The following is a 72,089-nucleotide window of genomic DNA, read 5'->3' on the forward strand; positions in this document are numbered from 1 at the left end:
ATCTGTTGGTTGGCTCAGATCATCGGATTCAGTTTTGGGGACTTTCAGATCAGCATGCTCATCTTTATGAGAAGAAATGACATTGATACTTCTGCAATGTTGGGTATACAACTCTCATCCATCCTTGTACAATATTGGGAAGACCATTGTATTCTCCTACATGAAATGCTTGGAGCATCTTGGAAGTCAAGACTACAGAAAACGACAATGGCGTTCTTATCAAGAATGTGAAGTCAGAGGGCATGGATTCAAATTCTACCTTTACCCCCTACTATATGTGCAATCTTGGGCAAACACTTTGTCTCCCTGGGGCTCAGTTTCTTCACTTATAAAATGAGATGTTAGAGTAGATGGTCTCTAAGACACCTTTTTGCCCTACATCTATGATCATAAGGTCCTACTGGGAATTCCGGATAATTGTTATATTATGATGTGCTAAGTCACGGGAAGAGTTCCAACAATTTTGCAAATGAATTAAAAAAACAAAACAAAACCAAGCTTTAAGCTCAGCAAAATACTAACAAATGACCAAATTTCCTTTATCCTAGTGATGATGTCCAGTCATTAATTTGTCCTGGTGGTTAAATTGCTTTAAGATAACAATAGATTCTGGTTTCTATTACATTTTAAGGTTTGCAAAGCTTTTTCTTTACCATATCCCCCTGAAAAGGATGTGTAAGTATATTCAAGATAAAGAGACTTAGGTTCAAAGGGCTTAAGCAAATTTCCCATGGTCACAGAGCTAGTACATGTCAGAGCCTGATCTCAAACCCAGGTCTCCTGATGTGAAGTGTGGTACTCATTCTATTGTACTTCACCTGACTCTTTCCCCAGGGATTTCTTCTTCTACAGGGGAAATAAAACACGCACATAAGTACAGTACAAAGAAAATTGAGTAGGAGAGAGCAGTAACAACTTAGGGGGTTGGGGATGGTTTCGCTGAGGAGGTAAAAGTGAGAAGGTGAGCTCAAGAGACTCCTAAGTTTCACCTTGAAGGAAAATCAGATTTCTGAGAGGAAGAGATGAGGAGGGAGTCCATTCTAGGCACAAGGAATAGTTTGTGCCATTGCATGGAAGTGGGCAATAGAGTATCAACTTCTGGGAACTAATACCCAATTAACTGAACACAGAACTTTACCTAGCTATTTGGAATTTGAGTATGTATGTGGGAACACACAACCATACGCATCTTGTTAGAATACAAATATTTGTTGTATCAAGAATAGAATGGAAGAGGATAGAAAGCTCAAGAGGGCACACTTCAAAGACCAATTTTAGATAGATAGGATGACCCATTTTAAAGGGAAGTATAGCCACAGAAGTATCATATTAAAGTTCTCTTTGCAACCTGAGAACAAGATACTGTAACACGATATGACACATCCCATGTGGTTTAGCTTAGAGCACAGTCTCTTTCAGTTTTAATCTAATTCTTCATGTTGATCGTTATTCCATCCACATAGTTTACTACCCTCCGCATTTCCCATCCAAAGTATATGTTATCTTTCATCTACCATAGAAAGCGGCCAATATTCTTGCATACCCAAGCTAGAAGTATTTTCTGGGCCTTCCCAAAGAAAGGTGTTCAGGTTAGTGCTGTACTCACCCCTGGCAAGTTGCTCAGAGAAGACATGATGGCCTCTCTTCCTCAGTCTGGGATTGATGGGTATGTGTCTGCTGAAAGACGGATGATGTGTAGCGCTGTCATTTCGCCTGAGCTTTTTATAGTATGTCACTCTTCTTGCCTGTCATTTGTGGTTAGGCTGACTTGACAGTATTTAGTTTAAAATTCCATTCACTAAGCAGGTCAAATCGTATGACGGAAAGAAATAATTCATTATTCGTCCTGAGTAATACACATAGTAACCAATATGATCATCATTTGCAGAGCGGGAAAGGACCATAGAAATCATTTATTCCAACCTCCTTTTTTTTGCATGTGAGGAGAACAAGACTAAGTGCAAAATAATATCCTATAATTATAACTAACATTTTTATGCCACTTTAAATTATATTAAAAGATTTCCTTGTCATAACCATGGTGAGTAGTTGGTGCACATTTGGAAAGTGCATGGGACTTGACATCAGTAAAGACTTGGATTTGAATGTTGGCTCTGACACTAACTTTCATTGTGATGTTGAGCAAGTAAATTAGCTTCTCAAAGCCTTAGCTTTTTTCATCATACTACCCAGATCTCAGTGTTATTATGAGGGAAATGCTTTCTAAAGTTTAAAAGCTTAGGGTCCTTTTTAATAGATGAGAAATGTATAGATGAGGGTGCAGAATGGATAAGTTATTTAGGATCCTGGGATTAAGAGCTAGAGGAGTTCTTAGACATAATCTGTTGTAATTCCTATGATTTGTAGATGAGAGAAGACCTTCTGGATCAATACACAGTATCTTTCCTATTAAACTTTGCTGCCTCTCTGTCTCCATGGTCACATAGCCCAGGTCTCTAGACTCCCAGGGTACTACTTGTATGGTTAGCTCCTTTCAAATGTACATGGCAGAGCTAACTAGGTTGCTCAGTGGATAGAGCATTGGGCCTGGAGTCAGGAGACTTGTGTTCAAATCTGACCTCATATACTTACTAGTTGTGTGACCCTGGGCTAGTCACTTAACCTCTGTTTGCCTTAATTCACTGGAGAAGGAAATGGCAAACCACTGCAGTATCTTTGAAAGAAGACTGTCTACATCCAGAGGAAGAACACACACACACACACACACACACACATTTGTATCTAATGGTAGCCATTCTAGGGTGGGGGAGGGGAAAAGGGGGGAAAAAAGAAATTTACACGATAATTTTATTATATATTTAAAAGGAATAACAAGTTGTACACAATAGATTTGCAACCATTTTTTAAAAAATATTATACTACATTACGGAAATGCTTATTTTATTCCATAAATTAAAAATAAAATAAATAAAACCTTTTGTGTGTAGAAGGCTTATTTGGAGAAGCTGATCAATTTGATGAGCTTACAGGAAGTCGGGAGGTGGAATGCAGAGTTTAGAAACAACTAGGTGTCTCCTTAGAGGCAGCTTTTGGCACAGTAGATAAAGTGCTGGGCCTAGGAATCAGGAAGACCTGAATTTCAAATCTGTCCTCAAATACTTACTAACCATGTGACCTTGGGCAAGAAACTGCCTCAATTTCCCTGACCATAAAATAGATACAATACTAGCATCTATCCTGAAGGGTTGTTGTGAGAATCAAATGAGATAATATTTATAAAAAGCATAGTGCCTAGAATATAGTAGGTGCTTAATAAATGCTTATTCCCTTCCTTACCAACTTTGATTAAAATGTGAAGTTCATGAAGGGGAGTACTATGAAATATGGAAGGGCAAGTGGGAGCCAGATTGTGATAGACTTTATGTGCTGGAAAAAGGAGTTTGTATTTAATCTTAGATGGAATGGGGAGTCATTGAAGATTTTTGAGTAAGAGAGTTAATATGGTCAATGCCTTAGGAAGATTATGTTGCCAGCTATGTGGAGGATGGACTGAAGAAGAGAGAGACTGAAAACTGGGAGTCAAATTAGGAGGCTATTACAGTAGGACATGAGGAAGTTGGACAAGATATATTTCAGGTGAGAGGTGATAGCAGCCTTAAGTAGAGCGTTGGCCGTGTGAATGGAGAGAAAGGGATGGATATGAGAGAGGCTGTGGAGAAAGAATCAACCAAACCTGGCAACTCATTGGATATGGGGTGGGGTGGGGTGGTGAGAGAGAGAGAGAGACAGAGAGAGAGAGAGAATAATCAAGAATGATTATGAGGTGATGAACCTGGGTGACTGGAAGAATGGTGATGCCTTCAACAGACAACAGGAATCCTTCAGGAGGGACAAGTTTAAAAGGAAAGATAATGAGTTCTGTTTTGGATATGCTATCATAGTCCCTTAGACCCACAACCTAGGTGGCAGCCTCACCTCCTCACTCTCTCGCACCCCCCCACTCCCCACCCCTCAGCTCCCATCCAAGCTGTTGCCAAGGCTTATCAATTTCACCTTTGTAATACCTCTTGGATTCACTCCTTTCTCTCCTCTAACACTACTCCAACTCTAGTAAAGCCCTCATCACCTCACACCTGGTGGGGGCTCTGCTTGCCTCAAGTCTCTCCCCACTCCAATCCATTCTCCATTCAGCCACCAAAGAGATCATCCTAAAATGCAGGTCCAACTACACACCTCCCTACTCAATAAACTCTAGTAACTTCCTATTGCCTCTATGATCAAATACAAAATCCTTCATTTGATGTTCAAAACCTAGGTAAAGACTTTTTTATAACCTAGTCCTCTCCTATCTTTCCAGTCTTCTGACAGGTTACTCCCTACCACATACTCTTTGATCAGTGACACTGCCCTTCTTGCTGTTTCACCAACAAAAAATTCCATATTCCTTATCCAGGTGTTTCTCTGGCTGTCTCCCATACCTGGAATGCTCTCCCTCCTCTTCTCTGCCTACTGGCTTCTCTTAAGTCCCAACTTAAATCCCATTTTCTTCAGGAAGCCTCTACAAGTCTTTCTAAATTCTCGTGCCTTCCTTGTGTTAATTATTTCTGTTTTATCCTATATATAATTTATTTGTACATATTTGTTTGTTGTATCCTCCATTAGATTGTAAGAACCTTGAGGGCAGAGACCATTGCTTGCCTCTTTTAATATTCCCAGCACTTAGCACAGTGCCTGGCTAATAGTAAATGCTTAATAACGTTTATTGATTGATAACTGAATTTGATATGCTGAATTTGATCTGCTTATGGTCCATACAGCAGATGTCCAGCAGATTGGTGATATGTGACTGTTATTCACAAGAAAAATTAGAGGTTGGGTATCAAGACTTGGGAATCCTTTGACTAGAGATGGTACTTGAATCCACAGGAACTGATGAAAAATGTACCCGAAAGAAAAGAGAAGATGGCCCACAACCGAGCCTTGTTGAACATTCAAGAAAAGAGGGCAGGAGTTAGACGGTCATCTAGCAAAAGAGAATAAGAAGGAGCAAACAGTTAGGAGAAGAACCAAGATGGAATGGAGTCACTGAAGTCAAGAGAAGAGAGAATTTAAAAGGAAGGGTTTGCTATCATTCTCAAAGGTTGCAGATAGAGGTTAAGAAATACAAGGACTGAGAAAAAGTTATTGAATTCAATAGTTAAGATGTCGTCATGTAGAGAGAGCAGTTTCGGTTAAGTGATAGAGTCAGATTGAAAGAGACTAGGGAGTGAGTGGGTGATGAGAATGTATAGTCAATGGATATTGATGTTTCTTTCTAGGTGTGTGGCACTGAAAGGGAGAAGAGATATAGGGTGATGTCTTGAGGGGACATCAGGATAAAATGAGGTTTTTAAATGGTGGGACACACTTGAACCTGTTTGTTAGTATGGGTAACAGAGCCAATATGTAAGGAGATATTGAAGATGAGAGAGAGAGAGAGGGGAAAAGTTTCTGGAAAAGTCAGGCAGGGATGGGATTGGTATGAGATCAAGAACACTCATAGTAGGGTTGGCCTTAGCGAGGAGAAAGGCCTCTTCTTTAGTAGAGAAAAGAGTAGAGGGGGGGGAAGTGAGTGAGAAAGATACAGAGCTAAAATTTTGAGGCTTGGAGCAGGGGAGAAGATAGAGTTTGTGGTGGAGGGTTTCTATTTTTATTAGCAAAGTAGGAAGCGAGGAAATCTACTGAGAAATAGGGAGAATAGAGGAGGAAAGAGAAGGTTTGGAATGGCTGCAGTGAAGAGTGAGACAAAGTCAATCAAAGAATGAGTTTTACTAACCATCAGGGTTCAGTTGTGGTTAGATTAGATAAGTCTGCAGTGGACCCAGATAGCATGGTGGTGTGACTTTTTACAAAGGGGATCCGTACCTCAGGAGGAGAACAGACAAAGTAGATAGTGTGGGTGATCCAGGGCTAAAGACTGGCTGGGAATGAATGACTGTAGAATAAAGGGGCAACTGAGTCAAAGAGAAAGAGAAGGAAAGTATATAGTGGGATCCAGATTGTAAAGAGAAAAAATGAAGTCAGGGCAATGGTGCTGGGAGACCAGGGAGCAATGAGGGACCTGCCTATAGTCGGTGCTTAATAAATCCTTATTGATTCAGTGATCGGACCTATGATCATATGATCGTTAGTGGGCAGCTAGGTGGTAGAGTGGATAGAACACTGATCCTGGAGTCAGAAAGACTCAAATTCCTATGTTCAAATCTGGCCTCAGACACTTATTAGCCGCATAACCCTGCCTCAGTTTCTCATCTGTAAAATGAGTTGGAGGAGGAAATGGCAACCTGCTCCATCCTCTTTGCCAACAAAACCCCAAATGGGGTCACAGAGAGTTAGACATGACTGAAATGACTGAACAAAGAAAGATCACTGGTAGCTGGATGGGAGCCAACAACTTACATTAAGTAGACAGACTGCAGCCATTAGCAACAGATCCAGAACTGAAATGGTGACCTGGAAGACAGGAAATCACAAACGCATGACCAATTTCCTAAAGTTTCTCCCTTCTTCAACTTTTTCCTTTCTCCTACTTCTCTGTCAGGAGGTGCATGTTTTATCTGTAATCATGGTAGTCTTTTTATTAGTAATAGAGTTTTTATTAATAATAGAGCTTTCGAAGTTGTTTGTTTTTCCAGTGTTATCATTGTATAACTTGATCTCCTGGTTCAACTCATTTCACTCTTCATCAATTTATTTATGTCTTTTAAATTGTTCATTTTTATAATATGGATATTTATAGTATAAATTGTTCTAGTTTTGCTCAATTCCCTTTTTCTAGGTCTTTCCAGGTCCCTTATGAAACCATTTGTTGCCTTACTTGAAATCATCTTTTTCCTTATTTCTTAATACCCCATCACATTCATAACAACACAACTTATTTTACTACATTTAGGGCTATGTAAGGGCAGCTAGGTGGCACAGTGGATAAGAGTACTTGGCCTGGAGTCAGGAAGACCCATCTTCCTTAAGTTCGAATCAGGCCTCTGACATTTAACTATCTGTGTGACCCTGGGCAAGTCACTTAACCCTGTTTGCTTCAGTTTCCTCATCTGTAAAATGATCTGGAGAAAGAAATGGCAAACCACTCCAGTATCTTTGTCCAGAAAACCTTAAATGAGGTCACAAAAAGTTGGACACAACTGAAAAAAATGACTAAATAATAACAGAAGTGTGTATTGTGTAGAGGATTTCTTGGCTTTGGTTTATTATTCCTACCATATATGATTGATAGCCCTTAAAGCAGATGTTTCTTAACTTTGAGGTTTTATTTTTCAGGCATCCGCATGTATTTCTATATACTTTCTGTATAAAATACATTTGTATGTATTTTCTGTATAAAAAGAGCCCTGAGGGAAAAATCAGATTTTAGTTTGCCCTCAGAAATATGATCTCTCTGTGCATCCCCTTTGCAATGCAAATAAAGAAAAAATCTATTGTCTAGTGACTGTGTCTTCTTTCAGTTACCCCAACAGACATCTCTTATGTACTTAGTCACATTCTAACTCGTATTCTCATTATTTGTTGATAGCTTACTTGTACTCTGTTATTTTAGGTCAGAGACACTCAGCCTTTCATGTAATATAGTAGATGCTTAATAAATGCTTGTTCAATTGTCAAATTATAAGTCAAAATCATGATACATGTATCAGAAAAATAGGAGGAATGAGAAAGAGAGAAGGAAATAGATAAGAAAAGTAATAGGATCTGGAATATGTCTAGTGAGACCTTCTGTATGCAGTTGGCCTGGACAGCAACTAGCGGAGAAATCCAATCTAAAGTTATTTAAAGAGACCCAGGACATAAACATGAAATAAGGGGACAGTCGCCCCTGACAGTATTGTAACAAAACTACCCTGGCCCTCCTTGTTTGAAGACCAGGGATGTTGCATTTCACCCCTCCCTCAGGGTTCTCCTGAACCTTTAAGGGAGTTCAGGCATGTCTAGATTTTGCAAATTGGTTCAAACTCCCTCTGATTGTGTTCCCTCAGTTTTTTGGGGGGTCCAATGGAACCCTAGTTCCATTTATGTACTCAATAGCTTAGGTTTTATGAAGGAATATTTATTTTAAAAAGTGGAGCAAGAATAAATATACAAATATTCATTGGCCCTCTCTCCCTGCCAACTCAATGTAAAGCATAATCTTCTTTACATCTTTGGGGAAGGGAATGAGAATAAGTTCACAGTTAGCAAAGTCCCACCAAGTTCCAGGTCTAAAGATCCCTACCTGCCTTCTCCTGCTCACCCCCAACTCCCCTGGAATCTTGGCTTTTGAAGTCTTCCCTGCTGGTCTAGTGCCAACATCTGACATAGAATCCTAACTCCAGATTTATTAGCTAGCTCTAGGGTTTGGGGACTCCATCTCTTATACCTAGAACTGAGGACAAATGAAGTTTCAAGACCATTTCTTCAGGCTGTAGAGCCTAAGAGGTCAGACGAAAGTGTCCTTCTAAGGGCCACAGCACCTAAGAGGACAGGGGAAGGTGGCCTTCCCTGCCTAGCTTGGTGTATGGTGTCCAGTCTGTGGGTGACCACCAGAAGAGAGAAGTATTCTGACTCCTTTAGGTGGATTTACTATTCTGGTTACACAGTCAAGGGAAAGAAACTGCTCTTCCCCACGTGGTAGGGAAATGAAGAATTTCTTTTCCCAGAAGCCAGTCCCCTTCATCTTTCACATGGGGGCCTCCATCTTAGGTGACCTCAGCATGTCTCATACCTCATCACAGTATGAAGAATTAATAAGCCAAGGAGCTGAGTTCATTCTTGCCTTCCCCTCCTCAACCTCCTTGAGATGCCTGATCCTTAGAATCTGGAGAGTTTCATAAAACAGGAAGAACTATCATGAAACCACCAAAATAATAGTTTTGAAAATGGATCTTTATTAGTTCAGAGTCAGGTCTCCCCCATTCTCTCATCCCCCCCCTCAAAAGAAAAGAAAAAATACATCTTTTATGGGTCAAAGTAGCCTTTGAAATTTTTTTGCCAGCTGCTTTCATCTGTAGGAGACAAAGACTCCTATTTAATCTTGTAAACTATTTAATCTTGTAATTAAGATCTTTGTGGTTCTGTGGTTTGAGAACTCCTTAAGCAGTTCAAAAAGGATGCTTCTATCGTTGCTGGTCCCCACTTAATCTCTTCTTTGGCATAGAAAGCTGATTGTTTACTTTGAGCCCAATTCAATCCCAGAGATCCAGCTCTGAGCATCCAGCTTGGCAGTCAAAAACCATTTAGTTCTCTGGTTTCTTGTTTGTTTTTGTTTTGTTTTTGGGTTTTTTTGGGAGGGGGCAGGGCAATTGGGGTTAAGTGACTTGCCCAAGGTAACACAGCTAGTACATGTGTCAAGTGTCTGAGGCCGGATTTGAACTCAGGTCCTCTGTACTCATTGTGCCACCTAGCTGCCCCAGTTCTCTGGTTTCTTACAGGGATTATTTTATAGTTGCTTATATCTAGAGCATTTTTCTCCCAGACCAGGCACAAAACAATTAAGGGGTCACTGGCAGAGAACAGTGAATGTGGGAGGAATACTGGCCTTTGAGGATATCTGGACAGCAGGCCTGTATGATTGCTGTGAGGGCGAGGGTATTCTCTGGTGTCTATCCCTGGAAAAATTGGGGCTGATGTGGGTCTCTGGATTCTGGGGGCTCCTGCCTGTGAGGAATTGCTCTGCACAGAAGCCCCTGACTGGAGAAACTCAAGGTGAGGCGTGGGGATGGTAGTTGCCAAAGACAGAAAGTCACTTGTCATGGAGTAAACCCCCATTACATCCCTGTTAGTCTTTAGGCTTTAAGGTAAAGGAGAGCAATCCATACTGTGAGGCCATTTATGATTAATTTGCAGCGTGAGGCCATTTTGAGATATTTATTGGATTATTTATTTTCAAAATGTCCTAATTAGATGAATACTTGCTAAGACTGGGATTGATGTGGTCAATTAACTCCCTTCTCATTCAGATTTGGCTATTTCCATTTCTGACCTTTGGTACATTCTTTCTCCCTAAAGCTGGCCAAAGGGGTTCTCTTCTCAGCTTTGCTTTTTGGTAAGATTTTTGTCAGATTACAGCTACATGACACAGAAGATAGAGTTTTGGACTTGGAATTAGGAAGAAATGAGTTCAACTGTCTCAGACACTATTTATTAGCTGTGTGACTCTAAAAAAATAACTTCTTTTGGCCTGTTTCCTCATTTATAAAGTGAAATAATAATAAAACCTACCTCACAGAGTTGGTGTGAGTTTCAAATGAGATAACATATGTGATGAGATTTGAAAACCATAAAGGGACATATAAATATGACTTTTATGTAAGGAGAACAAATTTAAAAAGCGATTTGACCATCCGTTGTGTTGGTCAAATAAATTACTTTTTAAAAAATCATGGTAGCTTCCTAATTTAATTCAATAAATCAATAAACATTTATTAAGTGCCTACTGTGTGCTAGAAAATGGTTCAAATAGTGCCTTGTATGGACTCAACTTCCACCTATGAAAAAGAGAATCTTTTTTGCCGAAAGAGCTGCTGTGAAGTGTGTCTGAAACAATACCTGGAAGGAGATTTGGCTACGTAAGAGGGAAGATACATCATATTAGAAAAGTGTGGCCACAGTCAGTGAGTGTGTTTCCCCAATCCCTGTAAGTATTCATTAACCTCATGGAAACTAACCACGTTACCCCACCAGTTGGGTATTCTCTTTCCTCTTTTACTGAAACATTGATTTAAAGTGGGTCAAACTGCAAATCTCCGTTTTGCTGGGGTGACACTGCTTTAGGCGATGCTGACTTGGGTGATACTAGGTCAGATGACGTTATTTTGGGTACTACCGACAGCCTCTGACCCCAGTGGAATCAAGGTCAGTGAGGGATTGAGATCTGAATGGATGTCCCCGAAAGGCAGGATCTAAAAGTAAATAGTAAGGAGACTAAACTACCAAATGACAGGCTCTGTGGTTTGTGCAGTAAGTCATGGGACTTCACTTTATTTATTTATTTATTTCAGCATTTTCAAAGCTACAAAAGATGTAGAGAACCACAGACGATACCTAAAAGGAAAGACCCAAGCCGGAACAATTTACGGGTTTTCTCCAGTCAGCTGTGGGCTTAGAAATGTAAATGTTGACTATTGCTGGAATCTCAGCTCCTGAGATACCCTATATGGATGAGGAAATTTGACTGTACCCATGTGCCCCAGATTTATCCTGATTTCCCCAGGCCACAAAAGGCAGAGGTAGAGAGAGGGAGGACAAGACATATGTGTTCAGATAAGTGAATACAGTGACCTCTATGAAGTCATAATAGCAAGATATTAAATAATGATGTTAATAATAGCAGCTAGCATTTATATACTATTTTAAGTTTTGCGAAGTACTTTACAAAAGTTATCTCACTTAACTCTCACCATCCCCACATTAAAGATAGCCAGGAAGTGTCTCAGGCAGGATTTGAACTCAGGTCTTCCTGACTCCATTCCAACGTCTGACTCCATTCTACGTCTGATAGAACGTGCCACCCTTTGCCTTCCATCTCTCTACTGAGATGATGAGGCTTCTTGGTTCAGTGGACAGATTTGGAGTCAGAGGATCTGGCTGGAATTTCAGCTCTGACTTTGTAAACCTTGGTGTCTTCATCTTTAAAGAGAAGGAAAGGAAGGGATTGGACTAAATGACATTTAAAGTCGCCTTCTCTTTAAAACTATGACCCTAATACTTACACTTCTGGGCCCACAGTTGGATAGAGAAAAGATGTTTCATCATCCATTCAGTAGGACTTTTCAGAAAGAAACTTGCATTATAGTGTAATGTTGCTGCTTGAAAATTTTGATTATAATGGAATGTTGGCTATGACAACTATTGCAACAGGAGCTTGCCTATTAGGATATTTTTTAGACTCCCAGATCTTGGGGTTTTCCTTTTCAGCTTTTTCTTGGCAGGGATAAACAGAGATAGTGCTAATGTCCATATTATACTCAGTTAAATCGTGCGTGGTAAGATCACTAAGATGATGAGAGCAGGATCATTTACCCATAGATAAATGAAAATTGATTATATAATAGAAAAAAATGGTGGTCAAGAGGGAGTAAGGGGAGAATCGTCACCCACCTGTTTAAGGTAGCACTACTAAAAGAGATGTGGGGCCAAGAAAAAATAAAACAAACCCTCTAAAAATGAGGTTAGAGGGCAGGAAGGCCTAGAGGATCAAGACCTGGCCTCTGAGTTTGTCAAATTGTGCTTCTAATGCATACTGGCTGTGTGACCTTGGGCAAGTCACTTAACCCCTCAAGTACCCTGGACAACTCTATAAAACTATAAGTTTCAGTGTAGGTTCCTATCTACATTAGGAGAGATTTAACTGAGAGTTCTTCATGCCAACAAAATCAGAAATCAAAGGTCTAAAACATATACAAAATCTCAATGTTGAACAAATATTGGAGTTATCTAAATACACACATACTCAAGCACATATACTCATACATTTGGGTATATATACCTGTATATATATATATATATATACACACACACACACACACACATATGTATATGTATAAGTATATATGCAAATCTATGTATGTCTATATTTGCATGTATATATATGTATATGTATAAATGCATGTGTATATTGATAACTATAACTCTACCCATCTATCTATCTATCTATCTCTCTTTGTAGCTTTGTAGCTCCAGCTCTTTGATATGGAGTTTCTGCATGGAAACTCCCTCTACTGAAACAGATTGGCAGTGCGATTTGTAATTTAGAGTGTTATAGACTCACCTGGAGATTTAAGTGACTTGCTCATGGTCACATAAGTCACATGTGTTAGATGAGGGACATGAACTCATGTGCTTTTAACTGTAAGGCCAGCCCTTGATCCATGACACACGGTACAGGGGATCAAGGAGAAATCTTCAGAGCACTGACCTAAGTTAGCTGTTACTCTCCTTCCACTGTAAAAATGTTTCCAGGTATGTTCTAAAGAGAACTCCTGCAAGGGGTAAGAGGTAGACCTAAATAGATTACCTTTAGGGCAGTGGTTCCCAATCTTTCTGAGTGTGAGGATTCTTTTTTAATTATTTAAAGAAATATTATAGGCTCCCTGTGATCCAATTAAAATTGTTGTGTTTGGACTTAGAAGTCCTGACTTAAAACTCTGGCATTACTAACTGTGACCTTGGACAAGTCACTTAACCATAATGTGGTGGATAGCGTGCTGAACTTGGAAACAGGAAGACCTGGATTCAAAAGCTACCTCATTAGCTGGGTGACCCCGGGCAAGCCACTTAAACTCTCTAAGCTTCAGTTTCCTCATCTGGAGAATACCATCTGTCTCACAGGGTAGTTGTTCTGATCCAGTGAGATAGTCTCTCTCTCTGTCTCTCTCTGTCTCTGTCTCTCTCTGTCTCTGTCTCTCTCTCTCTCTGTCTCTCTGTCTCTTTGTCTCTCTGTCTCTCTCTCCCTCCCTCCCTCTCTCTCTCTCTCTTCCCCACCTCCTTCTCTCCTTCCGTCCCTCCCTCTCTCCCTCTCTCCCTCCCTGTCTCTCTCTCTTTGTCTCTCTGTCTCTCTTTCTGTCTCTCCGCCTCTGTCTCTATCTCTGTCTATCTGTCTGTCTCTCCAAAATGATATGTAAACTCTTAAAATACTATATAAATGCCAGCTCTGATGAACAACACTGCACTTCAGTTTATTCTTCTATAAAATGAAGGGGAGAGGTCTTGATGACCTTTAAGGTTCCTTCCTGGTCCAGATCTATGACCCTTCTATTAGCGTTTGTTCATCAATAAAATATATGAGGACAAAAAAGGATTGTAAAAATATAACACTTTCTTTTTTTATTAAGATTTTTTATTTTTAGTTTACAACACTCAGTTCTGCATGTTTTTGAGGTCCAAATTTTCTTCCTCTACCTCCCCTCTCCCCTCCCCCCCCAAGACGGCATGGAATCTGATATATGTTCTACATGTACCTTTGCATTAAACTTGTTTACACAACCGTCAGGTTGTAAAGAAGAATTATGACCAATGGAATGAATCACGAGAAAGAAGAAACAAATCCGAAAAAAAGAGAAAAAAAAGAGAGCAGATAGTTTGCCTCAATCTGCATTCAGACTCCATAGTTCTTTCTCTGGATGTAGATAGCTCTCTCCATCATGAGTCCTTTGGAGTTGTCTTTGCACCTTGTATCGCCGAGAAGAGCCAGGTCTATCAAAGTTAGTCATCACAGAAGCAATATATCTGTGGTTGTGTACAATGTTCTCCTGGTTCTGCTCCACTCATTCAGCACCATATCATGTAGATCTTTCCGGGTTATTATGAAGTCCATATCTTCCCCATTTCTTATAGCACAATAGTATTCTGTCACATTCATATAACATTGTTTAGCCATTCCCCAGTTGATGGGCATCTCCTTGATTTCCAATTCTTTGCTACCACAAAAAGAGTTGCTATGAATATTTTTGTACATACGAATCTCTTTCCCACTTCTGTGATCTCTTTGGGAAATAGCCCTAGAAGTGGTATTGCTGGGTCAAAGGGTATGCACATTTTTGTAACCCTTTGGCCATAGTTCCAAATTGCTCTCCAGAATGGCTGGATGAGTTCACAACTCCACCAACAATGTAACAATGTTCCAATTTTCCCACATCCTTTCCAATGCTTATCATTTTCCTGTTTTGTCATGTTAGCAATCTGACAGGAGAGATGTGGTACCCAAGAGTTGTTTTGATGTGCATTTCTCTAATCAATAGTGATTTAGAGCATTTTTTCATATGCCTGTAGATATCTTTAATTTCTTCTTCTGAAAACTGCCTGTTCATATCCTTTGACCATTTCTCAATTGGGGATTGACTTGTATTCCTATAAATTTCGCTCAGTTCCCTGTATATTTTAGATATGAGGCCTTTATCAGAGATACTGGTTGTAAAGATTTTCTCCCAATTTTCTGCTTCCCTCCTAATCTTTGTTGCAATGGCTTTTTATACAAAACTTTTCAATTTAATCTAATAAAAATTATCTATTTTGCATTTTGTAGTGCTCTCTATCTCTCGTTGGGTCATGAATTCTTCCCTTTCCCATAAATCTGATAGGTAAACTATTCCTTCCTCTCCCAAATCGCTTATAGTATCAGCCTTTATTCCTAAATCATGAATGCATTTTGACTTTATTTTGGTATACGGTGTAAGATATTGGTGTATGCCCAGTTTCTGCCATACCATTTTCCAATTTTTCCAGCAGTTTTTGTGAAATAGTGAATTCTTAGCCCAGAAGCTGGATCCTTTGGGTTTATCAAAGAGTAGATTGCTATAGTCATGGACTTCTACATCTTGTGTACCTAACCTATTCCATGGATCCACCACTATTTCTTAGCCAATACCAAGTAGTTTTGATGACTGCTGCTTTATAGTACAGTTTAATCTCTGGTATGGCTAGGCCACCTCCCCTAGCATTTCTTTGCATGAATTCCCTTGATATTCTGGACCTTTTCTTCTTCCAGATGAATTTTGTTATTATTTTATCCAGCTCTGTAAAATAATTTTTGGTATGGCATTGAATAAGTAAATTAATTTAGGTAAAATTGTCATTTTTATTATATTAACTTGGCCTAACCACGAGCAACTGGTGTTTTTCCATTTATTTAGATCTGACTTTATTTGTGTGAAAAGTGTTTCGTAATTATGTTCATATAGGCCCTGACTTTGTCTTGGCAGATAGACTCCCAAATATTTAAAATACAACATTTTCAAATGGATTTCCTTTTTACTAATCAACATGTCATTTGCACACATTTAAAAATAGTCATACATATATATGCACCAGACATTTCAGGCTACAGAGGCGTGTTTACTTATTTATGCATTTGTATATAGATATGAACCCTTCACAGTAACTTCACAGTGACATCTCTTCCTACCTTCCACCATGGATCTTTTATCAGAAGTTAGGAAATCTCTCTCTGTCTCTCTGTCTGTCTGTTTCTCTCTCTGTCTTTGTCTCTGTCTCTCTGTCTCTGTCTCTCTCTATCTCTGTCTGTCTCTCCCTCTCTCTTTATCTCTCTCTCTCTCTCCCTCCTCTATTTCCCTCCATCTTTCTGTCTCTCTGTGACTGTCTCTATCTCTGTCTGTCTCTCCCTCGCTCTCTTTTTATCTCTCTCTCTCTCTCTCTCTTTCTCTCTCTCTCTCTATCTCTCTCTCTCTCTCTCTCTCTCTCTCTCTCTCTCTCTCTCTCTCTCTCTCTCTCTCTGTTTCTCCCTCCTCTGTTTCCCTCCATCTTTCTCTGTGTCTCTGTCTCTCAAAAGATTTTAGGGAAAGGGGGATTTAAACAGTGTATGTAGTTATTTTACAAAGTGGTTAGTGGTTAGATGTTCTCCGTCTAATTGAGAAGATAAAGAATTTCAGGATGAAGAGTGTAGTTTGAATATATGGGAAGACTTCTTGAGAATAGGAATTTTAAACATTACAAGACCAAGTGGCTTGAGAGATCATGGGATCGCACACAAATCAAGAGCTGGAAGGAGCCTCAGAGGCTATTTAGGTCAACCCTCTTATTTTGCAGATGAAGGCACTGAGGCCCATGGAAGTGAGGGACTCGGCCCAGTTTATGCTGAATAGTAAGCATCAGAGGTGGGATTCAAAACCAGGTCCTAGGAATCTAGAGCCATCCCTGGACCTGACCACTCTATTCTTTTAACCTAAAGCCAGATCATCATTCTGGGGGCCATTGTCTTCTGTAGACCTTGAGTTAGTCTTTTGCTCCCTGAGTAAAACAGTGAATTGACACAGAACTTTTCCATAGGCAGCTTTTGTACCTTTCTTAGAATCATAGAGTCTTCACATTGGAAAAACTGACGACATCATTTTGTTCAATCTCATACCATATGCAGGAATACAAGTAAATTTTAATGGGAGACCACATGATCTTAAATTCTGTGAGTCTGCAATTATAGTCACAATTGGCTGAGGGGCTGACAGTATAAGATCCAGCTGTATTTATTAGCTTTCAATTATAAAAAAAAGCTTTTGATTCACTGAAGTAAAATGCATAGCTTAAAGGTATCGTTCATATGCTAAGATCCTACAAGATTCCTGGATAAATGCAATGACAGTGATAACTTTTCTTTAAAGTCTTTTGATCATCAAAATCAAATGAGTAATAAAATAAGGCTTTATGTGTTTGGGGTGTGTGTGTGTGTGTAAGTAAATACTTTAGGCACACAATGAGAAGACAGTGCTCACTGGAAAAGACCCTGATATTGGGAAAAATTGAAGACAAAAGGAGGAGACGTCAGAGGATGAGATGGTTAGATAGCGTCACGGACACAACAAATATGAGTTTGTGCAGACTTTGGGAGATAGAGGAGGATAGAAGTACTTGGCATGATGTGGTCCATGGGGCCACGAAAAGCTGGACACAACTGCATGACAGAACAACAGTAACAACAAAATATTTGTGTATGTGTATACATACATACATACACACACATACATACATACATACAAACACACACACACACACAAAAGTTGTTCGTTTTTTTAAACAGATGATGTACTGGTTAGAAAAAGTTCCAGAATACCACAAAACCTCTTTAATGAGATTCAATAAAGTTTGACATAATAACTCATACAGGAAAAATCAAGTAGATGAGCAATGCCTGTTTGCTTAGACCGGAGATTAGCAAACTACTGCCCAAGGTCCGAATCTGCTGTGCCTTATTTTTGTATCCCCCATGATTTAAGGATTCTGTTTTTACAGTTTTAAATAAAATAAAACTTCACTTGAAAATGCAAAAGCCATCCCCAGCTCCCAGACCCAGACCATACAAAAGCATACTGCAGCTAGATAGACTACGGCATTCGGTTAACTCAATGGGTCGCCCATTCAGGTATTCCAGCAGTAACTTGGACAGAAACTGTTGATGGGCAATTAGCTGGGCCTGGAATGAAATAGGAGCAAAAAATTGGACTTTATTGCATATGGGGAGTTGTGCAAAATTTTTAATTATCCCAACATGTTCCCAGAAACAAAACCCCATCTTTCTAACATAAATAATCTTTCAGAGATGCAATGTGGTTAGAAATTCTCTTTGAAGAATCAAAATTGTAGCTGTCCCTTAAAGGGACAATACTGAGATGAATGGTAGGTATAAAAAAGATTGTAGCATACTATCAATTTTGACTTGTGAATAAGAAATGGACTAAAATATGTCGTTCAAGAATTTTATAACCAGAAAAGGAAGTAAGCTGGTTATTAGAAGTAATATCATTGAGACAGGACAATCAACAGGCAAAGTTGAATACAAAACCACCCTGGGATAACTACCATGTAGTTAGAAAAGACTAGGCTAAATTAGTTTCCCATCCTTGTCTGTATCTGTGAAACCAGATGAATTTTGCGGTAATGAGAGAGTAATATTATTGGGATATTTTGACTGCTGATGAGAATTGACCTTGGACTAGCTAGTGTATAAATTTTAATCTGAGAGTGTTGTGAGACCCCATCCACCTATGTTCAGCAGTAGAGGGGACAGCTAGCAACAATAAAATACTCTCACAACTAGACATCTTCCTTCAGATTGGCATCAATCCATTATTAATCAATACTTTAGGTACAGTTGTTCAACCAGATATGCATCAATTCATCTAAATGTAATATCATAATCCCAGCAATGTTTTCTGGTTCTCCAAAAATTGTACTTGCAAGATGAAAAACTGTCAAATGCCTTGTTGAAATCAACACACTACACATATGTATGTATAAATGTATATTTGTCTGCATGTGAGTGCGTGTGTGTGTGAGACAGAGAGAGAGAGAGAGAGAGAGAGAGAGAGAGAGAGAGAAAGAGATTTCTCTGATATATTGGTCTGTTAATCCTATGGAAGAGAAATGGGAAATCAGGCTAATTTATCCTGACATTCTGAGTGAATTCATGGTAGATGCTAGTGATCACCACTTTCTTTTCTAAATGCTCACAGACCATTTGTTTAATAACCCATTCCAGAATTTTGCCAGAATCTTGAAGGCACACAGTCAATTGATTAACCAAAAAGCATTTATTAGATACTATGTTTCAGGCACGGTGGTAGGTTGTTTGAGATACAAATACAATGAATGGAAAGAAAAATCCCTACTCCAACTAATCCATACTCCAGCTACTCAAGACAAGTACATATAGAAATATATGCAAATACATATGAATAGAGCAAATACAGAGCAGTTAAATGCAAAGTCTTTTGGGAGGGAGTGGACTAGCATTTGGGAGAATTCAGAAAAGACTTCCTGTAGAAGGTGGTGCTTGAACAAAGAAGTTGGTACTTGAAAGAATAGAAATATTCTCTGAGATAGACATCAGGAGAGAAGTGAGAAGAGATTCCAGATATAGGGAATGGTCAGTGAAAAGGCATTGAGATAAGAAATAGAGTGTCAGGTGTGAGGAATAGTTGAAGGCTAGTGTGGCTAGATCACAAAGTGTGGAGGGGGGTCTAAAGTTCAATGAAACTGGAAAGTTAGGAAGGTTATAAAGTTAATCCAGGTTATTAAAAGTTTATATTTTATCTTATAGGTACTAGGATGCCATCTAAGTTGATTGAATGGGGAATGACATGTTCAGGTCTGTGATTAAGGTAAATCACTTGGCAGCATGGTATAGGATAGACTGGAATATTTAAAGACTAAGTAGAGAGATCAGTCAGTAGATTTTTTTTTATTTTAAAAAATTATTTATTTATTTTTTTGTTTAATATTTTTAGTTTTCATCATTGATTTTCACGAGAGTTTGAATTACAGATTTTCTCCCCATTTCTACGCTCCTCCCACTCCAATATTCTGATGGCCCCATTCCCCAGTCAGCCCTCCTTTCTGTCACCCCACTTTGCCCCATCCACTTTTCCCTTACTTTCTTGTAGGGCAAGATAGATTTCTATGCCCTATTGCCTGTATATCTTACTGCCTGGTGGCATGCAAAATTTTTTTTTGAACGTCTGCTTTTAAAACTTTGAGTTCCAAATTCTCTCCCCTCTTCCCTCCCCGCCCACCCTCCCTAAGAAGGCAAGCAATTCAAGATAGGCCACACATGTATCATTATGTAAAACCCTTCCACAATACTCACATTGTGAAAGACTATATTTTGCTCCTTCTTATCCTATCCCCCTTTACTCAACTTTCTCCCTTGACCCTGTCCCTTTTTGAAAGTGTTTGTTTTTGATTACCTCCTCCCCCTATCTTCCCTCCCTTCTATCGTCCCCCCTTTTTTATCTCCTTCCTCCTTCTTTCCTGTGGGGTAAGATACCAAATTGAGTGTGTGTGGTATTCCCTCCTCAGGTCAAATCCAATGAGAGCAAGATTCACTCATTCCCCCTCACCTGACCCCTCTTCCCTTCCAATGAACTACTTTTTCTTGCCACTTTTATGCAAGATAATTTACCCCATTCTATCTCTCCCTTTCTCCCTCTCTCAATATATTCCTCTCTCATCCCTTAATTTGAATTTTTTTAGATATCATCCCTTCATATTCAACTCACCCTGTGCCCTCTGTCTCTCTCTATATATATATTCCCTTCAGCTACCCTAAAACTGAGGTCTCATGAATTATACACTTCATCTTTCCATGTGGGAATGTAAACAAAATAGTTCAACTTTAGTAAGTCCCCTGCAATTTCTCTTTCTTGATTACCTTTTCATGCTTCTCTTGATTCTTGTGTTTGAAAGTCAAATTTTCTCTTCAGCTCTGGTCTTTCACTGAGAAACCTTGAAAGTCCTCTATTTTATTGAAAATCCATATTTTGCCTTGGAGCATGATACTCAGGTTTGCTGGGTAGGTGATTCTTGGTTTTAATCCTAGCTTCATTGACCTCCTGAATATCATATTCCAAGCCCTTCGATCCCTTAATGTAGAAGCTGCTAGATCTTGTATTATCCTGATTTTGTTTCCACAATACTCAAATTGTTTCTCTCTGGCTTCTTGCAGTATTTTCTCCTTGAATCTCTGGAATTTGGCGACAATGTTCCTAGGAGTATTCTTTTTGGGATCTTTTTGAGGAGGTGATCTGTGGATTCTTTCAATTTCTATTTTATCCTCCAGCTCTAGAATATCAGGGTAGTTCTCCTTGATAATTTCTTGAAAGATGATGTCTAGGCTCTTTTTTTGATCATGGCTTTCAGGTAGTCCAACAATTTTTGTATGATCTCTCCTGGATCTATTTTCCAGGTCAGTGGTTTTTCCAATGAGGTATTTCACATTGTCTTCCATTTTTTCATTCCTTTGGATCTATTTTATAATATCTTGATTTCTTATAAAGTCACTAGCTTCCTCTTGTTCCAATCTAATTTTTAAGGTATTATTTTCTTCAGTGGTCTTTTGGACTTCCTTTTCCATTTGGCTAATTTTGCCTTTCCAGGCATTCTTCTCCTCATCGGCTTTTTGGAGCTCTTTTGCCATTTGAGTTAGTCTATTTTTTAAGGTGTTATTTTCTTCAGTATTTTTTGGGGTCTCCTTTAGCAAGTCATTGACTTGTTTTTCATGGTTTTCTCACATCACTCTCATTTCTCTTTTCAATTTTTCCTCTACTTCTCTAACTTGCTTTTCCAAATCCGTTTTGAGCTCTTCCATGGCCTGAGACCAGTTCATGTTTTTCTTGGAGGCTTTTGATGTAAGCTCTTTGACTTTGTTGACTTCTTCTGGCTGTATGTTTTGGTCTTCTTTGTCACCAAAGAAAGATTCCAAAGTCTGAGTCTGAAGCTGAGTCTGTTTTCGCTGCCTGGCTGTGTTCCCAGCCAACTACTTGACCCTTGAGTTTTTCGTTGGTGTATGACCGCTTGTATAGTAGAGAGTACTTTGTCCCAAGCTTGAGGGGCTGCGCTGTTGTTTTCAGAGCTTTTTCTACACAGGAAGCTCTGCCATACCAGTGCTCCTTCTCCCCCAAGAACTGCCAACCCAGACCGTGACTCAGATCTGAGCAGGCTCTGCACTCCTGCTCTGGTCAGCCACTTAATTCCTCCCACCAGGTGGGCCTGGGGCCAGAAGCAACTGTGGCTGTGGTTCTGTAGCTGCACCACCTCTGCTGCCCCTGGGGCAGTGACTGAAACGCGAACTCCTTTCACTCTGTCCCCGCAGTTTTTTCCCACTAACCTTCTGTTGTCTTTGGTGTTTGTGGGTTAATAAGTCTGGTAACTGCCCCAGCTCACTGATTCAGGGCACTAGGGCCTGTTCCACCAGGCCCCTAGTCTGGTTGGTCTGGGCGCAGCCCATGCTGAGCTCTGCTCTGCTCCATTCCCAGCTCTGTGTGATAGACCTTACCCAGAGACCACCCAGGCTGTCCTGGACTGGAGCCCTGCTTCCTTCTGCTATTTCGGGGCAGTGGGAGCGACAGATTATAGCAGCATATAAAAATAAATAAATGTGTTAAAAATAATTGCATTTGATTTCATTATCACTCATGGTTCTGCAGTTCTAGAATTTGTTCATAGCCAATTTTTATAGGAGTTTGGAGGGTCCTGGGGGAGAGCTTTAGGCCAGTGCCTGCTTTCCAGCCACCATCTTTGCTCTGCCCTGAGCCAGGAGGCTCCATCAATCAGTAGATTGTTGCAATATCTAGGTGAGAGATGATAATAAGGGTCTGAACTAAACTCTGGGAGTATAGTGAAGGGATCAGATGCAAGAATGTAGTGGAGGTAGATTTGGCAAATGATTGAATATATGTGGTACGGGACAGTGAGGAGTTGAGGGTATAAGGCTGAGGTTATAAACCTGGGGAGGCTGGAAGATGGCAATGCCTTTGACAGAAATAGAGAAAATGGGAAGGAGAGAGGATTTGGGAGGAAAAGAAAGAGTTCACTTTTGGGTATGTTGAGTTTGAAATGTTTTTGGGATGGTCAGTTTGAAATATCAAACAAGCAATATGGACCTAAAGCTCAGGTGAGAGGCTAGATATAAAGAACTATGAGTCAATTGCATAGATATTATAGCTAAACCCATGGGAGCTGATGATGTTTCCAAGAGAGACTACAGAGGGAGAAGAAAAGAGGGTCTAGGAAAGAGCCTCTGGGTATACCCACAATTAGGCAGTGTGATACAGATGATTGGGGTGGGGTATATGGTGTGTTCAGGGAGGACTAGCACCTCTGGTGTGAGGGCTTGCTGGGTCCTTTTCAGGGCTGCTCATCCACTTTTGGTGTCCAACTTTCACCCAACTGTCACCTGTGGCTCCAAGAAGCTGTAGCATACACAGTGGCAACATCCCTATAAAACTATCTCAGCAGATGGGCTAAACCAGGATGAGGGTTGCCAACAGGCCTCAAACCCATCAGTGAGTTAGGGTATTGTTTACTCTAAGCATGTGAAGCCTTCCCTGGTGGAATGGGGGCGGTGAGAACAATTTATTCCAATAGCCATGAAGGCGGCTGAAGCAGCCACTGTGGAATGCTTAGAGCTTGGTCAGACATTGAAGATGGCCAAGGTCATCAATTTTATCTTGGGCCATCACCAGTTGTCCTGACTTTTGTCTTGCCATTGGACTTTGATGCCCCTGGAAGAGAGAATGTGCAGTTGATGAATTTATATGACTCCACCTTACTTAAATCCAATTCGTGTGCAACTTAAGATGTCACTCTGCTGTCTTTGGTCCTCTTTGTAAACAAAGGACAACAACAACAACAGATAATAGGCCAATAATGGAGACTGGGGAATGGTCAGACAAAGAGGGGAAGGCTCAGAAGAGGGTAATGTCACAAAAATCCAGAAAGGAGAAATATATGGAAAGAAGGAGTGTCAACAGGGTCAAATGCACCCCAGAAGTCAAGAAGGTTGAAGACTGAGAAAAGATCATCAATTTTGGCAATTAAGATATCACTGGTAACTTTGGAGAGAGTATGTTCTTTTTGGGAGGAGGATTTTTAAACTAAGTTTATTTTTAGTTTTCAACATTCACTTTCATAAGTTTTAAATTTTCTCGCCCTCCTTTTCCTCTACTTCCCCAAGACAGCATGCAATCTGATATAGGCTCTACACACACATTCCTATTGAACATATTTTCACATTAGTCATGTTGTATAGAAGAATTTGAAAGAATGGGAGTAACCATAAGAAATAAAAACATAAAACAATACAAAAAAAGAAAATAGTCTGTTTTGATCTGCATTCAGACTCCATATTTCTTTTTTCTGGATATAGATGGCATTTTCCATCGTGAGGCTTTTGGAATTGTTTTAGGTCCTTGCATTGCTAAGAAGAGCTAAGTCTATCAAAGTCAGTCATTGCACAATTTGGCTGTTACTGTGTACAATGTTCTCCTGGTTCTGCTCACTTCACTCAGCATCAGTTCATATAAGTCTTTCCAGGTATTTTTGAAGTCTGCTTGTTCATCATTTCTTATGACATGATAGTATTCCATTACATTTGTATGCCACAACTTGTTCAGCCATTCCCCAATTGATGGGCATCCCCTCAATTTCCAATTCTTTGACACCACAAAAAGAGCTGCTATAAATATGGTTGTACATGTGGCTCCTTTTCCCGTTTTTATGATCTCTTTGGGATACAAACCTAGAAGTAGTATTGTGGAGAGAGCATGTTCAATTGAATGATAAGGAGTTAGTCAGAGGTGAGGAAGTAGAAGAAGCAAGAGTAGATAACTTTTTCAAGTAGTTTGCCTGAGAAAGGAGGAGAAATATAAAATGATAGCCTGAAGGGTTGGAGGGTCCAATGAAAATTTTTTTAAGGACTGGGGTGATTTGAGTTTGTGGTAGTGACTTTATTGACAGTTGGGTGAAAGATCTAGGAATGTTAATCACTTATTCAAACTGTTGAATCTTGCTTGGCTGCTTTCTAGGCTTCGTAGGATCCCACCTTAGACATATTAGTAAAATTGCTGAAGTGTGACTGCCATGTTTATAGAGTGCTTATGTATGAAGAAGGCAGAAACACCATCTTTGCCCTTTAGAATTGCTGGAGTCCTGGTCTGAGTTCATATAGACACTAGGGAGAGCCATAACAAAGTCCATAGCTGTTGGGGTTTTTTTTAGCTAAAAGCTGCTACATGAGGCATTAAAGCAGAATGTGGTAAGGCTAACACATGAAAGTGATAGACAGAGGGCTAATAACAGATCATGGAAACCCACAAGGCATCCGGATATGATGACTAAGCAGCAATCTGGTAAATAGTGGGGGAGCTGACATCAGTTGAAAGAGATGAGAGAATAACCCAATTTCTGATTTTAGCCTTGTTGACGGAAGGCATGGCGTCTACCACAGGGATATGCTGCTTATCTCTAGTAAGGTTCTAGATCCCATCATTCGTTCAGTAATTCATTTACTCATCAAACATTTATTGAGCACGTACTACATATAAGAAAGGCATTGGCCTATTCACTGAGCAAGGCAAAAACGTGCACAAGGTACCGTTCTTCTCCTGAAGATCTTATCATCATCTTCATTACCTAGTATGGATCAGTTCTCAGTGGGTTGCAGAAAACTGCAGAAAATACAGAAGATAATTTGTCTGTTATGAGCTAAAAATTTAAGGTGAGAACTACTTTCATCTAACAATTGCTTTGATCTCAATGATAAGCCATGAGTCCAAAAGACTAAAGATGAAACACACCCTTTATTTCCTGCCACAGAGGTGATGAGCTTAAAACATAGAAAGAGACAGGCATTTTGGACATGGCCAACGTGGGAATTTGTTTTCCTAGATTGTGCATGTTTACGATGAAGGCATTCTTCCTTCCAATACCTTTCCTTCCCAGGGGAGGAGGCGGGGCAGTGGGAACGACAGATTATAGCAGCATATAAAAATAAATAAATGTGTTAAAAATAATTGCATTTGATTTCATTATCACTCATGGTTCAGCTAACATTTCTATGCAAATGATTTCTACATATATACATATATACATACATGCATACATATATGTATACACATACATACACACACATTCAGTCTCTTCTGAATTTTAGTCCTCAATCACCAACAACTTGGACATCAACAATGTCCCACAGAATCTTATACTCAACATACCAAAACAGAACTTACCATCCTTCCCCTAAAACACACACACACTTCTTCCTAACTTCCCTATTTTGGTTGAAGACACTCTGTCTTTTCAGTCCTCCAGTTTTGCAGCATCAAACTCATCCTTAAGTGCTCATTCCCCTTCACCCCATTTATTTAATCAGTTGCCAAGTCTTGCCTGTTCCATCTCTACAACATTTCTTTCTTTTTTTCTCTTTCTTTTTATTTGTATAGCCACTGTGCTGGTTCAGGCACTCATTACTTCTCACCTGAACTATTGGAATAACCTACTTATTGGTGTCCCTGCCTCTAGTCTTTCTCCTTTCCAAGCCATCTTCCAAGTAACTGTCATATCAATAGTCTCAAAGCAGAGATCTAATCACATCATTCCCTTGCTCAAGAAACTCCAGTGGTTCCAAAGTCTTAGATCTAGGAGAAAATGCAGACTCCCTATTTTCCAATAAATTTACTGTAATATAAATAAGGTATTCTGCAATTAAAAAAAAAGACTTTTAAGACCCTTCATAATTTGGCTTCAACTAACCTTATTAGGATAATTGCACACTACTCTCCTTCACATATGCTATACTGTAAGCACACTGGGCTGCTTACTGTTCCCATATATATGACATCCCATCTTCCATCTCTGAACCTTTACACAAGATGTTTGTCCCCCATGACTAGAATGTAGTTTCTCCTTACCTCTGCCTTATAGACTCCCTAGTTTCTTTCAAAGCTCAGGTAAAGTACCATCTCCTACAGGAAGCCCCTCCTGATCCTCCTCCTGCTCCCCCATCCCAGGTTTCTAGTATCCTCTTCCTGGAATTTATTTTGTATGATTTTGTATGTATACTTTGGTTCTACCCTCAAGGAGCTCATAGACCAGTGGGGGAGACGATACCCAGGGAGCTTTGTACAAACAAGCCAAATAGCAAATAAATTGTAGATAATCAATAGAAGTTCCTTTAGATCAGGGGCTGTTATATTTTTGTTTTTGTACTGCTAGGGGCTCACTCAGTAACAGGTGTGTGGTAGACAATTAGATTCTAGCAACTGGAGGATCCAGAGAGGCTTCATATAGAAAGTGATACTTGAACTTCCTCTTGTAGGAAGAGAGGGAATAGCTGGGCCAATTGTCAACTCCAACAACAGTGTACTAGTGTGCCTTTCTTCCCATACACCCTATAACTTTGTCAGTATGTCATAGTCGATCCGTAAATGCTTGTATAATAATGAAGATTTTCACATGATCCCGGACGGAAGTCTGACGTGCTGTGGTCTGTATTACCAGTTACCAATTCTACCCACTACAAAACATCCTTGGGAGAATCACCAGACTAAGAAAAAAGAAAAAAAATACTCGTGGAAAGATTGAATATTCACTAGCCCAGTGCTCACTAATGTAGCACACTTTCTTAGCAAAGGCATGCAGGGACTCCCTTTGTTTTCCCCCACCCACGGGGAACCAAGATGAATACAGTAAATAGCATGGTATGGAATTGTCCTGATTTTGCCTCCTCCCTAATCTAGTTTTTAATAGGTGGCCTAACTTACAAAGACAGCGTGGAGTGAAGTCCTTTTCCTCTCAAGTCAGTCTTTTAATAGGTAATACCCTAGAATTTCAGGGGTGGGAAACCTGCGGCTTGGAGGCCACGTGTGGCCTTCTAGGACCTCAAGTACAGCCCTTTGACTGAATCCAAACTTCACAGAACAAATCCCCTTAGTAAAAGGATTTGTACTGTGAAGTTGGGATTCAATCAAAGATTCACAGTTGAGGACCTAGAGAGCCACATGTGGCCTCCAGGAAGCAGGTTCCTCACCCCTGCCCACCATCATTGGTTCCCAACCTTTTCCTCCATTGTAGCAATGTTGTCTGGGTGTGTTTTCTCATAAGGAAAACTCTTGCAAGGGGGTGAATAGTTACAATGGGCAATGATTCCCAAGCTTTATGATTGAAGCCTTTCCTGATTCCTCCGGCTGTATATGTCCTCTTCATTAGTCAGTCAATAGGCATTAATTAAGTGCCCACTATATGCCAGGCACTATACTAATCACTGGAGATACAAGGGCAAAAACATAGTCACCTCCCTCAGGAGCTCATAGATCAATGAGGGAAACAACACGCAAGCAGCAACGGACAAACAAGCCAAATAGCAAATAAATTGTAGATAATCAGTAGAAGAAAAACACTAGTAATACGGGGAGTCAGGAAAGACTCCTAGAGAACATGGGATTTTAGCTGGTACTTAGTGGAAGCCAGGAGGCAGAAATGAGGAGAGACTATTAAAGGCAGGGAGTAGCCAGTGAAAATGCTCTGAGCCTAGAGACCGAGTTTTCTTCAAGGGACAGCCAGGGGCTCAGGGTCACTGGATCTCAGAGTACACGGGGGTGGGGGATTGGGGTGAGGTTAAGGAGTAAGGTGAAAGTAGATGGAAAGGTGTGGACTTTGAATGCCAAGCAGGATTTATATTTGATCCTGGAGGTGACAGGACGCTACTGGAGTTCACCTAGTCTGGGCTTGGCATGCTCAGATGTGCTTTAGGAAAATTGTTTTGACAGCTGAGAGGAGGATAGACTGGAGCGGGAGAGACTTGTTTCAGGCAGACTAACCATCGGGCTGTTGTAATAGTCCAGGTTGTGGGGAGGTACTGCACTTGGCTGGTAATTGGGGCAGCTGGGAGGCACAGTGAATAGGGCACTGGGTTTGGAGTTAGGAAGATTAGAGTTCAAATCCAATCTCAGACACTAGCTTTGTGACTTTGGGCAAGTCACTTAACCCTGTTTGCCTCAGTTTCCTCATCTGTCAAATCACCTGGAGAAGGAAATGGCAAACCACTCCAGTATCTTTGCCAAGAAAACCTCAAATGGGGTCATGGAGAGTCAGATATGACTGAAAAACGGCTCACAAGAGAGAGGTAGCAGTGTCAGAGAAGACAAGGAGGAGTAGGTCAGAGGTGTTAGGATGATGAACTTTACAGGTCTTGGCAACAGATACTGTTGGGGAGAGAGAGCATAAGGAGATAAAGATGAGACCTGGGTTTAAAGCCTGAGTGACTGGCAGGATAGTGGTTCCTTTCATAGTAATGGTAATTTGGAAGGAGGGGAGAGTTTACTGTTACCTTGTATTAATTTTGTATATAGTTATTAATGCCTATATTGTCTCCTCTTATGGAATGTAAACTTCCCAAGGGCAGGAGCTGCTTCATTTTCATTTTTGTATTTCTAGTTCTAGCACAGCCATTGGAATTCAACAGGTGCTTAATAAATGCTTATTGATTAATTAACTGATTTATTGAGTGGGAACCTTGAATGGGAAGCTGAATCCTCAGTTCTGTCATTTATTCCACCTTGGACAAGACATTTAACCTCTCTAAGCCTCAGTTTCTTCATCTCTAAAATGGGGTGTTGGATTAGTTGACCTCTAAGTTCCCTCTTAGTTCTAGATATACGATCCTACAATCCCTTAATGTAAAAATTTCTTAGACCCTTACACAACTAGTAGTTGTAATATTGTTGTATGTGGCTTGTTCTTCGTTCTCGAAGAAGACCATGACATCAGAGAGATGATGACATGACTTGCATTGAATGGTATCTGATTGGGGGAGTGTTGTGCGAAGTCACCAGCCTCACTTTCTCCTCCAGAGCCCTCTGGGTCCAATGACCAGATATAGATCAGGACGACTGGAGATGGCTTAGGATGCAGTGGCCTTTTTAAGTTAAGGTCTTTTCAAATTCCCACTTTGAGTGAGGCAACACCCATTCAGTGAATAGGCCTCTTTAAGAAGTGAGTCAAGGGATAGCCCCTTGTGAGGTTAATGGGGAATGAGAGCTTCCCCACCCATCAATAGGCCTTATGTGGAGCCCATTAAGGGAAGCTTGTTTGCTCCTAGGAAGGCTTACACACCTTTTTCTAATTAGGCACTGAGTCAGGAGGGCTCTGGCTCTGAGCCTATTAGCTGAAAGAGTATATGTTCTGAGAGGTGAGCTTTTGCTTTGAGGGTTTGCTTACAAGAAGGATCCTTGTGAATCCCTGGTTCAAGACTCTGAGTGGTTGCATGTTCAGAACTTCCCTACTGCTCAGAGGTAAAGGCTCTCTTGATTCGGTGGTGGATGTAAAGTGTATAGCAGTATCGTTTTGATTCAGGCAGTAGAGCCCTGTCTGTTGGTCTTTGTTTCTCTTCTCTGTATTTTCTCTGTTTGTATTTTATGTAATTAAAGAAGATTGTTGATCCCTGAAACAGCAATCTTTCCTAGTAAAGTGAATCTAAGAACCTTCACTAGCAGCCATCCTGTGTGTGCCAGTGTGGTTGTTCTTATGCCCCTTTAATAATGATAATAATTAATAATAATAATAACAATAACAATAATAATAAATCAAACTGGGAAGGACCCTCAGGGTTGCTGGCCAAAAGGAAAACAATTACTATTTACATTCACTCTGAGCCTGGAGAGCCCAAAGAATAACCATTAAGTGGTGCTGGGGAAGGGACTTCTTGTTATTCAACCAATGAGATCCAGAATGAATTGGCTTTAAAGCATGGTCTTTGGGAAAGAAACCTAGCCAGTTAACCCCAAGTTCACTAGGTAGGTTTTGGCCATCAAAATTTACCTTCCTTTGGGCAGAAGTCTATCAGGTAAGGGGAGGGGAGGGGAAGGAGAGGTTAAGTTGCGCAACTGGAACTGGCTAGCTGGGTCCCCATTCCAGTTGTAATACTAGTATTTGTCGACCGAGAAAATCTACATTGACAAAAAGCTACAATGAATTCAGTAAATCTTCTTTTAAGTTAACTTTTATTTTTAAAAGTGCAATTTCATCTAAGGACATTTGGAAATATATTTCTGTATAGATACTGGATTTCCTCATTTCTTATTAGCATGTCTTCTGGCTATTCTATCATCACTGTACATAATTATTACACATTTTTAATAAAGTACGTTTGTTCTGTATGTGTATTCTTTTAGATTATGAGTACCTATAGGACAGGGAACTGAGGTCTTTATATATTGAATAGTGCCAATGCTTAGGTGGGTACATCATAAGGAACATTTGAATGTGACCTTGGGCAAGTCACTCAACCTGTTTGGGCCTCAGTTTCCTCATCTGTAAAATGTTGCTGTTGGATTATTTAATAAATATCTATCAAGTACCTACTATGGGCAAAGTACTCTTGAATACTTACTTGTGGGGACCAATGCTGATGCTCTTTAGTTTATCAGATAAGTTCTAGAGCGTTCCCTTTGGTGACACAGAGACGTGGAGTGATTTGGCTGGGGTCACATAGTAAGTGTTAGAGGCATATTCCAGACTATTCCAAGTCCTATGCTTCAAGTCACCATTGCTTCTTGGGTGCTAACGATGTTGTTGTTCAGTTGTTTCAGTCATGTCAGACTCTTTGTGACCCCTTTTGGGATTTTCTTGGCACAGATACTGGAGTGGTTTGCCATTTCCTTCTCCAGCTCATTTTACAGATGAAGAAACTGAGGCAAACAAAGTTAAGGGCCATACAGCTAGTAAGTGTTCCATGCCAGATTGGAACTCATGAAGAGGAGTCTTTTGATTCCAAGCCCGCTGCTTTATCTGCTGCGCCACCTAGCTGTTCCCAATATAAATACAGAGATATAAATGCCAGTGATATAAATACAGAAACTAAACAGTCCCTGACCTGCAGCAATTTTTATTCTCCCTGGAAGAGGCATTTAATGTCTTCATAGATAAAAAAAAACTGAGGGGTTCAGGGAAGATTTCATAGACAAGATGATGCCAAAGTTTAGCCTTCAAGGAAGACAAGGACTTTTTTTTTTTGTAGGGGGGAAGACAGGGCAATTGGGGTTAAGTGACTTGCCCAAGGTCACACAGCCAGTAAGTGTCTCAAGTGTCTGAGACTGGATTTGAACTCAGGTTTTCCTGACTTCAGGGTCAGTGTTCTACTTACTGCGCCACCTAGCTGCCCTGAAGACAAGGACTTTTATTGGTACCATGGAAAAAAAGTTACATATGGAGTGAGAAAGCATGGGTCTAAATCCCAGCTCTGTCACTTACTACCTGTGTGACCTGGGGCAAGTCGTTTAATAATTCTGGGCTCCACTTTCCTCAGCAGTTAAATAAGAGGATTTGACTTGAACTCGAAGGACTCTTCCAACTCCAGATCTGGGATCCTATGACTTTCACTTCCTACTAAGCATCTTCATCTGAATCTTCCATCCTTTCTCAGACTCACCCTGTCCAAAACAACTCATCTTTCCCCAATAGATCTGCTCTTCCTCCTAACACCTCTTTTTCTATTAAAGGTGCCACTATCCTCCCAGTTATCCAAGTTAATAACTTCAGAGTCATATATTCCTTTTTCATTATTGAAATTTATTTTTAATTTATGGAATAATTAAAGCATTTCTGTAATAGAATAAAAAAGATAATTGCACATGAAATTGCAAATCTACTATGCACAACTTGTTATTCCTTTCAAATATACAACAAAATTATCATGTAAATTTCTTTTTTCCTCCTCCACCCCAGAGATGGTTACTATCAGACACAAATATATATTTACATACAATATATTTATACTATATATAAATAATATAATATATAATTATACATAATAAATATATGTAAAATTATTCTATACATGTTTCTATTTATTAATTCTTTCTCTGGATGCTGATAGTGTCTTTCTTTATATGTCCTTTATAGTTAATTTGGGTATTTATAATAGTCAAAATAATTTATTTGTTTAAAGTCGTTCCTGAAACAATATTGCTGTTACTGTATACAGTGTTCTCTTGGTTCTGCTCATTTTGCTCTTCTTTATTTTGTGCAAGTCTTTCCATGTTTTTCTAAAATCACTGAGCTCATCATTTCTTGTAGCACAGTAGTGTTTCAATAAAGAGTCATATGTTCTTATTCTTAAACTAAGGGATGGGGCGTGGGCAATTAGGGGAAGGCTACAGAATCATCTCAGGCTCTCTAGGGTTGGATATAAATTAGCTGTGTGACCTCGAGAAAATACCTTAACCTCTTTGTGCCTCGGTTTCCTCACCTGTAAAATGATGTGGTTGTATGCTGGAGTCACCTTGTACCAGCTATCTAGAGTCGATAAATTTTCAGTGTGAGCTTTTGTACCTTGGAAATCAACAAATGCTGCAAATCAAGGTTTGAGTTATTGTTTGGTTGGCTATCTGGACCTTAAAAAGTGATGGAGAATATGTTAATAGTAAAGATTAAGTTTAAAAGTGTATTATGAGCACACTTTCTCCTCTCTGTATCCTGCCTCCTTCCAGCTAATGCTTTGGACTCTTAAGGTTATTCCAGCTCTATTTCTGTGTTCCTTCTATCCTAGGATTGATCTCCCTTTCCTTTTTGCCCCGGAACTTTTTCAGTTCCCTTTCTACTTCAGTATGCTCAGGAGCGAAGCTCAGGAGAGAGATCTGGGCAAATTAGGTAGGTTTAGGAACTATCTTTATGGGCAGCTAAGTGTTACAGAGGATAGAGTGCCAGACCTAGAGTCAGGAGGACTCATCTTCTTGAGTTCAAATCTAGCTTCAGACACTTACTAGCTGTGTGACCCTGGGCAAGTCACTTAACCCTGTTTGCCTCAGTTTCCTCATCTGTAAAATGAACTGCAGAAGGAAATGGCAAACAACCCCAGTATCTTTGCCAGAAAATCCCAAAAGGAGTCAGAAAGAGTTGGACATGACTGAGCAACAACCACAAACACAACCACAACCACAGCCAAAGAGTTATCCTCATAGACATATCCGTATGATAAGTGAACCCATGGAAGCTGATGACATCACTATGGGAGAGAGTATAGAATGAGAAGCAGATCTAGGTGAACACATTAGAACTTGGATGAAATAACCACGCTTTGTGGGGCAGGTGATCTCTATGACCCTTTCTAGCTATAAATCCTGTGATCCCTAGCTTGGTGATTGGTGTTAACAGTGTTTTAAATCAATCACTCAATTTTTGGATTGAGCTGCCTTTGTTGTTAGGAACTGCTGCCACCTAGTGGCAAGGTTTGAACACAGGCTCAATGTGAATTCCTTTTGGCGAGTGTGATACATACAGCCTAATAAATGAGGGCCATCTCCAGTCATCCTCATCTATATCTGGTCACTGGACCCAGATGGCTCTGTCAGAGTAGGTGAGGCTGGTGACTTTGCGCAGCCCTCTCTCACTTAAATACAATTCACTTGCATGTCATGGCATCATCTCCCTGATGTTACGGTCCTCTTTGAGAAGGAAGGACAGACTACAACAGCCTAATGAATGATGGAAACTTAATGCTAAACCAAAAGCAGTTTGACTTCATGCATCAGCAATGATCAAAGTCTATCTTGCACGAGTAGTATAGTTTCATGAATGGAAAATAGAGTTTTATTAATATAATTATATCAATGCAACAAGCAGGTAAGTGAAAGAATAAGTTAAAAATCTGATGCAAGGCTATCAAGACAAGTGAAATTGAGGGCCAGGATGAATATATTGGTAATATTTGTTAGCATAGGTGTGCATAGACTGCTGGCTCTTCCTCTATGGGGACATCTTAGCTGATGATATCACCCCTGCACTGATGCTCAGCTGTTATAGGATCTGGGAGAGGCCCCCAACTTCCAGGTCTGATCAACTCTGCCAGTATTATTTAAAAAAATAATTATTTTAGTCACCCAGGGTGGTGGATAACTATAATCCCTGCTATAGGGAGGCTGAGGCTTGTTGATCTCTTGAGCTCAGGAGTTCTGAGATGCAGAAGGCTAAGCCAATTGGATGTCCACACAGTTTGGCATTAACATGGTGAGCCCCTCAGGCATTTTGTGGGGGAGGAACTAGGTTGTCTAAGACGGGACAAATCTACCCAGGTTGGAAAATGGAGCAAATCAATGCTCCTGTGCCAGCCAGAATAGGACTGGGCCCACAGCTAGCCTCTGAACATCAATCCTGGGTGACATAGGAAAACTCAAGACTCTCTCTCTTTCTCTCTCTCTCTCTCTCTCTCTCTCACACACACACACACACACACACACACACACACACACATGCATTTAATTAAATATCCATTTTTCACATGCACATGCACACACAAACAGCCTTTTATTTTATTTTTCCAATTTACCAGCATTATTTTATTTCCTCCCGCATCCCCACCACACTGGAACAAAAAGAAAATTTTGTAACAAATATACATAGTTAAAGAAAATTCCTGTATCAATCATATCCAAACACATATGTCTCATTTTGTATCTAGAGTCTATCATCTCTGTTTCAGGAGGTAGGGAGCATAGCATTCTTCATTATTGGTCCTCTGGTAATGTGGTTAATCACTTAACTGATTAGAATTCAGTCTTTCATAGGTTTTTCTTTTTATAATTTATTGTATAAATTGTTCTCCTGGTTCTGCTCACTCCATACTACATTAGTTTGTACAAATCTTCCCAGGTTTCTCTGAATCCATTCCTTTAATCTCTGCTACTATTTCTGGATGGGATGTGTTGATTGACTCCCCTAGAGTTCTATTCGCCATTCCTGTAAAATTCTAAACCAAAGTGCAGCTCTCTGGCCACCGCTTCCTTTTATTGTTGTTTCTCCTAATAGAATGTAAGCTTCTTGAGGGAAGGGACTACCTTCGCTTTGGTATTTGTATCCCTAGTGCTTGGCACATTGTAAGGACTTAATAAATACTTTTAAAATTCATTTTTTCATGATCATACTTTAGATCTCATCATGACAGAGTCTGGTGCGTAGAGCCCTGGACTTGGAGATTAGAAGACCTAGGTTCAAAACCTCCCTCAGACACTAGCTGAGTGACCCTCAAGGCAAGTCATTTAATCTCTCAACCTCAGTTTCCTCACCTGCAAAACTGAGATAATAATAACACCTACTTCACAGGGATGTTGTGAGGATCAGAATGAGATAATATATGTAAAATGCTTTGTAAACCTCAAAGTGCTATATCGATCTTAGCTATCGTTATCATTCATAACTGTGCCACCTCTATGATTTCTTTTTCTTATTTGAACTTAAACACACCCCAAAGAGTATTTCCACATAGAAAGCAGAATGCAAAAAGAAACATGAAACTGTGAATCTCTATTTCATCTTTTTTGCTTTAAAATTATATAATTCCATGTTACTTTTAATGCTGTCCTGCTTATTTGTTCTTTTAAATTTCCTTCTCTTCTCTTTTGTGCATTAAAAAAATGTTTCAATGACCATCACTATTGCTAACTCCCTGTAATGGCAGACAAAGTGGGAGCCTCCAATTAAAAACCAATGAAAAGAAGAAAAACTCACTTAAAACAAATAAGCATAGCAACGCAAAATTAATCCATGGAGCAGGCATGTCCACAAATATATGTCTATTTCTTCACCTTGAGACCATCACCAGGTGGATAGCATGCTTCATCATATGTTGCCTGGTGGTTATTGCATTGATCAGAGTTCTTAAATCTTTCAAAGGTTTGTTTGTTTTTGTTTTTTTTTAGATACTGCTTCTGCCCTGTATAATTTGCCCTCTTGGTTCTGCTCACTTCACTATGCTTCATATTATCCAAGATTCTCTGACTCAAGTCTCTTTTGTTACTTTCATATGTCACACTTTGTTCATCCATTCCTTAGCTGATGGGCACCTCTTTGGTTTCTAGTTTTTAATTCTGTATTTTCTCCTTTTAACTCTCCTTCTAGGATCAAGAAATTAGTTTTGCTTTTGTAAGCCTGTATGCGGGCCTCGAGTCCTGAGTTACACTTCTAGCTATTTCCTCCCATATTACCCTTCCTTTTAACCCCTTCTACCATTCCTGCTGGTTTCCTTATTGAATTTGCCATATTTCAATACCAATCTCATTGTGTGTTCAACCTTCCCGATGTCATGGTCTTCTTTGAGAACAAAGCAGCAGCAGCAGCAACAGCAACATGCTCTTAGAGATTTCAGTTTCCAGATTTGATGGTTTCTGGAAAGAGTGAGCTTCATCTAATGCCTGCATTTCCTAATTCATCTTTAACACCACAGCCTGTCATATAGTATCTTGTCCTTCTGAAGTCTTCTCTTCTCTACGATGGGGTGCTACCTAGGTGTTATGGAAACTCTGAGTAATATTCATAAGGACCTTGATTGAGAGCCAGACCTTAGAGACCATCAAGACCAACCCTTCTCGTTAACAGATGAGGAAACTGAGGCCATACAGCTAGTGAGTGTTTGAATCAGGATTTGAAACCAGGTCTTCCTGAATCTGAGTGCTCTATCTAAGGTGTTTCTAATTCCTCCCCCCCCAACAAAGCACCCTTCATTCCAGTGCCAGCTGGTCCATGCTTCTTTCTTTCTCCATGAGCTAATAAAGATTGTGATTCTGGTTTTTTCTTGGAGGTGCTTGGCCATTTCAGAGGCTTTGGATCGGGCTGAGTATAGGGCATAGACTTGTGTTGTGTCTGTCCTGCATTCTCAAAGAGGACCATGACATCAGGGAAATGATGATGTGACTTGCAGTTGACTTGGATTTGAGTGAGGTAGGGCTGTGCAAGGTCACCAGCCTCACTTTCTCCTCCAGAGCCTTTTGGGTGCAGTGGCCTGATATTCACCAGGATGACTGGAGATGGCCCAGGAGGTATTGGGAGACCCTGGCCCTTTCAGGCTAAGGTCTTTTCAGGTTCTCACTTTGAGTGAGGTAATGCCCATTCAGTGAATAGGCCTCTTTAAGAAGTTAATCAAGGGAAGGCCACCATCCAATCTATGAGCTCCAGAGTGAACCGGATTTAAGGTTTGGTTTTCGAGAAAAATCTAGCCAGTAAATTCGAAGTTAAGGAGGCAGCCTTCAACCAAAATGTACTTTCCTTTGGGCAGAGGAGAGAGAGAGAGAGGAAGAGAGGGAGGGGGAGAGGGAGAAGGAGGTGAAGAGGGAGAGGGAGGGGGAGAGGGAGGATGTCCAGACAAAACAGCATGCACGTAGAATAAGCCACTGAACTCTTTACTTCAAAGGGGCATTTGATGTCCAGTTTAAGACTTCTTTCTCCCTCAACCCTTTCAACCAAGCCTCTCGAGTTTTTGACCAACTTGTGCCCCTTGCCATCCTCACTCCTTCCTTTTCTTGTGTTTCTACCATTACTCAGTTGTGGTAACTACCATCACTTGTTCACTTTTCTTTCCCCAAAGCTCAATAAAATAAATTTATATTTTAAAAAGTTGGCTTTACAAAGAAACATCTTCAAATGTTCCTCATGTCTGAGATGTATACCCTCTTAGCTCCATTGCTAAATCCACATGGATTTGCATTTGCATTAGGGTGAAGGAGCAGCCATCATCATCATCATACTAATATTTATATAGCACCTACGATGCCAGGCATGGTGCTAAGCAATTTACAATTATTTTCTCATTTGATCCTCACAACAATCCTGGGAGGTAGGTGCTATTACATATACCCATTTTACAGATGAGGAAACTGAGGCAAGCAGAGGTTCAGTGACATAACTACTAATTATCTGAGTCTGGATTTAAACCTTGGTCGTCTCCCTGACTCCAGGTCCAGTGTTCTGTCCATGGTATCATGTAGCGGCCTTATTGTTAATGAGACCTAATTGTTACCTCCACTGGTATATTACACTATTAGAGTATGTCCAAGACATTGTGCTAGGCATTGGAAATGCAAAGATGACCAAGCAAAAACTAATCCCAACCTTTAAACAACTTCTATTTTCCTGGGGGTTGTGAGGCTGAGGGGTATGACATGTAAGTATATAGAAGGCAATCTGACAAAGGAGAGCTCGGGAAAGACTTCCTCTAGGAGCTGGCTGGTTTTTGTGCTAAGCCCTGAAGGATTGTAGAGACACTAAGAGGAGGAGGTGAGGAAGGAGGGCATTCTAGACACTAGAGACAGCCTGGATCAAAGAAATCTCTCCTTCATCAACTCCTCTTCTTTAGGAAAAACCCTTCTGAATTGTTAAAATACAACTACATCTAATTTTGGTTTGGATCAGGGTTCTGGACTGTGTCCTGCTTGAAGGCTTCTTGTCTATCTTGGAAGTCAAGCTATTATTGTTCTCAGGAATTTCCTTCTCTTTCATGCTGGTAATGGAGGAAGTTTTTTTTTAAAATCCTTCCCCAAATCCCCATCCCTCTTCTTCCCAGACAAATCTTTATTCCTGAAGCAGGCAAGGGGGAGAGGTTTGCTCTGTGGAGATAGGGAAATATTTTCTTTTGAAGGGTGATGCCTCTTGAATGAAGTCAAATGGAAACAATGGCTGTGATTTCTTAGCCTCTGAGTGTCTAGGTATTAGGGATGGAAGCCTAGAGAAGGCTGGAGAACTGTCTCATTGTCAGCAATTTTTTCCTCAGGAAGACTGGAGTTGGTGGGAGGGATGAGGATCAAGGACAGGAAACATGAGACTTTTATTTTGGAAGGAGCAAAAGGCTTTATATTTCTGTGCACAGGGACAAACCAAGGGAAAGACAATCAGTCTGGAGACAACTATGCAAGGGTTCCATCTGGAAGAAGAGCTTATCCAGAAACCTTCTGGAACAGTACAACATTTCCTTTCCATTCATCCTCATCTTTGCCAATTGTGATTTCGAACCTGCTGGTCAGTTCCTAGAATCGTTGATGGAGAGCTAGAAGGGGCTTCAGAGACCATTGAGTTCAATCCCCTCATTTTACAGTTGAGGACACTAAGGCTTAAGGAGTTTAAATGATTTGCCCAAGATCTCACAGGTAGAAGGGGGTCAGTTTGAACTTCAATACTCTGTCTTCAGAGTCAAGACTCTTTTTTTTTCTCTACTACAGTTCCAGATCACTCTAGAAAAGCAGGCCAGGGGAAATTCCCACTAGGCCAGGGCACTGGGCTAAATTTGGTGGGAACAGAGGCCACTGTCATTGTTTTCCACCTGCCAAAATGTTTAGTGTCTCTGAGGGAATAATGTGATACCTACTATGGGACCCACTCTTGGTAACTTTGGGGCCTCTTTGGTTCATAAGGACTTTGTGGCTTTGTAAAATCTGGAGTAAGGAAGGAGGATCAGAGATTTTAAAAACAGCAACATAGAAACAACACTTTACATAGTTTCCCATGTTTCTTTTCATTTCTTGAGACTTTCTGAAGAACAGAGATTGCTTTGAGTCACCCAAAACAGGAGAAAATCTTGAAAGCGTAGACTGAGACCTGGAAGGAACATTAGAGCCCATCTGAGCCAACCTTTTCACTTCATAGAAGATGAAAATGAGGCTAGGAGATTAGAAGTGATTTTTCTGGGGTCACAAATCTAGTCGGTGCCAGACGTGGGATTTGAACCCAAATCTTTCTGACTCCAAATTCAGTATACTATCCATGACGCCACAATGCCTCCATCATAGAATTTACATAGATGAGAATTTAGAGATCACATGACTCTTACTTTATAGATGAGGTAATTGAAGCCCAGAGATGTTAAATAATTTTTAAAGGTCATACAGCTAATACATAGGAGAGCTAGGATTGGACCCAGGGGTTCTGATACCAAATTCACTGCTTTCTACTCTCTTAGTTTGAACATTGGTAGCAGTCTAAATTGTGTCAAAACATTATGTCAAAATTAATTTTTAAAATCATTAAAAATTAATGTCAAAACATTACCTATTTCATTTGGCTTTTAAAACTCTTCCCTACCTGCCCCAACCTATCTTTCCAGTCTCATTGTATAATACTTTTCTTTCCACATTCTATGGTCCTGCCAAACTCATCTTTTCTCTTTCCTTCATATGACCCTTCACCTCCCAATTCTACAACTTTGCATTGGCTTTCTGGCACATCTGGAACGTACTCCCTCCTTACCTCCAGTTGATAGAATCCTTCACTCTCTTTCAGATTCCACTCCAGTAGCACATTCTACAAGAAGCCTTTCCTGATTCTCCACTCCCTCAGCTGCCCCCAAACCCCAAACTTCTGCTGCTCTCCCTCCTAATCAGCAATGTATTTGATTACCTTGGATTTATGGCGCATTTATTTTGTAAATACTTATATGTTACTGTTCAGTCGTTTTAGTCATGTCTGACTCTTTGTGACCTCATTTGGGGTTTTCTTGGCAAGATACTGGAGTTTCCTTCTCCAGCTTATCTTACAGATGAGGAAGTTGAGGCAACCAGGGTAAAGTGACTTGCCCAGGATCACACAGCTAGTAAGTGTCTGAGGCTGGATTTAACTCAGTTCTCCCTGACTTCAGGTCCAACTGCCCCAATACATACATACACATGTATACATGTCTGGGTGTACACATACATGCATGCACACACATATAAATATATACATACCTGTATTATATGCACACACACACACACACACATATATATATGGAGAGAGAGAGAGAGAGAGAGAGAGAGAGAGAGAGAGAGAGAGAGAGAGAGAGATAGATAGATAGGTAGATTTGTCATTGTATCCTCAGGGCCTAGTCCAATTCCCATCATGTAGAAGGACTTAAAATACGCTCCTTTTAAAAATCTAGTCTAGGATTTCTTAACCTTTTTGTGTCAAAGAACCCTTTGGCAGTCTGGTAAAGCCCATGAGCCCCTTCTTAGAATGTTTTTAAATGTATAAAATAAAATATGCAGGATTATAAAGGAAGACAGATATTGAAATTCAGTTATCATAACATATAGTTTAAAAAAACCTCTCAACCAGTTCACAGAGCCTGGTAAGAATCTCTGATTCTCTTTCCTTCCAGGAAAATATTCTTTGAGTGTCTGGGAATGTGAAGACCTGAGAGTCCCTCACTTTCTTGGTCACTCACTTGACTAAGATCTTGGGGTCGAAGGTGGGTGGAGCATGCTAAGGAAGCTGATAGCAGGAATCAGTGTCATCATGTTGCCTTTTACTGGCAAAATTGATCTTAGAGATATTCACAGGATAGTGCATGGTGTCAGGGGAGAGCCTGGCAGCAGGAAAACCACATTCTCCCCAGAGCTGTCTAACCTACATTCCTGAGGAAGAACCGTGGTGAGATGAGTAAAACCAGGCCTGGGGCAGCATGCCCTCATCCCCTTCTGACTCAGCTCAGCCTCTTCCACAGCAGCCTTGCGGGAGAATCAAGGGACACTTGAACTCTGACTTCAGGATTGTGCAGAATATTGCTTATTTCTCTCTAGCATCTTCCTTCTGATGTTGCTGGCGAGTGTCAGAGGGATGGCCGTGGCTAGGTTCTAGCTTGACTAAAACCGAATTGGCATCCTCATTGCTGCCGTATTCTTAAAGGGCCAGGTCCTGAAAGGTCTGTGTGGAGTGGAGGGCGAGGATGAGGGGAGCCATGGAAAAGGCTGGCTTTTGTTTCTTGGCTGCCTGTGTTTGGGTATGAGCTATTGTGGTGAGAATAATGATAATAGTAACAATGTATTGCATTTATACAGTGAATTAAGGGTACAATGTCCTTTGTATACGGTATGCCCTTTGAGAGGTAGGATAGAGGAATGGGAAGAGCGCCAGAGCTGGGGTAGAAAACTGGGATTCCACTGTTGCCTCTGCCACTTATCGGTTCTGCAGCCACGGGCAAAGGACTTTTGCCTGTCTTAGTTTCCTAATCTGCATTTCTCCAGCTCCTACCCATTGGACCCAGGTCAAGTAGAATGAGTTTTCTAATTCCTCTTGTGAGTGATTACCCTTCAAATTCTTGAGGAGAACTATAACCAGAATGTTCAACTAATTTCCTAATCTCTTCAGTATACTGCTACTACCTCTGCTACTACTACTACCTCTACTCCTCCTCCTCCTACTTCTACTACTAGTACTACTACTTCTACTACTACAACAACTACTACTACTATTACTACTACTACTACTACCTCTACTACTACTACTTCTACTATTACTACTACTACTACCTCTACTGCTACTACTATTACTACCACTACTACTACCACCACTACCACTACTAATACTACTACCTCTATTACTACTACTACTACTTCTGCTATTACTACTACTACTTCTACTGTTACTACTACCTCTACTACCTCTACTACTACTACTACTTCTACTATTACTACTACTACTACCACTACTACTACTAATACAACTACCTCTACTACTACTACTACTTCTACTATTACTACTACCACTACCACTACTACTACTAATACCACTACCTCTACTACTACTACTACTACTTCTGCTATAACTACTACTACTACTAATACTACTACCTCTACTACTACTACTACTACCTCTACTACTACTACCTCTACTACTACTACTATTACTACTACTACCACTACTACTACTACTACTACTACCTCTACTACTACTACCTCTACTACTACTACTATTACTACTACTACCACTACTACTACTAATACAACTACCTCTACTACTACTACTACTTCTACTGTTACTACTACCACTACTACTACTAATACTATACCTCTACTACTACTACTACTTCTACTATTACTACTACTACTACCACTACTACTACTAATACTACTACTACGTCTACTACTACTACTATTACCACTACTACTACTAATACAACTACCTCTACTATACTACTACTACTACTTCTACTGTTACTACTACTACTACTACCACTACTACTACTACTACCTCTACTACTACTACTACTACCTCTACTACTACTACTATTCTACTATTACTACTACTACTACTACCACTACTACTACTACTACTACTACCTCTACTACTACTACTACCTCTACTACTACTACAACTACTACCACTACTACTACTTCTACTATTACTACTACTACTACTACCACTACTACTACTTCTACTATTACTACTACTTACTACCACTACTACTACTTCTACTACTACTACTTCTACTATTACTACTACTACTACCACTACTACTACTAATACTACTACTACTATTACTACTACTACTACTACCACTACTACTACTAATACAACTAGCTCTACTACTACTACTACTACTTCTACTCTTACTACTACTACTATACTACTACTACTACTTCTACTGTTACTACTACCACTACTACTACTAATACTACTACCTCTACTACTACTACTACTTCTACTATTACTACTACTACTACCACTACTACTACTAATACTACTACCTCTACTACTACTACTACGTCTACTACTACTACTATTACCACTACTACTACTAATACAACTACCTCTACTACTACTACTACTACTTCTACTGTTACTACTACTACTACTACCACTATACTACTAATACAACTACCTCTACTACTACTACTACTACTACTTCTACTATTACTACTACTACCACTACTACTACTAATATTACTACCTCTACTACTACTACTTCTACTATTACTACTACTACTACCACTACTACTACTAATACTACTACCTCTACTACTACTACTTCTATTACTACTACTACTACCACTACTACTACTAATACTACTACCTCTACTACTACTACTTCTATTACTACTACTACTACCACTACTACTACTAATACTACTACCTCTACTACTACTACTGCTGCTACTACTACTACTATTACTACTACCACTACTACTACTAATACAACTACTACTACTACTACTACTACTTCTACTGTTACTACTACCACTACTACTACTACTACTACTTCTACTATTACTAATACTACTACTACCACTACTACTACTACTACTACTACCTCTACTACTACTACTTCTATTACTACTACTACTACCACTACTACTACTAATACTACTACCTCTACTACTGCTGCTACTACTACTACTATTACTACTACCACTACTACTACTAATACAACTACCTCTACTACTACTACTACTACTTCTACTGTTACTACTACCACTACTACTACTACTACTACTACCTCTACTACTACTACTACTTCTACTATTACTACTACTACCACTACTACTACTACTACTACTACTTCTACTATTACTACTACTACTACTACTACTACTACTACTACTACTACTTCTACTATTACTACTACTACCACTACTACTACTACTACCTCTACTACTACTACTACCTCTACTACTACTACTACTACTACTACTACTGCTGCTGCTGCTGCTGCTGCTGCTGCTGCTACTACTACACATTTATTTAACACTTCAAAGTATGCAGAGGGTTTACATACGTTATCTTGCTGACTCACATAACAACCGTGTGAGGCAGGTACTATTATTCTTCCTCCTTTTACAGATGGGGAAATTGAGGCAAATAGAAGAATTCTTCCCCAAGGTCATGTAAGTAGTAAGTGTCTGAGACAAGATTAAAACTCAGGTCTTGCTGACTCCAAATCCAGCTCTCTAACCACTATACCACCTGGACACCTCTCCCCTCTTGGCCATCCTCCTCTGAGCGCTCTTCAGCTTGGCCTTCCTCCCATAGCACTCAGACTACAGTATCTGGCCTGACTAAGGCAGAGGACAGGAGGCAGCCTGCTGGTATACTCGCCCGGACATCTGCCTGTTCACTGCTTCGGCATGCACGTGTGGGGGAGGTTTAGAGGGGACAGAGGTGAAGGGAAGATATGTGTTACCAGCTGTTGTCCCAGCCACATAGTGGGGCGTGGGGCCCTGAGCTGTAGCTAAAGAATCCTTCAGCTGCTACTGGGAATGAATCTGATGGCAGCTGAGGAATACTAAAGCAGGGCAGAAGGAGGGCTTTTCCTTGGGGCTGTGAGGTAGCACTTGACAGGATATGAAGAGAAATAGAGTGAAGGGGAGCCTGCTGCTAGGGATGTTGTAGGGCTGAGGTGGGAGAGAAGATAAGTAAATAGAAAGATATGGCTGTTGGACAGTGGAAGGACCCCTTAGGTATTCGTCCTAAGCTTAGGTAAGGAAATATCAGGTTGTCACTAAATGACTTCTACATCTACATCATCTGCTGCTGGTTACTAACCTTGGAACACCGTGAAGACTTCCTCTTGTTCTTTCCTCAGATGAACCCATCTTGCTTGAAAGGAGAGATTAGAACTTAAGAGATCGAGTGAGCCTGGAGTCAGGAAGACCCAAGTTCAAATTCAGACATTTACTACCTGTGTGACCCTAGGAGAGTCACTTAACCTTTGTTTGGCTCAGTCTTCCTCAATTATAAAATGGTGATGATAGCAGCATGTATTTCACAATGTGAGGATCTAATGGGATAATGTCTGTAAAGCACTTAGCACGGTGCCTGGCACATAGTAGGATCTATATATATGCTTATACCCTTCCCAATGTACTATATTTAAGTAGATAAGCAGAATTAGTCATCTGATGGATGTTATATTATTTAATTTCTTTTGAAGGTATTAAAATTACAAGCAGAAAGCCATTCATTATGTAAAACACAAACCCTTGCTGGAGAACTTAGGAAGACGATTCATCGGAATTTCCCCTTTGGTTTTACAAAAAACACACTATCCGTTATCAAAAAAGGCATTTTGGAAAGTTATAGGATTATCATTGGTGCGATTCTTCCAGTGGCTGACTTAAGTGTATTGGTTGTATTTCTATAAGACGTGTCTCATACTACAGTATACACCACCTGGTAGGAATTTCATGGCCCATAACCTCACCTCTATCTCCCTCTATTCTTTCCTTTACCTCAGTGTCTGTGTTTGTGGGTGGAGCAATGGTCCTGGGATATGATGACTCAGGTGTGGATTGTAGACATTAAAGATTTAGCATTTGTGTTAAAGTATGTCATTTTGATTTGTCGCTGCTGTTTTTATGGTTGTTTTTAATGGAATTTGTGATTCTCTTAGTGTAGGTGACTTCCAGCAGTGTGTGGGCAAATGTCTAATAACTGGCTCGCCCCTTAAAAAAATATACTCATGACACACTTCTTAAATTTAATGTTTTATTAACATTTTCTCCACTTTCTTAAGTCTAGAAAATCAACAAAACAATAAATAATGCCCTAATCAATAGCATTTATCCATTTCTAAGGTGTAAATGCTCACATTGAAAATCCAGTTTCCTCAAGCTGGACAGAGCTGGCTCCAGCGCATTCCTGGTAACTCTTGATGTGGGCATCCTTCCATCAATGCCGGTCAGCACCTGCTCTGCAACTTCATGTCTTAGAGAGGTGACTGGGGCACTGAGAAATCAAGCAACTTGTCTGTATATGACAGCAGCGAGTGAGTATAGGACAGAAGCGACACTTGAACCCATCTTATGCCATATTGCCTCTCAATATTATTGTTAGAGCATTTATATACGTGTGTATTCACGAAGATAAGGTATATATAATTAGATATTTACACAAGGTTCTCTTCTAGTTCTCTTGTAGGCTTAACTCACCATAGTCTACCTCGTATCCTCTCCTCAGTAGAATATAAGTTTCCTGAGGGCAGGAGCATCACCATTTTTAAATTTCATATCCTCAGGACCTAGCATAGTGCTTTGTGCAGAGTGTGTGTGTGTGTGTGTGTGTGTGTGTGTGTATGTTTACCCTTCGTTCTCAAAGAGGACCATGACATCATGACTTGCAGTTGACTTTGATTTGAGTGAGGGAGGGCTGTGCAAGGTTACCAGCCTCACTTTCTCCTCCGGAGCCATCTGGGTCCAGTGGCCTGATATGTGCCAGGATGACTGGAGATGGCCCAGGAGGCATTAGGAGACCCTGTCTCTTTCAGGCTAAGGTCTTTTCAGATTCTCACTTTGAGTGAGGTGACGCCCATTCAGAGAATAAGCCTCTTTAAGAAGTGAATTTTTTGGGAGGCAATCGGGGTTAAGTGACTTGCCCAGGGTCACACAGCTAGTAAGTGTCAAGTATCTGAGGCCAGATTTGAACTCAGGTCCTCCTAACTCCAGGGCCAGTGCTCTCTATCCACTACACCACCTAGCTGCTCCTTTTGTGCAGAGTAGATGCCTAAAGAATATTCATTGGGTTGAATTGATGTTATTCAATTGGATAATTACTCACAGAGTTCTAAATCTACTACATACAGCAGATGTGAATTCTGTGACAATAATACTGAGAAGTATAGTGGATAAAAAGTCGGTCTCAGAGTCATATACCTCCGAGGCAGATGCTATATTATTAGATTAGATTATTTTGAGGCTTTAGAGTTGGAAGGGACCTTAGAGGTCATCGATTTCCAAACTTCTCATTTTATAAATAAGAACACTAAGGTTCAGAGAGGCCCCAAGACTTGCCCCAAGGTCACACAGCTAGTAGGTGAAGGAGCTGGGTCTTTTCACTTTAACTCCTCCACCGGAAAGCGAACAGTAGCTGTGCACTAGGTGTGAGCATTGGGTTTTATAAATTGATTTTATTGGTTTTCTACCCTCTCTCCTCTACCTGAAAATTCTACACTTTTCAGTACTCTGCTTAAGTCATACCTATTACACGAAACATTTTCCAACTATTCTAGCCTCCAGCCACCACTCCCTTCTTTAGACTCTTATTATACCCATTCTGGCACTGGTCCCAGATGGTCTTATATCATTTAACTGCTTCATGAGCCTGTGCCCTGCCTCTCAAACTAGATTTCAAATTCACGAAAGGCAGAATTGCATCCTATTTGCTTCTTTGGTGTTTCCCAAAGCACTTGGGATAGTGTCGATATAATAATAACCCTAATGATAATAATGTACATTTACATAGCATTTAAGGTTGACAAAGCACAGTACAGTTGTTATCTCTTTTGACCCTCAAAACGTCCCTCTGAGGTAGGTGCTATTATTACCCCATTTTACAGATAGGGAAACTGAGGCTGTGTTCAGGGTCACATAGCTATAAGTATCTGAGTCAGGATTCAAACTCAGGTCTTCCTGACTCCAAGTCCAGCACTCTATGCTAGTAAGCGTCAAGTATCTGAGGCCGGATTTGAACTCAGGTCCTCCTAACTCCAGGACCAGCGCTCTGTATCCACTGCACCACCTAGCTGCTCCTTTTGTGCAGAGTAGATGCCTAAGGAATATTCATTGAGTTGAATTGAACACCTAGCTGCCCCTGTTAGAGAAGCTTAATAAGTAATTGTTGATGGGTTAATTGCGTATCGAGTGTATACGTAAACTGTGTGAGTCCTAAAGCACGAGGCTATGTTGGATGCTGTATTGACCCAGAGTCCCTCTGTCCCTTCCTTCCTGGTAACCAGAGAGGATGCTGATGAGGTCATGGCCCAGTGGTTGAGATGAGTGAGCTTCTCTGCCATCTCCCCGTCCTGCGTAATGTCAGCCATGCTGTAGCTGGTTGAAGGGGACCAAACCTCTCAGTCAGACGGACTTGGTTCCGTTTGACCAGCCAGAGCAAGGTGCAGCAGCTTTGGACAGATAGCTCCAGCCTCGTAGCTTGTCGGGACTTCAGGTTGCCTTTAATTTCATTCCATTTCATCTGTAATACATGGAGAAGAAATTTTTTAGAACATATTAGTGACTCGATTCAGACAACTTCTTCCTTCTTTGTAACTTTGGATTTATAATTAGGCAAAACTCTTAAGGGAGACGGCCGCTGAGGGGAATGGTTCAGTGTTTTTGTTGTTGAATCATTTCAGTCGCGTCTGACTCTTCGTGACCCCATTTGGGGTTTTCTTGGCACAGATACTGGAGTGGTTTGCCGTTTCCTTCTCCAGCTCATTTTATAGATGAGAAAACTGAGGCACTCAGGGTTAAGTGACTTGTCCAGGGTCACGTAGTAAAAGCGTCTGAGGCTAAATTCGAACTCAGGTCCTCCTGACTCCAGGGCTAGCTCTCTATTCACTGTATCATCACAAATTTTTTTTCACCTACTCTGTTCAAATCACTGGGTTATGAAGTTTAGATGAGGTACGATCCCCACCTTGGTGGAACTTAGAGTCTAGTAGGGGATGAAGATACGGAGAGTGAGAAACACAGTATTACATAAATACACTAGACAATAACAAAATAAAATGCTAAGGGAGGTGTGAGAAGGAAGGTCTTTAGTGACCAGGGAGATTAGAGCATCTTCTACAACTCGTTGAGGCTTTCAGGGCTTCGATTTCCTCATCTATAAGAGGTGAGTTTGAATTAGGTCATCTCTAAAATTGCTTTCACTTCTGAATCGATGATGCTATAATTCTGTGATCATTAGAAAGATATAGGGACTATTGGTCTGAGAAGGTTATTGGCTTTGCAAAATGTGCACCAAACATTTCTTTACTCCTATCTATTTTCTCTTTGGTCAGTGGTCTCACTACCCATGATGGAGTCAGTCAGTCAATAAGCATGTATTAAGTGCCAGGCACTGCGTTAAGTACTGGAGATACAAAGAAAGGCAAAACAAAACCAAAAACTGTCCCTGCTCTCAAGGAACGCACAGTCTAATGAGGGAGACAACATGAAAAGAATTTTGTACAAACAAGATATATTGTTAATATAAATTTGAATTATTCTCAGAGGAAGGATACTAAAATTAAAGAAGACTGGGAAAGGCTTCTTGAAGAAAGTAGGACTTGAGTTGACACTTGAAGGAAGCCAGGGGTATAAATCCAAGAGACAGAGATAAAAAAGGAGAGAGCTCCAGGCATATGGGACAGCCAGGAAAAATGCAGAGAGGTTGGGAGAAGGAACATCGAGGAATCCAGTGTCACCGGATTGCAGAGCACATGGAGGGGAATAAGGTATAAAAGTGGAAATGTAGGAAGGGGCAGCTTATGGAGTGCTTTAAAAGCCAGGCAGAGGGCTTTGTGTTTGATATCAGAGGTACTAGGGAGCCAGTGGAGTTTATTGAATGCAGAGGGGTAAGTAACGTTATCAGACCTTTGTTTTAGAAGATCAGTTTTACAGCTGATTTGAGGATAGACTGAAGTGGGGGAAGACTTGAGGCAGGGATACAATCAAAAGGTTATTGCAATAGTCTAAGATGAAGGTCTGCAGCAAGGTAATGCCAGTGTTAGAAGAGACAAGCAGACATACCCAAGAGGTGTTAAGAAGGTAAAAAAGATTGATTGGATATGGGTGGTGAAAGAGAGCAAGGAGTTGAGGATAACACTAAATTGTGAGTTTGGGTGAGTGGGAGGGTGATGGATATGGAAATTAGGAAGACGGGAGGGTTTGTAGGAAAAGATGAGTTCAATTTTGTAAGTGTCTATGGGACATTAAGTATGAGATGTTCAATAGAGAGTAGGGTATATGAGAATGGAGGTCTGAAGAGTGGTTAGAATTGGACAAATAGATCTGAGAATCATCTTCAGAGAGAGAGTAATTGAATCTACTGGAGCTGATGAAATCACCCAGGGAATAATAAGGGGGTGGGGAATGGAGAAGAGGACAGGACTCAGAACAGAGCTTAGGGAAATACCCATTTTCTTCTTTCCTTCCTTCCCTCCCTCCTTCCTTCTTTCCTTCCTTTCTTTCTCTCTCTCTTCCTTCCTTCTTTCCTTTATTTCCTTCCTTCTTTCTTTCCCTCCCCCTCCTCCCCTTCTTCCTTCCCTCCTTCCTTCCTTCCTTCCTTCCTTCCTTCCTTCCTTCCTTCCTCTCTTTCTTCCCTCCCTCTTTCCTTCTTTACTTCCTTTTTTCTCTTCCTCCCTTCCTTCCTTGCTTCTTTCCTTCCTTCCTTCTTTCTTTCCCTCCCTCCTTTCCTTCTTCCTTCCTTCTTTCCTCTCTTTTTCTCTCTCTTTCATCCCTCCCTCCTTCTTTCTCTCCTCCTCCCTTCTCCCTCCATCCTTCCCTCCCTCCCTCCCTTCCCTTCCTTCCTTCCTTTCTTTCCTTCTTTCTTTCCCTCCCCCTCCTTCCCTTCTTCCTCCTCCCTCCCTCCTTTCCTTCCTTCCTTCCTTCCTCTCTTCCTTCCTTCCTTCCATCCTTCCTACAAAAGTGAGAATACTCACATAGCTGATATTTATTTAACCCAATAGTCACCTTAATCATAAACCTAGAATTGAAAGAGACCTCAGAGGCAACTAGTCCAATTCTTTCGTTTTATAAATGAGGAAACTGACAGAGAGGGAAGTCAGTGACTTGCCCAAGGTCATATGGGTAGAAAGCATGAGAAAAAGGATTTTAATTTAAGCTTTTTAGCTTGGGATGGCTGTGTCTGTTTTCAAGAGGCAGCTAGGTGGCATAGTATATAAGGGGTTGCCCTCACAGATAGGAATATCTGAGTTCAAATCCTTCCTCAGACACTTACTAGCTGTATGACCTTAGCCTCTCAGCTACAGACTCCGTATTTGTCAAGCGGGGTTAATTATGGTGCTTATTTCACAGTGAGGATCAAATGAGATAACATAGGTAAAGGGCTTCATAAACCTTAAAGAATTAAATAAAAGTACTTGTTATTCTCATTCTTATTATTCCTTGAAATTCTAAACCTGGCTAACATAAGGAGATGACAGTAGATAAGAGGTTATCAACCTAGCTTCAACAGACCTCATGGAGAGATTTTAGGAGAGTCCACGAACCTGGATGAGAAAAAATTATGCCTTTATCATCACTAACCTCTAATTGAAACTTTACATTTCCTTCCATTACAAATGTAGGCAACAAATATTATTTGTAGAAGGGTCCATAGAGTTCATTTGTGACCCCCCAAAATTTCAAGAACCTTTCAACCAGATAGATAAACATTAGGGTTTCTTCCGGTTCTAATATTATGCCATTTGCCCTTTTCGATACAGGGACTGTTAGCCAGGGCATGATTCCTTCCTTTTCCCTTCACCCCCATCACACATCTGTCTTTCCGCCTTTTCCTCTGTTATTCAAAATCGTATTACCTGACAGCTGTCCATCAAACATGCTCCTCTTCATCTATTCATTGCCTCACTCCAGCTGTTCTGGAGGAACCAAAGGAAGACACAGCCGGAGGGGAGGGAAACCACAAGACATGTGCCAGCCTTACACCTAGACAAAAGCAGCATTTTTTTAAACCGGGCAAGGTTCACTGGATTCCTGTGGGATCACTGTAATTCAGGATGTTGTCTTTTACCCCTCACCCGGCTTTGGACACTTCCTAAGTGTATGACCCTGGGCATACTTAATTGCTGCCTGCCCAAGTTTCCTCAGCTCTAAACTGGGACTAATCATTACATCTACTTTCCAGGATTGTTTTGAGGATTAAATAAGACGATGTTTGTGAAGTGCTTAGCACAGTGCCTGGCACATAGAAAGTATTTAATATATGCCTTTTCCCCCTTTCCTTCCTTTGCTTCCTTCCTCACCCCCTTTTCTCATAATTAAATGCTAAGCATTGCCAAATTTCACACTCTCAGAGCTAGAGGGGATTTTGGAGAAACCTACTCCAACAGACACCTCAACAAGGATCTCCTCTCTGAATCCCGACAAATTGTCATCCAGACTTTGCTCCCCTCCAGTGAGGGGAGAAACTCACTGCGTGCCCAGGTAACCGATTCCACTTTGAGATAGCTCTGGTTGTCAGAAAGTCCCTCCTTACATCAATCCTATAAGTCGGTGTCTCTACATCTTTGCCCACTCTTTCTCCTTTTGCCGTCTGGAGTTAAAACAAGACATACATGCCTGTTTAATGTGCTAGCCCCTTAGATACTTGAAGAACAATTTTGGTGCCTAGGGCAAGCAGCATGAAATGTGTATCGAAATCAGCTTTTGGCAATCTGAGGTACGGTCATCAGAAGGAAGAAGCAAGCCTTCCTGTAGCTTCTTGGTTGAATCATTGTTGCTTGCCAAGTTTGAAACTCATTGTTTTTATGCTGGGAAACAATTACAAAGCCTCTCTGTAGCACCCTCTGAATTTTAGGACTCTGGGGGAAGGCTCCAATCTCTCTTACCTAGTTATAAACTTGCTTGAAGACACCTATCATGTCTTAGATCAACCATGCTGGTGACAAAAGGGGAAAGCCTTTGCATGGTGTAGTGGGAAGAACAGTGACTCTGAAATCATAGGATCTGGGTTCAAATCCCATCTCTGATACTTACGACTGTATGGCCTTGGGAAAGTCATATAAATCCTTAGGCCTTAGTTTCCTTATCTGTAAAAGGGATTAACTTCTAAGTTTCCTTCTAGATCTATGACCTAGGTTCAAATCCTGGTATTAACATTTGCTGTCTATATAACCTTTGGGGAATCACTTAACTTCCCTGCGATTCTGTTTTTTTTATCTGTCAAATCAGGAGTTTGCACTAGGTGGCTTCTGATTTCCATTTCAATTTTAATTAATGATCCTGAGATCCTATCTTTGGAAGTGGGGTGATTTTGGATGAGAAAATGGATGCCATTGTCCATAAGTGGCAACTCATAGTATCTATTCCTTTTACTGGAAGGACTAAGGCATAAAAAATATAGAAAACAAAGGATAGTGACTAGTCCAGGGGCATACAGAATGTTACGTAATTTCAAAGGTAAAGATATTTCCCAAGCCACACTCCTGCCCACCACTTGCTTAATCTGCTTAATTTACCATTTAGAATAACCTCTTCAGGGCGATGGTCCTTTTTCTACATGCATCATCTCTACCGCTTTCTTTTCTTCCCCAAGTGCTCTTTTTGTTTGAAATCCTGATCCTGTCTTTAGTAATTCTTATAAAACATTTTATAAACGCAAGAAGAAGACTATGGGAAGGCCTTTCTAGAGTATAGCAATACATTTTCCTGGCAGACTATAGGGTACTTTTTTTTTTGGCGGAGAGAGGAGTTCCCAGAATGATTATCATCATCTCGGAGACATCCTAGTATAGAAACTGTCTTCCTGTTTGTAGATTGGCAACTCATCTGTAACTCAGAGGCTTGTCTGGGGGTACTGAGAGGTGGTCACATAGCCAGTATGTGTCAGTGATAAGACTTGAATCTAAGTCTTACAGACTTCACCATGTCATACTACCTCTAACAGCTGTGGGATGTTCTGTGTTTGTTACACCTAAGTAGGGAGGATGCAGAAATGATTTGCTAATCCTGGATACTGACTAATATCATGGTCCTGATACCATGGGAATTGATCCAACCTTCTTTATCCAGAAATAGAATAGGTTGTCTCAGAAGGGAGTGGGGTTTTCCGAGCAAAGCCAGATTAATCATTTGTTAGATGTCTTATATGAGGGTTGGCCTCTGAAGTCCTTTTGACTCTAAGATTCTGTGATACTGTAACATCCTCATTATCAAACCTCAGCCCCTGTCATTCTACTCTTTCCTGTTATCCAGTGTAATATGCATCATCTATAGTTTTTTCCTCTCTCTCTCTCTCTCTCTCTCTCTCTCTCTCTCTCTCTCTCTCTCTCTCTCTCCCCTTCTGTCTCTCTCTCTCTCTTTGTCTCTGTCTCTTTCTCCCTTTCCTTCCCTCTTTGTGAGTGTCTCTTTTACCTTCTCCTACCCTGCCTTTTTTGTTTTCTTCTTTCTTCCATTTTTACATCTATCCACCCATTGGTTAAACCCTGATGACTTTCTTCCCCACTGTGATTAATCTAATTAGGAATTCCTAGGCTTTGAATATAATGTTTTTCTATTCCCACTTTCCCTCCTAAATACAGTAAAGAAGAATTTCCATTGATTCTCAGATCAAATATTCCCACAGATTTGGAGTATTTGGCCTAATCTGTCCTGTTATAAAGGGTTGGGGTTTCAGATGGGGCAAAGGAGAGCCTTTTGGGCCCTTTACATACTTGTTGCTAGAGTAAGTGAACATGGCAACAAATACATTAGACTTGAGAAAAACGTCTCCTAGGGGAATCTCCTGCTGATATATATGGCTCTCGCTTTCAAGATTGGGATCTAGTTCTTCTCTACCCATTCAGTGTTCCTTCAATACTAAGTATACAATTAATACTCAGATCAGTCAATGCCTCCAGGTTACTCTGTAGTGAGATGCGCCAAGGGTGGACCAAGGGGAACGTGTAAGTATGTCCCTGCATATAGGCAGAATGGAATTGCTTCTGTTAGATAAGGAGTCAGTATTGAAGGAGATCAAAACCTTTCTCAGAGAATAATAAATCAGAATGACACTCATTGGGCATTCTCATTCGTGTGCCAACCATATTGGGAGGCAGTGTGATACAGTGAGCAGACTCCCAGCACTGCCATTGACTTATGTAACATTGGACAAATGATTAAATCTACCTATGCTCCCTTACTTTCTGTATCTCTGAGATGGGGACAATAACAGCTGTCTACATGGCCATCTCAACACCAGGCTGCCTTCACTCTGGATACCTCAACTTCTCCCCTACTGGATATCGGACTCCACCTCAGTGAACTACCCTGGGCTCTGATACGTAAACTGTCCCTTCATCATGCATAAAACCAAGGTCTCCATGCCACTTCTAGGTTATTTATATTCTATAGACACCATACTGTTTGCACTATGGAAACTGGATGCCCCTCTCCACCACTTCTCCCACTAGAGTATAAGCTCCTTGGAAGCAAGGATTGTCTTTCTTTGTATTTGTATCTCTCTCTCTTTATCTCTCTGTCTCTCTCTTTCTCTTGCGTATGCACACAAATATAAGTTAATTACGAAGATCAGATGAGATGATGTATGTGAAAGCATTTTGAGAAGGATGAAGCTCTGGGACAAAGCATTTGTGTATCCTAGGCAATGCTTAGAACATTTTGCCTCCTGTGTGTTACCATCCACAAGGGGTTTTGAGCTTAATACATCAGACTTGACATCACAGATGCATACTTACGTGGAAAGATGCAACTATAAATAGTAACCTTCTAAAGTGGTCCTTATCACATCCTTCTTGTTAGTGGTGTAGTAGAAGGAACCTTTGGAGGTCTGAAGACTTGGCTCTGCTACTTAGCTATTACCTGTATGTCCTTGTAGTGCAATGGAATGAATGCTGGTATGGAAGTCAGAGGATACAAGTTCAAATCTTGCTTCTGATACTACTTTTTTGACCTTTGAGAAGTCACTTAGTTTTTCTGTGCCTTATTTTCCCTCATCTGTAAAATGAAAGAGGTGGACTAGATGGCTTCCGCTATTCCTTCTAGCTCTAGAGCTGTGATCCTGTCATTTAACTACTCTCAGTTTTCTCATGTTTAAAATGGGATTGGATTAGATGTTCTCTAACTAACTGCTTTTGGCTAGGCGGTGCAGTGGATAGAACTGCAGGACTGGAGTCAGGAAGACCTGAGTTTTCAAATCTGGCCTCAGACACTTATTAGCTGTGTGACCCTAGGTGAGTCACTTAACACTGTTTGTTTCAGTTTCCTCATCTGTAAAATGAGCTGGAGGAGGAAATGACAGGTCACTCCAGTATCTTTGCCAAGAAAACCCCAAATGGAGTCCCAAAGAGTCAGACATGACTGAAACAACTGAAAACAACAAGAAATTACCTGTGAGACCCTGCGTAAGTTTCATTTAATCTGAGGCAACTCCTTAAAACTTGAGGTTCAGATCTGTTTGGAAGGAGTTTCTACATCAGTAATTCTTCAGGCTGACACAAGACAAAATCATAGGACTTTCTCTAAGGGTCCTTTCAGATTTCCAATCAATCAGCAAATATTTATTAAGCAGGAATCACGTTAGATTTTGGGAATGCACATACGAAAGAGAGAGAGCCCCTGCTCTTGAAGAGTGTACTAATATTCTCCAATTCTAAGCAGGGAACCAGGATGCTTGGGATGTAGTCCCTAGTCTTACTTCATGCCTCTATGACCTTGGGCAAGTCACGGAATTTTTGTTTCCTCAGCTGGAAAATAAATGGGTTATAAAAATTTATCCTTGATGTCACTTCTAGTTCTAAATTTATAACCTTATGACATTGGAAGGGAGCTGTCTATGGCTGATGAAGAGGATGAACAAAATGTGGAAGATTCCAAATGGTCTATTTTTCTGGTGACTGAGACACCTACTTGATCACAACTCCTTGATCACTTGGCTAATTAGCATAGAAACTATGCATTGGACCTAGTAGAAGGCAGACTTCCCGAAACCACACACTTCCTTACATTCCATAGCAGCATAATTCATATGGGGATATAAAGAAGCATGTTGCCTCAGAAAGCAGTCTCTTTCTAAGAACTGGCATCTTTCCCCACCCCCAATCTCTCCTCATCCATTCATGGGCCTGAATTTCATGAGTGTTTTTAACTATATTTATTGCCTGGCATTATGGAGCTGTGGGAAGGAAAGTCCTTGTCTTGTGTCAACTTGGGCAACTACCAATGTGGAAACTCCTTCCAAATAGATTGGAACCTTGACTTAGTAGAAGATAAGTTTCAGGGAGATGCTTCAAGGAAAAGAGGTTAAGTGAAATTCACTCAGAACCCCACAACTAAGGTTGTTTAGTTGATTAGTCATGTTTGACTCCTTGGCGAAGCTACTGGAGTGGTTTGCCATTTCCTTTTTCAGGTCATTTTATAGATGAGGAAACTGAGGCACCCAGGGTTAAGTGACTTGCCCAGGGTCACACAGCTAGGAAGTATTGGAGGCAGGATTTGAGAGTAGGTCTTTCTGATTTCAAGACCAGTGGTCACTTGTGAATGAAGCACACTGGACTTGGAGTCAGGAAGACCTCGCATCAAATTCTGCCTCAGACAACAAGTAGCTATGTGGCCCTTGGTAAGTCATTTTAACCTCTCTGACACTCAGCTTCCTCACCTGTCAAATGGGGAAGATAATAAACCTACCTCACAGAGCTGTAAGAATCAAGAGAGATACGTGATCTATTGTTACTGCTGTTATGAAGATTATTGCATCAGACTGCCTTTATCTGTCTTGTATTATTTACTTTAATTTTTTGTACATTTCTTTGCTAGATAGGAAACTCACATACAGCAACCTTGACGTATGCCTCTTTCTAGAACCTGTAGCATCTAGAATAGTACTATTCATATGTGAAACATCAGCAGATATTTGTTAAGCCAAATGAATAAGCCTTTAAAAAAATCAATACCTTGCATCTGAAGATCCCTTCCCTCTAGGGAATTCAAAGGGTTTTATGTTTTCCTATAGATCTTCTCAGCAGTCCTGTAAACCCGAGATGGAAATTAACTCCTACTTTACAGAAAGGCAGCTAGGTGGTACAGTGAATATGGTACTCAGCCTGGAGTCAGGAAGATGTGACTTCAGATCCGACCTCAGACACTTACTAGCTGTGTGACTCTGGGCAAGTCATTTAACCCTGTTTGCCTCAGTTTCCTCATCTGTAAAATGATCCGGAGAATGAAATGGCTAACCATTCCAGTATCTTTGCCAAGAAAACCCAACATGGGGTCATGAAGGATCAAACACAACTGAAAATGGTGAAACAGTCACAAATTTTACAGAATAGTCAGGAGAAATAAAGTAGTGATGTTGTCAAAACTAGAACCCAGAAAGTCTGATTTTTAGTTCACTGCTCTTTCCTCTACAACGTATTTCATCTTCAATATCCTGGGTTGATTCAGTTCTACCCCAGTATATGCCCTTGAACATCTGTTGATGGCATTAACTGGGTTATTGACTTACTGGTATATGAAAGGAAGAAATATAACCAGGGATGACAAATACATACTCTGAAATTTTCGGAGTTCCAAGAAAAGTCTCCTCTCTCTCCCCATGGCCAAAACACTTTACCACTAAATGACTGGTGCCCCCAATACCATTTCTAGAGGCTTATTTCTTTGCTGTAAAAACTACATAGAAATCTTGGGAGAGGCCATACATTCTCCATATGGTTCCATAGGTTTTTAAAGTGACTTTGTAGGCTATCTAGTTCTATCCTCTCATTTTGCAGATTAGCAAACTGATAACCAGAGAGGGGAATTCATTTGCCCAAAGTCAACAAATTAATGAATGAAAAAGCCAAGATTCGAAGCTGGGTTTTCTTGAGTCTTAAGAGTCATTGTATAGCATGAAGGCGAGGCTCAGGGCCCAAAGAAAGACTGTCTACTTTAAACATTTTCAGAAGGTTGGCCCTGAAGAAGTATATGGGTTTGCCCTGTCATTTCGTTGGAATAGGTAGTTCCCAGGTGAGAAAAATTCTACTTATTCAGGCTATGTGGTCTTGGGTGCCTAGAACATTGAGAGGTTAAATGAGAAAGAATATATCAGAACAAGACTTCAGTTGAGGTCTTCCTGGCTTCAAGGCCAGCTGTTTTTCCACCATGCCCCACTGACTTGGCCTACTTTAAGAATTTTCAGATGGCTCCTCCTGAAAACCCACCATTGTGGATTGTTCAGCACCCAGTAGTATAAGGAGGTAGAGGAGATTGGAGATACTAAATATTTTGCTAATTCTTACAGTCAACTTTCATTATTTTGGCAATTCCCATTTTGTGATTTATACTACTGTTCCATGAAACATCTGTTGGCCCATACTACAGCTACTGATCACTTTCAAGACACCGCTGTGAGGCAGTCTATCTTCATTTCACTAATGAGAAAACATAACTGAGACCCTGCAGAAATTAAGAAAATAAGCTCATAAGCGACCAGAATTCAAGATCTAGTTTTAACCACAGAACCTTTCTTCTTCTTGCCCTAGGATACTTCATTCATTCATTCATGGTTCCTACTATATACAGAGCGCTAAGTTAGGGGTTAAGAGTGATACAAAATTCAGCTAAGACACAGTCCCTGTCCTCATAAACATAATGTAAAATGTATACACATTGAGCAGACCATTTGGTCTTATCTTTGTACGTCCAGAGTCTAGCTTGATGCCTCATACACGGTGGGTATTTAATAAAATGTTTGTTGGATTGAATTGAATATAGGTTTGGTAGACTTAAAGGTTCTGTATGTTTCCTTGAAATGCTGGGAACGTATCTATCCCTTAATTTGCTACATGTGCCCTCCCACTACCAATGTAAGTGATACACCTCACTACCCAGGCTTTGGTTGTTAAGTTGAAATGCCTTATAGCCATTATTTAACACACTTCCCTTTTCATTTTCCCCGTAGGATCAGAAGATCATGGGATTAAGAGCCAGATGAAAGCTCAAAGTTCATCTAATTCTATACCTCCTTTCTATAGATAAGGAAACTGAGAATCAGTTGTTTCCTATGTGACTGGGCAGCTAGGTGGCTAGGAGTTTGGGGCTTGGAGTCAGGAAGACTCAACTTCCTGGGTTCAAATCTGGCCTCATACACTCATCAGCTGTGTAACCCTGGGCAAGTCATTTAACCCTGTGTGCCTCAGTTCCTCATCTATCTATAAAATGAGCTGGAGAAGGAAATGGCGAACCACTCTGGTATCTTTGCCAAGGAACCCCAAATGGGGGTTGGACAGGACTGAACAAAAATGACGATGTGACTAAAGGTAAGCTAGTTAATTTAATAGGATGTTAGTTTCCCTCGAATACATCTGGGGATGTACCGTACTCTGCACCTGGAAATATTGCTTGAAGCATTTAGAAATTTTTGGCTAAAAGATAGAAGTTGACTTAACATTATAAAGCACAATATATAAATAGTAAGTTGCTACTATTAAGTAATATCCACTTTCCTTCCTATCAATAAACACATAATTAATAGTAATTAAGATTAAAGTCCTCAAAATAATGATGAACCACTTTTATGGCTATATATTAATCACACATAGGATGATTTCCCTTGGATTGCTTGCTAATATATTTGTTTTGGCAGATAGACTCCTAAATATTTTATAATGTCTGCAGTAATTTTAAATGGAATTTCTCTTTCTATCTCTTGCTGTTGGTCTTCGTTAGAAATATGTAGGAATGCTGAGGATTTATGTGGGTTAATTTTATATTCTGCAACTTTGCTAAAGTTATAGTAGTTTTTTACTTGATTCTCTAGGATTTTCTAAGTACATCATTGTATCATCTGCAAAGAGTGATAACTTAATTTCTTCTTTACCTATCCAAATTCCTTCAATTTCTTTTTTTGCTAATGTATTTGAAAGCAGGATGTTGAACACAAACTGGGGCATGAGAACTCCACTTCTGGCTTTAATTTGGAACCTAGCATACTTAGACATACGTGTTTAAAAGTTTATCTGGTAAAACCACCAGTCTTTAGGTAGATAGGGTATTATCCCTACTTGACAGACGAAGAAATGAAGCCTAATGGTATTGTGACTTGCCCAAGGTCACACAGCTATTCTTCTTTGTAAGGGGGACTAGCAGTTTGGTTTCCAACTTGAATATGAAAGCAATGCTCTTTTCATTATATTCTGATTTTGAAAAGGGGGAGGTATCATGGTTTAATGGATTGAATACCAGTTTTAGAGCCAGAGGACTTGGGTTCAAATCTTGCCTCTGATTCTTACTACCTGTATTTTATTGTTGTTCAGTTGTTTTGGTCGTGTCTGACTCTTCATGACCCCATTTGGGGTTTTCTTGGCAAAGATACTGGAGTGGTTTGCCATTTCCTTCTCCAGCAGTTTTACAGATGAGGAAACTGAGGCAAACAAGGTTAAATGACTTCCTCAGGGTCACCACAGCTAGTGCATGTCTGAAGCTAGTTTTGAATTCAGGAAGATGAAATTTCCTAACTCCAAGCCTGGCCCTCTATCTACTGCACCTTCTACCTGTACAGCTATGGATAAATCACCTGACCTCAGTTTTCTCATCTGTGGATTAGATCAGGGTGTCCTTCCAACTTCAGAACTATGATCCTATTGCTATTTTGCTCCATGAGAAGTTTCTTGGGGTTGAAACCCAGAGCAACAAACTAGTTAAAGTTAGCAAGAGAATCAGGGAAGAAAATGAGGATCTATAATTTTTGAAGCCTGATTCTATTCCTATATTGCTTCAGAAAACATGTCAGGCCCAAGACTTAGCTATTTCAACTTAAAAAAAATTAATTAGCAATCTGTGAGTGAACATTTAAAATAGATTTTATCTGCAGGGGCTATTTTATTCAGATTGATAAATGTTTTTGGCAACATAAGTAGTTCCTTGTGAAAGAAAAATGGAAAGAAAATGAATTAGAAGGACACATATCTGCAAACGACCAGGTGGCCACACACTGAACAGAACCACCCCTCGTGCCTGCTACAGTATATTCTCTGGTATGCCTTTGCCTAGCCTTTTCTTAATGGAATGCAGAAGCCACTGTGCAATAGTATTCCAAGCACAATTATTCAATGAAGGGATCTCTTTTTTCCTATTACTTCTCCCTCTACTCTTTTCTCTCTCTCCCCCTCCACCCCTCCCCACAGCCAAACCCATCTGTGATGACTGAGTCAGGAAAAAAGCAAAGGATATTTGTTGGCAGCTGTTGAGCCTCTTAGGAGCCTAGAAGGGCAACCCTTGGCTATGGAGAGAATTTGATCTTCTGCCAGGAAATTCTAAGAGAGAAGACTGTAACCTAAAAGAGACTTTTCTGTTTGGTGCCCACAGCAGTGAGGATGGTAGCTAATTATACATATTTTTTGGAGGTAGATGATCTGCCTTGATTGCCTGGTCCGTCACATTGAGGACAGGCTTTGAGAAATATAGGGAGGGAAGATCTCTGAGTGGTAACTAGAGTGGGCAAAGAGGGGAGGAGGTTCTATACCCTTTGTGTCCTATGGAGATGGCCGTTCCTTTGCTGCTTTGTCCTGGATAGGTAGGAGCAATTCATGTTCCTGATGGCCTCCTTCCAGGAATTCTGAATAGTTAGGAATCATACATGCTCATACTGGCTTGCCAAGAATTTTGGATAAGTAGGAACCATACATGCTCATGATGGCCTTCCAGGAATGTTGGGTCGGTAGGAGCCATGCATGTTCATGATGGCCTGCCAGGAATGCTGGATAAGGACATGCTCATGATGGCCTCCAAGGAATGTGGGGATGGGGGGGAAGCCCTGGTATTACAAGCTCCATGTTCTTCTGTGTGACTTGGGAATTTTCCAGAAAAGTATTAGAGCCAGCATTATTATGCTTTTCTTGGTCTGAGGAAAGTATAAATTAATAACTCATGGTTATAAAATGCTTTGCATTCATGAGCTTATTTAGAATTGGAACCAACTCCCTCATTTTATGTAAGAAAAGTCTGAGGCCTAGAGGGCTGAAGCTATTTGCTTGCGGTCACATAGGTGATGATAATCACAATAGCTAGCATTTATATGGTGGTTGAGGTTTACAAAGGGTTTGACCAATATTATCTCATTTTATTCTCACAACTTTGGGAGGTAGATACTTTTGTTATTGTCATTTACAGATGAAGAAACTGAGGCAGACAAGGTTAAATGACTTGCCCAGGGGTCACACAGCTCATAAGTGTCTGAGACTAGATGTGAATTTAGGTCTTCCTGACTCTAGGCCCGGTGCTCTGTCCACTGTGCCACCGAGAGTGTATGGAGGAGGTGGTAGTGTATGGTCATATATCCTGTGACATTCACAGAGCCAAATAAATATAGTATCTCCTGGTCAACCAGCAAGCATTTTTTTTAAGGCTTCTTATCTCGAGATCGAATCACCCTTTGTTCGTCATGGTCCCAACTTCAATGTGCCCTCGTAAAGCACATGCCTTCCAGAACAAGGAAGGTTTGGATGGGTGAGGTCATAAGGTGTCAGATTTAGGAATCAGTCAAAATTTGTGAGTGGCTGAACCCTAGAGAAAGCAAGTAACTCACCTAAGGTCACACACAAAATCAGTACCCAGACCGCAGATTCTGGACTCCAAAGAAGTGTGCTTGCCACTAGATAGACTACATTGTCTCCTGCCTCCCCTTTCCCAAAGCCTGGGTTTTACCTTTGGGGAGAGACACAAGCTCTTCTGACCAAAAGGTTTTTAAAAGCTTATTTCAAAGGCGCCTGGAACATCGCATGGTTCTTAGCAATCAATAACTGGGTGGTTCAAGTGTCAAGGAGCCAAAAACACAGCAGAATTAATTTCCTTTAAAACGCAGAAAGGATTTTGGTTCTCAAGGAAAAGAGGTACTTATCAAAATAGAAGATCTGACCATTAGTCATATTTCTGTGCCTGAACCAAATCCCTCTCGCCCATATCCTCTAAGCTAAGGGGACCACACTAATGAAATAGATTAGAAAAGGGGACAGAAGAAATTGTGCTGGGTCCAAAAGGCAATTACTAAATGAGAATTTTGCAAATGGAAATTATGCATGGTTGGGGAGTATTAATATCAACTTCACTGCTTATTAGCTGCATTATTTTGAGGATATTTCTGGAGTGAGTGGACAATGGTTTTCCCACTTAGCCTCTTCCTTTTTTTTGAGAGAGAATGGTTCTGGGGTAACCTGTGGGCTCAAGGCCACATGTGGCCCTCTAGGTCCTCAAGTATGGCCCTTTGACTGAATCCAAACTTCACAGAACAAGTTTAGATTCAGTCGAAGGGCCGTACTTGAGGACCTAGAGGGGCCTCAAGCCCACAGGTTCCCCACCCCTGAGATCTATTAAGAACACTGCAGTGTGGGCATCTCCTCCCTGCCTCTGTTTCCTTCTCTGTAAAGTGAGAAGGTAGCATTAGATGACTTCAGGTCTCTTCACTCTAAATCTATGATCCCATCATGCAATGATCTCCACCTGCCACTTGTTCCCTGTGTGACACTGGATAAATCACTTGACCTTTCTGTCTTATTTCTGCCCCATAGCCTTTGCCTGCTCTCTGTAAATGGCAGTCCTGTAATTGTATCTAGCCCCTCTGGGGAGGAGGGTGTGGGCTGAAGATTAAAGACATAAAGGAATAACATGTGAAGGGTTTTGAGTTTCATGGAGGAAAGGAGCCCTATCAATTCAAAGTGCCACTTGTAACCTTAATGAAAACAGATTCCTTTCCTTCTTTAATAATCTCTCCAGAGTTTGAGTCTGACCAGGGTTCGGAAAGCCTTTAAATTTTCATGGTAGCATCTCTGTTGGCTCTAATAAGGAACCCCAGTTTAAAAACATTCAGAACCAGGAGAGTGAGAAGAGCAGAAATCTAGTATCTAAATAACGGCAGCAGATACAATTTTCTCCTCTTTTCCTTCATTGCCCTGGGAGATGCAGACCACTGTATCAGGCTAACTTTGTTGTTAAGTTGTTTTGGTCATATCTGACTCTTTGTGACCCCATTTGGGGTTTTCTTGGCAAAGATACTGGAGTGGTTTGCCATTTGCTTCTCCAGCACATTTGACTGATGAGGAAACTGAGGCAAACAGTGTTAAGTGACTTGCCCAGGGTCACACAGCTAGTAAGTATCTGAGGCTGGATTTGAATTCAGACAGATCAGTCTTCCTGATTGCAAGCCCAGTAATCTATCCATTGTGTCACCTAGCTGTTCCAGGGATAATTTAGATCACTTATGTTAAAAAATATATACATATATGTATATTTGTACGTGTGTGTGTGTATACACACACACACATTGTCAAACTTGGTTGATATATTGGTTAGTTTTGCTGAACTTTATTCTGTCTATTTTGTTACAAAAGATTGTTCACTGAGTAGGGAAAGTAATATTTGGAAATGAAAATGATGCAAAGAGAAAAGATATTATTAAAAATTGAAAACAGAGTAAGCACAAGCAGCACGGCACAATAGATAGAAAGTCAGTCTTGGATTTAAGAAGAGCTAGGTTCAAATCCTGTCTCTGACACAAGCTAGCTGTGAAACCATGATCCAGTCACTTCTAACTTCTGAGTGACTAAGGCAGTTCTGAATAGGTAAATCAAGCAACAGTTATGTTGGTAGAAGGAAGGAAGGAGTTTCCAAGAAAGCTAGATGGCGCTGTAGGCACTGAAGAGTCTAGAGTTAGAAAGTTCTGAGTTCAAATCAGACGCTTACCAGCTGTGTGATCCTGGCAAGTCACTTCATGTCTGTCCGCTATTTCTACTAGGATCAGCTAGGTGGCGCAAAGGATTGGAGGCTTGTCCTGGAGTCAGGAAGACTTGAGTTCAGATCCGACTTTTGATATTGACTAGCTCTGTAACATTGTAACTTCTGTCTCCCTCAGTTTCCTTAACTGTAAGAAGGGGCTAATAATAATATCTACCTCACGGGATTGAGGACTGAATGAGATACTATTTGTAAAAATGTTTAACATAGTGCCTGGTGCTTAATAAATGCTTATCTCCTTCCTGTTCAAAAACTGCTTTGAAGTGAAATGATTTGAAATCAATAATATAATTAATTTTGGGTGTTTCTAAGGATTCCAAGAGTTCTTAGGACTTGTATTTTAAATATTCCACCCAAAATTTAATTCATATTTTTTTAGTCGGCTTGCTATTTTTAAAAGTACGGGATGATAATCATTTGCAGAAGACCCGAGTCCAGAATGAACGTGCATCATTGAGCCCAGTTCCAATTAAAATTGGGTCTTATGATAAAGACTCCCATAATAAAGCCCAACTACTGGGATTTACAGCAATAAAAGAATGAATTCTGTGTTTTTCATTGGGTATTAAAACCACAATGAGGAAATATGGGTCCAGTTTTTTTCTTTCTTATTATGTTAAAAGGAACTTTTCTTTATTTTCCACCCCCCCCCACAATGGACCATGAGGCATTTTACTATTGAGAATTCGAGAAAAGGTACAACCAAATATGAAAGAAGTGGGGGGTTGAGGAAGAGTGACACAGGAAAATAGCAAATAGAACAGAATTTTAAAGAGAAGGAACTGTTCCACAAATAGCCATAAATAAATCAGGTAACTCAGTTTACAGCTGAGCAAAATGCAATACAATATTTTGCATGCATGTGAAGCTGTAGGGAGACAGATTAGCAATACTACATAATTTCAGAGTGCCAAGCTGAGGAAGTGGTTATCAGTATTCAGGTATGAGGTGTATGGTGGCACGTGACTACACTATAGTTCATATTCTTTTAGTATCATTGGTTAAGAAAATTTTTGCTGAGCAAAGGCAAACTTCAGTCTAGCCCCTAGTCAGAAATTATTGCAAATTCTCCACTTATATAGAGAAGACATTATGGTACAGTAGAAAATGTCCTGGATTTGGAGTCAGAGGGCCTCATTTCAAATCTGTATGCCATGTTGCTTAGCCTTTCTCGATTTAGAGTTGGACTACAGATGATCTAAAAGGTCCATAATCTTATGAATGAATGAATGAAAAGCACTTATTAAGTACTTACTGTATGCCCAGCACTGTGCTAAGTGCAAGGAAATGGCGTGAGTGCCTTGGCCTGGAAGTACCGGCTTTAAACCCAGTAGTTGTGTGACCTTGGAGGAATCATTTAACATCTATGAATTTCAGATTCCTCTCTGCAAAATGAAGGCATTAGATTGGCTTCTAATCTTCTAATTGGCTTCTAAGGTCACTTCTAAATCTGACATGCTATGATTCTATAAATGTCTCAAATCTCAGAATTAGAACCTTTATCTGGTGGAGGTGGTAGGACTCTCCTGAGGAATGTCCTTTACTCAACCAAATGTACTTCCTCAAAATGAACTTGAAGTCACCCTTCGGTAGTGGGCAGTTAGGTGGTGAAGTGGATAGAGTGGTGGGCCTGGAGTCAGGAAGACCTGAGTTCAAATCCAGCTTCAGATACTTACTAACTATGGGCATGTCACTTAACCTCTATTTACCTCAGTTTCCCTGCCTGTGAAATGGGGATCTTAATAACACCTACCTCCCACAATTGTAGTGAGGAGCAAATGAGATAACTGTACAGTGCTTAGCACAGTGCCTGGCACCTAGTAGGTGCTATGTAGATGTTGTTAAGGTGCTGAATATACTAAAGGAGCCTGATTTCTGCTGAATCACAAGAAGTGAGCTGTGTGGCCAAAGACTGTTTTTTTTTTTTCAGGAGAAACCTAGAGTTCTAGCTTCCTGAATTTCTAATGAAATATAGCCTGATTCCCCTTTTTCCTTATCATACACTTAGTCATCTTATAGTCGTGTATTAGATCTGAAAACTTTTCAAAACTTCCTGAAGTGGCTTAGAAAATCATCTGAGCTGCTTATTTTCAGGTGGGACTTGGTCATTCCCTCTCTAATAATAATAATAACCAACATTTATATTTCACTTTGATGTTTGCAATGTGCTTTCCATGTTGTCTCATTTTACCTTCATAACATCCCTGGGAGGTAGGTGCTATTATCATCCCTATTTTACATGTGAGGAGCCTGAGGATAAGAGAGGTTAAATGATTTGTCCAGGATCACACAGATAGTAAATGACTGAGGCTACATTTGAACTCAAGACTTCCTGGCTCCAGGTCTAACACTCTATCCACTGTGATACCTAGCTGAACGTAAATTCTTGGCCTGAAGACTACATTTCTTCCACTTTTCTGGGGTTGTTCTAGGGACTAATGAGGTAAGGCACTGGCATCTTTATTGTTGGGCCTCTTGGTGACCTTCCATAGAATGAAAACTTCCCTAGAGTTCATTGCAGTAAAACGCCCTATTAGTCTGGGGCTTAAGGTCAGCTGACCAATGTGCTAGCAAGTGTACTAGGAAGTGACTTGGATTTCCATGTCCTCCCTTCAAAGGCATCCAGAGGACAGCAACATCTTGATCTATGACCATATTTTTCCTGAAGCTGAGCCAGAAACAGCTGCTATTTGATAGTCAATGAACGTGAATCCTTCTCCCTCCACCTCCTTTTTAAAGTGTTCACCAGCATCCTAGACTAGGGCAATCCTTACGCAACTGGTGGAAGCCACCATCCTGCCAAGGGGGCGGTGCACCATCTTTGTTACAAGTGATATGGGGTGGTGATATCTGTCATCACCCCTCAGCCTGCACCTGTTTCCCAACTTAGGAAGGTTGTAGGCGGGGTGGGGTATTGGGGAGCAGCAGAATGCCCCTGATCTAAATGAGGCTCTCAGGGACTGGAGAGAACAAAGAGACAAATTAGTGGTCCAAATTAGAATAATATGTAAATAGTAATCATGGGAAAATCAGAAAGGATTCACTGATTTTTTTTTTAGGATTGTAACAGGAGGGTCCTAGGTTGGCTGTCAGACTTGGCAATTGTAGTCCTGGTCCTACTTCTGATTCATTATGTGATCTTGGACAAATAATCAAACTTCTCCAGGCCTCGGTTTCCTTACCTGCAAAATGATGAGGTTGGGCTACATTGTACAATGGAAGGAGCATTGGCTCCTTGACTCTGGATTCAAAACCAAGTTGTACCACTTACTATGCTTCTGAGCTCAGATAAATTGCTTAACCTTGCTGGGCCTCAGTTTCCACATCTTAAAAAATAAAGAGGTTGGATTAGATTGCTTCTGAGATTCCTTCCAGTTCCAAATCTCTGTCATCCTCTATGACTAGAGGATTACTATGGTGACTTTCACCTTCAACATACTATGGTTTTTAGGGGTTTAAGTTGGATAAAAAGAAGAGTTTCTTGAATGAAAACATTTTGACGTAAAAGATGGACTAGAAAATGGGGGCTGGAGGGAAGGAAAAGAGGATTTCTATTAATATTAAATAAATCCATAGCAGAGAAAGTTCATTATATGTCCCCTATACTTGCAGGTAAATGTCAATTGCTTCCCATCTTCTTGGGAAATAGAAAGCAATAGGACTAGAGATTATAGGATCATGGATTTAGAATGAGAAGGGACCAGAGAAGCCATTTAGTCTAACCCCTTCATTTTATATATAAGTTAACTGAGGCCCAGAATGGTTAAAGGACTTGTTCAAAGTCAGGCCCTACAGGCAGTGGGATTTGAACCTGGGTCCTCTGACTCCAATTTGAGCTTGTGTCTCTCCCCTCTCCCATCCACTGTATAAGGCTAGAGCCACTCAGCCCAGAAAAAATGAATCCAGAGACAGAACTGAGGCTTGCCAGTCCTTGGCTCAGGGAGTTACACTTTTCTAAACTCATGTTGCCTATGAGATAATTCTTATTCTTAGAATTTCCAGGGACAGCCCTGAAACTGATGTCTTAATATTCCTAGAAGTGGAGGGGAGGGGGACAGGAAAAGAGGAATAAAAATTACAAAGAAGCAGGTAGGTTGTGATCTATATCTAACAGCTATGGATCGTTCTGCCAATAGTGACACAAACAATGGACCAATGCACCAAGAAGAGCAGAGATGCATACATCTAACCACCAATGAAGAGATTACTGAGTATTTGGGTTTCTGGGCATCCTACACCTTTAAGGATAGATTCTTTTAGCCAGCATTCTTTTCCCCAAATCAGAAGCTAAAGTAGCACCCATGGTCTGGTATAGGAGAGAGGTAAATTGAAGACCAGTGTTTTCCTTTAGAGCATATAAAAAAATCATAGGTTTGTTGATCCATATTATCTTGTCAGATGCACTGAGAAAGTGTCTTTGTAGCAGGATTATACTGACATTTTCAAAACTATAGCTTTCTCTTATTTCTCCTCCCCTTTCCTCCCTCCCCATCCCCTGAATTGTTAGGGGAGGCAGTACAGCAGAGTAGAAGGAACACTGGTTTTAGAGTCAAAGTACCTCTGCCTCTGACCTTGGGCAAGTCACAACTTCCCTGGGCCTCAATTTTCTCATCTAAAATGAAGGGGTTGGACCAAGTGGTCTCTGAGGTCTCTTCTAGCACTTCATCTATGATTCAATTAACTAGAGAGTAAGGATTGTGTCTTGTCCAAGGGAACAAGTGCCTCACTGGAAGTCAGGAGAATTGTGTTCCAGTCTCAGCTAGGTAACCAACACCAATCTTAGAAAAATTCACTTCACCTTCCCTTAGTTTCCATGTTAAATGGGGATAATAACAGTCTTCACTGTCATGGAAGACATGCCTACACCCCCTCTACCATACCTATTCCCATCAACTATTAAGCATTTTAAACAACAGGCAACAGATCGAATGTTAAATGCTTTGAACCCTTGAAGAAAGAGGCAATCATCCTGTAGTGTCCATAGGACAAGACAGAGGCATGTTCAAGGTCATGCAATAAGTACAAATCCTCTTGAACCTAAACACAGGGCATCTTGGTCCCCAGCCATCACTTGATTAGACCAGGTAGGGTCTTGTCCCACAATGAATAAAAATCTTTGAGGTAAACAGCCTGCTGTAGTGGATAAAAGGTCAGTCTTGTAGTCAGGAAACCTGGGTTCAAATCCTACTTCTGACACCTATGGGCTGTGTGACCCTTGGCAAGTTACATAACTCTTCCATGTCGTAGGCAGTTCTCTGTTGCAGAGAAGGTACTAATCGCTGTCAGTAGAAGGAATTGTCTCACCAGAGTTCCCAATGCCAGTGAAATCATTTCTCCAGGACAAGATAAAAACAGGATAATCAGGTGAAACTGATTCTTTGGGACCCCTGGGGTTATTTTCAGTCTTTATCTCTATTTTATTACACAGAGGTGACATTACACAAGCTGAGTAAGCTCCATTTTCTACATCTTTATTAAAGGGAGGGCCTCATCTCTCTTCCTAGCCTTATTCTTTCTACAATAGTACTGTATATTAATTTATATACATAAACCAGTCTTATGATTTTTGGTTCAGACCCATGTGGGGAATTCTGATGTGGTAAC

The 72,089-nt window shown here is 40.5% G+C and overlaps 1 protein-coding gene across 1 annotated transcript in view; it reads right to left on the minus strand.

Moving 5' to 3' along the window:
- The window catches only part of IL17A (interleukin 17A), a 4,021-nt gene extending 2,324 nt beyond the window's left edge, over positions 1-1,697 (minus strand). Inside the window, exon 1 of the mRNA XM_036768901.1 lies at positions 1,607-1,697. Coding sequence (XP_036624796.1) covers positions 1,607-1,633 — 27 coding nt within the window. The 5' untranslated portion in view covers positions 1,634-1,697. The remainder of the gene's footprint in view (positions 1-1,606) is intronic.
- Between the last annotated feature and the right edge of the window lie 70,392 nt (positions 1,698-72,089).

Source organism: Trichosurus vulpecula, chromosome 7 (assembly GCF_011100635.1).
Source record: "Trichosurus vulpecula isolate mTriVul1 chromosome 7, mTriVul1.pri, whole genome shotgun sequence".
Taxonomy (NCBI): domain Eukaryota; kingdom Metazoa; phylum Chordata; class Mammalia; order Diprotodontia; family Phalangeridae; genus Trichosurus; species Trichosurus vulpecula.